This window comes from Diceros bicornis, unplaced genomic scaffold (genome assembly GCF_020826845.1).
Source record: "Diceros bicornis minor isolate mBicDic1 unplaced genomic scaffold, mDicBic1.mat.cur scaffold_196_ctg1, whole genome shotgun sequence".
Lineage (NCBI taxonomy): Eukaryota > Metazoa > Chordata > Mammalia > Perissodactyla > Rhinocerotidae > Diceros > Diceros bicornis.
The window spans coordinates 75,257-147,345 of record NW_026691087.1 but is presented as its reverse complement, the minus strand read 5'-3'; the positions used below and the strand labels follow the sequence as shown (position 1 = coordinate 147,345).

The window sequence follows — 72,089 nt, the reverse complement described above, 5'->3', positions numbered from 1 at the left end:
AGAAGAACCAAAAGGGAAATTAGAAAATACTTTCTAATGTACTTTCTGATGAGATGATTAAAATAATGAAGACATAACATAACTTATGGGATATAGGTAAAGCAATGCTCAGAGGGAAATTTGTATCTGTAAATGCTTATATTAAAACAGAAGAAAAACCTCAAACCAATAACCTATTCTTCCACGTTAAGACAGCGGATGAAAAAGAGCAAACTAAGTCAAAATCAAGCAGAAGCAAAGAAATAATAAAGATTAGAGTGGAAATTAATGAAATAGAGTATAGAAAAACAATAAGGAATATAAATTAAACCAAAAGAAGATTCTTGAAAAGCTCAAAAGTTGACAAACCCTTAGCTAGACTGACCGAGAAAAAAAGAAAGAAGACAAATTACTAAATCAGGAATGAAAGAAGGAACATTACTACCAACTTTAAGGATTATAAGAGAATACTATGAACAGATGTACACCCAGAATTTAGATAACCCAGATGATATTCCTAGAAATACACATATCTAATAGACAAATTCCTAGAAATACACATATTACCAAAACTGACTCAAGAAAAAACAGAAAATCTGAACAGATTTGTAACAAGTGACTGAAACTTCCCACCAAAAAAAAGCTCAGAACATATGGCTTCACTGCTGAAGTCTACCAAATAGTTAAAGAAGAACTAAAACCAACCTTTCACCAACTTTTCCAAAAAATAGTAGGGAGAACACTTTCCAACTCATTCTAAGAGGCTGGTATTACCCAAATACCAAAACCAAAGACACCACAAGAAAAGAAAATTACAAACCCAAATCTCTTCTGAATATAGACATAAAAATCCTCAACGAAAATACTAGCAAACCAAAGCCAGCAACATTTTAGGATTACACACCATGACCAAGTGAGATTTATCCCACAAATGCAAGGATAGCTTAACATCCCAAATCAATACTTGCAATACACCATTTCAATAGAATAAAGGACAAAAAACTACATGATCATCTCAGTAGACACAGAAAACACATTTGACAAAATTCAACATCCTTTCTTAATAAAAAGCATTCAACAAACTAGGGATAGAAGGGAACTTCCTCAACCTGATAAAGGGCATCTATGAAAAACTGATGGCTAATATCATACTCATGATCAAAGAGTGAATGTCCCAAAGATTAGGAACAAGACAATGATGTCCGCTCTTGTCACTTCCATTCAACATTGTAATGGAGGTTCTAGCCAGAGAAATTAGGCAAGAAAAAGTAATAAAAGGCATCCAGATTGAAAAGAAGAAGTTACAGTAATTAAGACAATGTGGTACTGGCATGAAGATAAGACACACAGATCAACAGAATAGAATTGAGAGTCTAGAAATAAACCCTTACATTTACAGTCAATTGATTTTTGACAAGGGTGCCAAAACAATTCAAGAGGGAAAAGAATAAGGTTTTTTTCCCCACAAATTGTGCTGGGACAACTGGACATCCAAATGCAAAAGAATGAAGTTGGACCTTCATTCCTCACACCATCTACAAAAATAAACGGAAAATAGATCAAAAAGTTAAACGTAAGAGCTAAAATTATAAAACTGTTAGAAGAAAATATGCATAAATCTTTGTGACTTTGAATTAGACAAAACTACGACATCAAACCATAAATGACAGAAAAAATGAGATAAATTGGATTTTGTCCAAATTATAACCTTTTGTGCCTCAAAGGACACCATCAAGAAAGCAGAATGTTAGCCCACAGAATGGAAGAGAGTATTCGCAAATCATATATCTTGTAAGGAACTTGTACCTTGAATATGTAAAGAACTCTTAAAACTCAATAATAAAAAGACAACCTAATTTAAAACTGGCCACAGTACCTGAATAGACATATCTGAATAGACATTTCTCCAAAGATTTACAAATTATCAATAAGCACATGAAAAGATGCTCAACATTAGTCATTTGCGAAATGCTTATCAAAACCACAATGAAATACCACTTCACATCCATTAGGATGGCTATAATCAGAACAGACAAGAAGAAGGGTTGGAGAGAATGTAGAGAAATTGGAACCCTCATACATTGCTGGTTGGAATGCAAAATCGTTTAGCCACTTTGGAAAACAGTCTGGAATTGCTCAAAATGTTAAACACAGAGTTACAATATGACTCACCCCTAGGTATAGACCATACATTTCACCTATTTAAAGTTTACAATTCAGTGGTTTTCCACCCCTAGGTATATCCAAGAAAGCTAAAAACATGTCATTTTATGAATGAAACAATGTCAAACAATAATTTGTACATGAAAGTTCATAGCAGTATTACTCATAACAGCAAAAACGTGGAAACAACACAAATGTCTATCTCCTGAGGAATGGATAAATAAATCAGATGTGGTATATACATACAATGGAATGTTATTCCACCACAAAAAGGAATGAAGTGTTGATTGATACATGGATGAACCTTGCAAACAGTGAAAAAAGTGAAAATAGCCAGTCACAAAAGGCCCCACATTATGAGTCAAGGTACATGAAATGTCCAGAACAGGAAAATCTATAGAAAATAGAAAGTAGATTAATGACTGTCTAGTGCTGGGGTGGGGAGTCAGTCTTGGTGGTCTAGTGGTTAAGATCAGGCGCTCTTCCACTGTCGCCCAGGTTCGTTTCCTGATCAGGAACCACACGACCCATCTGTTGGTTGTGACACTGTGGCTGCTGGGTGTTGCTATGATGCTGAAGGTTATGCCATTGCTGTTTCAAATATCAGCAGGGTCGCCCATGGTGAAGAGGTTTCAGCAGAGCTTCCAGGCTAAGACAGACTAGGAAGGAGAACCCGGCCACCCACTTCCAAAAAATCTGGCCACGAAAACACCATGAATAGCAGCAGAACATTGTCTGATATAGCTAGGATGCTGGGGGAAACGGGGGAAGGGTGAAGTGATTGGGGGGAAGTGGGGGGTGACTGCTAAAGGGTATGAGGTTTTTTGGGGGATGATGAAAATTAAATTAATTAACTGTTTGTAGTGAAAGTTGCACAATTCTCTGTGAATATACTAAAAACCACCGAATTGTAAACTTTAAATAAGTGAAATGTATGGTGTGTAAATTATACCTCAATAAAGCTGTTCTAAAAATAATGCATTTGCATTCTCAAGGAAGGAAATCATTTCACTAAGGGGAGTCAAAGTGTCTGCTGATGCTAAATTCTACAATAGTCTTCTGAGATGGGGCGTTTTTTCTTGGGCACTGACCAGCATGACGGTAATGTCTCCAACCGCTGCTATACTGTAAACACGGAAGCTCTTTTCATGTGGTAGTCCCTTGTGGCAACTTTTGATAAAATCCAAGGATACAACAAGGAACGCCACTTAGATTTTTGGGAGGGGAGGTTGAGAAGAAGGTACTAAGTCAGTGGTTCTTTGCTGTCTTCTGCTCTAACACACCTGAGAGGCCCATCAGCACCTGAGACTCACTGAGGCAGGGATTCTCCCTGGGCCTGGAAGAAACTAAGCTGGGGAGGAGAGAGTCGGTGGTGGGAAACCACAACTCAAATATAATTCTGCATAATCTCGTCAGAGGACAAGTTGGCAGTATTACCCAAATTTACAGCAAGCATACTCTGACCCAGTATTTGCACATCTATCAAGTTATCTTATTATGCTCAGACATTAATATATAATTAAATAATAACATCGACAAAGGAATCCAACTATTCTAAAGTGAGTCAGCACACTTTTTTATTTTTACCGCACTTAAGTTATGAAAATGTGCTCATTTCACTCTTGATCTTCAATTCTATATTGATCACATAAAAACGACACCACGCTGAGTTTTGTATAAATTCACCCACGTATAATATTTACTAAAAAAAAGAAAAAAATTACACCTCATTTTCCATAGCTTTTTAAGTACTGCTTTTAGACAGTGACTAATTCTGAAAAACAGAACAGGGAGTTAACCACAAAAATGCTTATAAATTTCTTTGCAGTTTTGGGAATGTTTCTCATTATATTTCTATTTGAGGGTAACTTCAGGGCACATGTGTAATGTTATCCAACAGGCAAAATCGCCAAAGGTGTTTATAGTAACACTTGGAAGATGTTTTTAATAACAGTAAAAGTGATATTAAAAATAGAATAACAAAAAAAGGAGGAGCAGCCCCAGAAGCCACTGCTGCCTCTGCAACAGCAGCCCTAGCAACACTCACACAGAACTGACTACATCCCTGGCAGTATGTCACATGTATTAATTCATTAATCGTCACAACAACTTTATCATTTTACAGATGATGAAATGGAGGCACTGAGTGGTTAAGCAACTTGCACATGGCTGGTAAATGACAGAGCTTAGATTCCAACACAGGCAGTCTCTCTCTGGAGTCGGGGTTCTAAACCACATACAATTCTGTCCTTTGAGAACACTGACATTCTATACAATACAGATGGAAGAGACACCAGGAGGAAGAAACAATAAACAAACAATTTAGACCTTGATATGTTATACTTTCCTACCCAAATCAGGGAGCATATTACAGAACATTCTTCTCTCTGAAAAAAAATATACTTTTGCAAAATTTAAAACAAACCAATACAGGCTTAATTATGGCAAATTCAACATATAATTCCAATTTATTACTATCATTTTAGCTCATGATGCAAGGTTGACCATGATAGTCTAAATAGCAGCAAATTATTTCCCTATTTCATTTGTCTGATCATTGAGATGTGGAAAAATTTCCACTACCAACAAGCATTTTACATAATTGATGTTTCACTGTCATTCTATAGAAACGAAATTCTATCTTTATTATTTTGTTATTTATAAATGATGACAGATAAATTAAGAAATCTTTATATCCTTGGAAAGCATAAATGCTAACGTATCAAAATTGATATGAATCAAATAGTTAACCAAGTCTTTTGAAAGTTTATTTCTTTGTACTTCCTTCTTATTTCTCTCTTTGTACTGCACCTGCGTATCTAGCCTGATGTTCCCCCACTTATACCATGTGCTTGTCTATGTCTCCACGGGCTGTATGCTTCTTACTCATAGCTGTACCCCACTACCTAGCACAGCATCTGGCATACAGTAGGTGCTCAAGAGACTTATTAACCAAAATAATAAATTGGTGAGTTAACAAATTTGGAAACATTAATTGCCATAATCATTACTTTAATTTCCATAGAGGTAAAAGCGACAGGTATTTTAAAAGGTCAAGTTAACAGACATACATTTTTTTCACTGCACTGATTTTTATCACTCAGGAGGCAAAAACGGAGCTCCTCATTGCGCTAATTCCGTGACAGCAGCTTTCTGGCGAAGTGTGAGAAGCCTGAAAGAACTTACACCCAACCAACTACAGAATTGCTAAAGGGAAAATGAGACAACAGGAGAAAAGAGCAATTGGCTTTCTACATTTCACAATACAGTACCAAAGCTCACAGAAAATCAAGCATTTCTATAAATAGGAGTAGCTGTCTTTAAATCCTTAGAAGACAGATTAGGTTCATTAATATTTGCACTTTTTTATGCATAGAAAGGCTTATAAAACATACCCTGGGTTCACCTCTAACAATAATTATTGAGGGTAAAAAGAAAATATTAAGGAGAATTTTTGTTTCTTTAATGAAATGACAATTTAAAGGAAATGTAACAGAGTAATTTTTTATCATGACACCAAAATCACATAGGACACACTAAAACAGGCTCAGCAGCTAATTCATGGAGTAAAATTCTGTGCTGCAAAGCCTGGTTGATTCTCAGGGGCAGGGACACATATTAGCAACACATGTATTAAGAAATGAGCTATGAAGAAAAAGAAAATGTAGATCTTCAACCGAATACATTGTACCAAAAAATTTCAAATGTATAATATATGTTTTTAACTCAATTGATTAACAGTGATGAACTTTCAAAGATTAAATGTTAAATTCTATGGCAAAAAGTTAAATAGAAAAACAATGAAACACCTGAATATATAAAGACTTTAAATTTCATTCATCGAAAAACAGAACAAGCAAAGTTTAGAGGCAAACAAACTAGGAAAACGTCAGAGAGATTTAGTATACCTAACATATGAAACATTTATGTAGACTGATAAGAAAAATCGTAAAACCAAGGTTAAATGCGCAAAGCAGATATCCAGACAATTCACAGAGGATACAGAAATGACTAAGAAATATGTTTTTAACAATCAGCATGTAAATGAAAACAGGATACAAATTAATTCTTATTAGGTTACCAAAGTTTTTATTTTTAATAAGCATATTTACTGCCACAAAGGTTACAGGTGACGCAAGCACCTCGAAGACTCCTGAATAAATCAATCAAGTCTCTGTCAGTCCCGGGCTGGGTGACCTCGGGTGAGGTGCTGAGCTCTTCGGAGTTTCAGTTATGACACAGAGTACCCATCTCATAGAGGAGTTAGGAGGATTACTTAGGACATTATTTGTAAAGGGTAGAGCACAGAATCTGACACATTTTAAGGCAGGTATTATTATTAGCATTTCTGGGAAATAGTTTGACAATATGTATGCAGTCTTCTCGAACTCTAGGCATCACTGCTTTCATATTCAATGTCACTAAGATATTTGAGGGTGGAATCATAAATTTTTTATACAAGTTTTCTAGACCTAGTAGCAATTCAACTAAAAATTTCAGTTTCAAGAAAGCTAGTCATTTATACAATAAGCTAAAAGAAGAAAATCTTCCTACGTGAAGCTTTTCAAGTAATACTGTATTACATGTGCTCTCAAGATGTTTATAATGCCCACTGCACAGAAATCCCATTATAGGTCACTATCAATCACAAGGATACCATGAAAAGGATAACAAAAGTGCTCAGAAATTGATGTCTTTCTGCTTGAAGTTTCCTGAAGTGTAACAGATGGGAAATCTTTCAGCAACCACAATTTATAACTATATCTGTACTCTTATCTATTCATTTTACCTTTACTGATCAGTAACAAAACACGTGCTATACTGAGCAATAAAATTAAGTCAACTGCATTTGAAGTCAACGGACCAACGAAAATCAAGACCTCAGTTTCGTATGACCTCATGCACACTAGGGGTGTGATCACTGATTTACTTTAACTTTTAAAAGCATTAAATTTCCAGGCTTAATAAGTGGCTTTTATATTTGAGGTCAATTGGGCAAGAAATATCATGAATGAAATCAAATGCAAATGGACTTATCTTAGTTACAAACACTGGAATTAGGAAGCAGTATATCAGAATAAGTAGGCTGCCCTCAGAGGACAGAAATATTTCCTAGATTGTCACATTCCTTTCTTGCTGTAGAGCTACTGGATATCACAGTGACTAGCACAGAGCAGGCCTCTACAAATAGTAGCTGAATCATCAAGCAGATGAATGGTTATGGAGCAACTAGGCAAGCATTCTCTTCCTGTGATGTTTTGTGGCAATGAGAGTACTAGCAAGGAGGGCCCAGGAGCATCCTGAGTTGCCTGGTTAACAAGAACTATGCAACGTATTTTCACAAAACCATATCCTAAACGGTGGCTGAGAGAGGGAGGGAGGGTAGAAGGGCAGGAAGTAGAAGAACCATTGAAGTATGTAGTTGTCCCACAGTCAATGCTTTATGTATATTTCCTCATCAGTTAATCTTTCTGACATAAAAATAAAGAAACTGATGATCACAGAAGGTAAGAAAATTCTTCAAGTCATATAAATAGTAAGTAGTAGAACTTATATTCAAACGATGAACTGCCTAGTTCCTAAGTTTAGGACCCCAAAACTCTTGATCTTTCCACTACAGTCAAAGAAAAACATGAAGAAAAGGAAAAAAGGAAGAGAAACTAGGGGAGAAGGAAGTGGAGGAAAAAGACGATAATGTCAGAGAAATAATCTATATCACATGGCTACAAGTTTGCTAGGTATTAATACTCATTTAAAATATAGTCTAGTGGAAAATAAATTGAGTTTGAAACAATGACTTACCAAAGAACTTTAGGTACCCAAGAAATTAAGTTGGGAACTTTATATGTACATAACACTTTGGATATTTTAAAGTACTTTTATATCCATTTTATCACTTTAAAAGTCTCTGAATAAAACTCCCAGGAAATTAAATAACATTCATGCCAAAAAGACAAAAAGTCTTCACAAAACTCAAGAAAAATTTCATTCACCTGAATATTTTGGGAGTTTGTGTATATTGGAGAGAAAGGTGTACTTATTAAAATTACTCAATAATTCAAGCTTAATCAAAGAACATGACTGACTTTAACTCCTGATGTTTACTAATAATGTTTTCAAAGTATCCATTCTAAAAAAATCCTTCTATTCACCTGTCTTAAGTTATACAGTATATAAAGCTCTAATCTTTAACGATTTGGGATCTTACAGTAGGACCTACATGAAGGTCATCACTGTCAATGTCCTACGTACAGAGAAAGGAAAGTCAGTTGCATGTATATTGAAAAGACAAGATAAAATCTAGAAGTCAGATATTTTTTAAAGCTAAACAACTGATATGTTAGTTTCTCTTTTTAGAAAATACTAAGAAAACATATTAAAGTTAAGTAATGGCTTTGGGAAAGTTTTAGAGTAAAGTTGTCATTAACCTTATGTTATCTTACATTTCCCTACTTTTCTTAACCTCAGAAAAGAAATGCAATCCAAAGAACTTTTATGTGATAAATACTTTTACAGTTATTTTTGCAAAGAACTCAAAAAGTACACTGCTTTCTACAGACTGATCATCTCTTACATGGATAGTTTCTAAACTTCCAAATTTAAATAACAATTGTAGGTATAACAAATGATCACTTTATTCTAAGACAAGACAAATGTATCTTAAAATATGTCTCTGGTTTAAAATAAACATGTTTACAATTTATTCACCCATTTTATAGCAAACACTGATATTCTAAAAGTCTAAATTTTCTAAAGAAAATAAAAGAAATACTGTAATAATTAACTATTTTCTAAGAACACAGTGGGTAGGTCAAGCCTTCGGCCAGGAAACACCATATTGAGTCTTTTTGCTCTAACAGTGGAATACAAGTCACATAGTTTTGTTGTATAATTATTCACTAAGGCACACACAGAACAAAATATTCTTAGTGGATTTTACTGGATACAAACTGGCCTGAATTAGTAAAAGTCATATATTCCAGAATATTTTTAAAGATTTACTGTTCTATTATTTTCACATAACTCCAATCAATTAACTGTCCATAAAATGTTGCCAAGCAGATATCCAACTGAGGCTTCTTTAATGAATAAATAAGCCTTTGTTGGTAAATGTGGCGTCTAGAATGCTGATTAACGTCCACAGAAGTGTGTTGGTTCTTGGAGCAAGTATACAATAGCTAAGAGTGAGTTGTCAACCAGAAGACACACAGCTAGGTAAGAGTGCTAAAGAATATGCAGCATCTCTTTCTCAGGGAAGACAAGCATGTTGTTTCTTAGTTTGCAACACACCCTCTGCATGTTCTCTACTGCCTTTGTAGAAGCTCAGCAGGGAAGAAAAGAAACTGACTCTTTCTTTGAAGGCTCTTTCTTCTTTTTGATCGTGAAACAGATCAAGGCATGACCTACACTATTTCTGTTCACTCTGGTCTTAAGATAAGAAAATGGTATCTAAACTCAAAATCTGTCTACACTGAATACATTAATTTTGGAGTAAAGAAGGTCCAATGCTTTTTTACTGATTGATATTGTTTTCAATTTTTTTCTTTTTTTTTAAAGCTCAATTTGCTTATGTAGAGTATAGTCAATTCTGCATTCCCAATTCACTAGGCTTCTCAATTTTATCCACAGGCTTTGCTCAAATAGCACTTTTTCTCACTGTATCAAGCTCAGGCTGAATATACAGCAAGAAGCAGAATGAAGAAGGTTTAGATCTCAAATCCCATATCCCAGGCACCAGTTTTCAGCCTCTGAATCACAGAAAAACTTCGTTATGCTCGTTTGTAATTTCCAAGTATAGTACTTAGGATTCTGATGTTAAAATTCTTGTCCTTAGGTAGGTTAGCTACTCCTCTACTATAATATGTTTTATTTAGCTGTGAGTATCAACAAGGCTTCTTCATATTCATGTTAGTGAGAAGGAAATAACATTCTACCCAGAGATAACCTTACCAACTAGGCTTGATTCTAAGAACACTACTTCATCTATATATATTTGTCTGTTGGAAAATCTAAATGCAAAACCTGTATAAATAATATCAACTCCTTATTAAAAAGCTGCCCTTTTAAAGGAAGAAAATTTTTCTACAGGTTTTAAAATTAGCATTAAGTTTATATGGAGACCCAGAAAATACAGTTAGGAAAAGAACAAACTGGAAACAGCATTAAGTTAATTTTCTCTTCTTTGGTTAGCTTCTATTTGCCCTTATATATCATCTGTGTAAAGCTTGAATTGGAAATCTGGACTTTGAAACATTCTTCCCTAATGGAATGGAAAAAAAAGAAACCAAAGACAATAACTCCTACAGCACAAATTTAGCATTTATGCAGTAGTACTGGGGACAACAAAGACAACAACAGTATTTCACATAGCAAGCAGTTCTTTTAGTACAGGTACAGTATTCACGATCAGCCTGTTTCATAATCTTTTTGTCATAAAGGAATTCTGCCTCTAATAAGATAGCCTTTTTGATGGAAATGCTAATAATATTTTAAATTTTAGCAAGGAATCGCACAGGAAGAGGCATAATAGTTCTTTGTGTTCGTTAAATTAGCCTTCATTTCAATGTGTCCAAAGAGTACTTTTATTCAGCTGAAGTTTTAGGAAAAGCTAAAGAATAATTCTTCAAAGAATTATGAATAATGCTCCCGTTAAGCCTCTAGCAAACTGAGTAAATTGCCAATGTGTATTTACCGGAAAGAAGAAAACTCTGGGATAACCAATTCCTTTTGGCAAGTGGTTTACTAAAGCTATGACCAAACATGATTGCTATATTAAATCAGAATTTTATTACATTATATAAAAGTAACTCAAAGTTCCCATAGCCTTCTGTTAGAAACCTATCCACTAAGCTGAATGCAGCCCTCTAAATGATAATGGTACCCACACTATCTGACTTTCTTCCCAGAAACCGTCCATCATCATTCAGTGAAACAGACATATTAATATACCTTTACATACTAAGAAACTCCCCCAAGACCTCTTAGCAGCATGAAACGCCAGGCAAACACAAGAAAAATGTCTGCAAAGACCTACTTCTTCTTTTTTTTTTTTTTTTTGGTGAGGAAGATTAGCCCTGAGCTAACATCTGTTGCCAATCCTCCTCATTTTGCTGAGGAAGATTGGCCCTGGGCTAACATCCATGCCCATCTTCCTCTACTTTATATGTGGGATGCCTGTCACAGCATGGCTTGATGAGCAGTGAGTAGGTCCACACCTGGGATCCAAACCTGCAAACCCCAGGCCACCGAAGAGGAGTGTGTGAACTTAACCACTAATACACTGGGCCAGCCCCTGACATACTTATTTCTAAGGACTTGATAACAAGAGATAACATTGTTCCCAACCTTCTCCACTTACCCAGGAGTTTTGCGATGATATAAAGGGCTTGTCCCCAAAGAAACAGTTTTCCATCACGGCCACAGTTGCTAGGAAATCGCTTCTGACTACCAGGGTTTCTTTTTCAGATTCTACAAAATCAGCTGGCACATAGTAGTGCTTTGGTACAACAGGATAACCTATGGAGTTTAAAAATAAATATTTAAAATATAACGAATCAGTGTCCTTCCCAAATTTTCTCTTCAAGAAATTGCAATAACTAGAAGGGAGAGAGAAAGGTTGTAGAGGAGGTAACAGATTTGATAGACTACAGAAAATTGGATATTTTGGCTCCTTTCAGAAATTGCAAGTGCAAAATGCGGAAAAAGCTTCTTGACTTTAAAACACTAATTTGACAGCATATGTTACGCTTTAGCCAACAATGTTAACATATCTCCTTTAACAACATTTAATTTTAACACCTTTAAATGAACCAACAAATATACAGTACGCAAATATTTAGAGCCATTGAAGAAGCTATTTTTAATAGGATTAGTCTATGGAAGTTTTACAAATGAGATACTGTATAATCTTAAATGAAGAATTATAACCCTGAGCCATTGCTTAGACGGAAGAAATCCTCATTTTAATCATTAAACCCATTATCTACCATTCAATATCACTGAAGAGAAAAAATCCATCATACCCTGTGAGCAAACTGTTTAAAAATATTCCTTGGTGAAACTAAAAATTATTATTTAAAGACTAGAATCTCTGTGGATGATGTAAAGGGGGAAAAAAACCCAATTCCAGTAGAGTGCTACAGAAGACTTTTTGCAATATCAGCCCATAGTAAACTTAATTTCCCTCATTTCCCTAAAATTTGCTTCCTTCTTCATGCATCAATCAATCACGATGTTTGTGTCTAAAACTAGTAAAAAGGTCTATGATTCACAGGGAATAGTTTGAACACCACTCTCTGAATGTGATGAAGCCTAAAGTGTGGTACACTAAACCACCACCTCAAGGCATCAATGATTTACCACTGAGTACTAAAAGATCTCATTCGAGGGATTTTAAATATCATATGCATTACCACACGCATTACATTATTTCTCACATTGCACAAGTAATTATTTGGAGCATAAAGACATAAATAAATTAATTAATTTTTATTTCAAATTCAATGTTTATCCATAAACATTTCACTACTTTAACATTACAAGTATTTTAAAGGGTGAGTACATACTGTGAAGTATTTAGGGTACTTGTGGAAAACCCTAAAGAATATCACAAACTTCATGTGAGATAGGAACAGGGCTCAGTGCTGTAACCGCCAGTTCATGCATTGTGCCCATAAGCCATCCATTTTCACCAACAAATCGTATATACATATTTGTTTTTGTGAGGAAGATCGGCCCTGAGCTAACATCTGCCAATCCTCCTCTTTTTCTTGCTGAGGAAGACTGGCCCTGGGCTACCATCCGTGCCCATCTTCCTCCACTTTATATGGGACACTGCCACAGCATGGCTTGACAAGCAGTGTGTCGGTGCACGCCTGGGATCCGAACCGGTGAGCCTCCGGCCGCTGCAGTGGAGCGCGCACACTTAACCGCTTGCGCCGCTGGGCCAGCCCCAACAAATCATAATTTTTAACTTCCAGATAAATATGTTTTCAAAGATGTTCACTTATGAGAACATATTCTCATTTTATTAATACTTCCAAACCCCAAAGATATTTGGAACTTCTCCTTTGGAATTCCTTTGATAACTAGTTTTCTAGTCATACAGAAAAATCAGTTATGTTCTTTTATGGGCCCTGACAGTGTTTAACTGCAACCAACATACTACTCATAAGATGGGGCCTTTTGACCATTTCTAAAATATTAAACCCATCCTCAAAGGATGACATTTTAGCATCACAGCAGACATTCAAAATAACATGCTAAAAGCCCTAGAAGCAACTCCAAAGAGGAGGCCAGAATGTTCTTGACAATGGTAGTACCTTTAGGCTAGGACAGAGCCTTTAGCTGGCCCTCTGGAGGGGGCAGCAGTCACCTGAACATACCATTTCTGGTGACCTGAATACAAATCAGTCATTTTATATTATTGCCACACTACACAGAGTGGAGTTACACAGTAGATAACAGATGAAGAACCCGGGCCTATCCAGTGAACTATTTTCCAATTACTACAGCCATGACGACCTAAATTCGTCTCCATCCTTGTATTGCCTAATGAACTCCTTTTATAAAAACAAATTTATTATAGCAAATTAATAAATTATTCTTTCTAATTCATTCAAGATCTCATTCATTTTTTTCAATTTAAATAAACTGTTCTGTTTAAAAAGCAATCATTTACGCTTTTCAAAGGAATGTGAAGGAAATATCAGGAGGAAGAATTTCTTGAAAAACAAGCCAACTATACCGTCTGTGGTCTGATGAAGCACTGGAGTCAGAAGGTCCTGATATTCCTTTACTTGGTTGGGATTTTGCCTCTAAAAACTCCTAAAACGTAAAATATAAAATCCAACAGCATCTGAGCTCAATAAGCACCACAGAAATTTTACCTTAGGAGAATCTATTAGCCCAGTTATAATTATTTTGGTAATTTCTACATAAATGATAAAAATAAAATTGAAAAAGGTAATGCAAACGTGCGTGATATTTTTTCAGGAAATTGATTTTAGAAGGTCATGTTAGCATTTAGAATCGAAAACAGAATTTTAATTGAAATATCTCTATTTATATGTGTAAATATTATAGATATTCACAATGTTACGAATTATGGTATTCGTGATTTCTATTCATAAAAAAACTTCTTTGCAAATATGAAAATATGTTTGCATCATTTTTTAAATAAAGTATTTCTTTAATTCTTTAAATTCTTTTACAGAAAATGATTTAATATTCACTCAGAAAGCAGAAGAGTAGCGTACAAAAATGCAGAGCAGTTAACATCACTGTGTGCAGTCTATTTTGCTAGCTGAAAGGAGTCATATTTCATTTTTCTCTTCTTTAAACCACTTATATCCTATAGCTTAAATTTCAGGAGGAAAGCTCACTTACCATCAATCATCATGTAAAGGAAAAATATGGGAAATTCACACTCAATGCCATCAAATAGCTAAAACAAAAATAAAATATTAAAAATTTCACTAAATTAATTAGAAAATTATATTAATTAGAATAATTATAGTTAGGATGTACATAAAAGATTCATTTATAGTAATAACAAAATTGGACTGATTTATAAGTAGTTTCATTGTTCTTTTTTAAAAATTTTTCTCAGAACTCTTATTATTCAAACGCTCATTCATTTAATCCATCACACACAGTAGTCATTCATTCAATAAGCATTTGCTAAGTACTCAGCAATGCCTGGCACCAACTAGACAGAGGGCTGTGAAGACAAAAAGACAGAGAAGCTGCCCTCAAGAGCTCACAGCCTAGGGGAGAGGCAGGCACGTAAACGAACAACTGTAGCACCCGATGAAATCTACATACGTGATATACCAGAAACACAGGGAATGAAAGACCCAAGTCTGCCTAGGGGGTCAGGGAAGGGTGTATAGGAAAAGAGATGCTTCAGCTAATGCTTGATGGATTTCTCCAGGGAGATGAGCTAAGGGAACTCCACACAGAGAAACAAAAGTATAAACTACAGATGCATGGAAGCACAAAGTTTCTTAAAGAAACTACCACCAATTCAGTATTTCTGGAACAAGCAAGGAAGAAATAGTGAAAGCTGAAGCCCAACAGGTGGGCCAGGCCAGCCAGATCAAGAAGAGCCTGGCAGGTCATGCTAAGAGACTAAGACTTTGATCTGGAGGCGACACAGAACCACTGTTGAATACTGAGCAGGATCAGATTTATTCATTAGATTTACTTGCTAGATGGACAGCAGGCAGTGTTGAAGAGAGTTTTAGGGCAAGAAATGAGACCAATTGGAAGGCTGCTGGGAATAATCCAAAGAGAAAAGACGATAGCCTAAACCAAGGTTTTTCCACTTCAGCATTTATTGACATTTTGGGCAAAATAATTCTTGGTTGTAGGGGCTATCCTGTGCATTGCAGGATGTTGGTAGAATCCCTGGCCTCTACCTCCAGATGCCAGTAGCACCCACCAAGTGGTGACAATGAAAAAATGTCTGCAGATATTGTCAAAGGCCCCCGGGAGAGCAAAACTGTTCTTTGTTATGAACCACTAGCCTAAACCAAGGAGTTAATAGAGAGGAAGGTTAAATCTGTCAGCCTTGGTGAGTGACAACGAGGGGTGAGTGAGAATGAAGTGCCTAGGATGACTCTCAGGTTTGCGACCTGGGCAGAAGAGCGGGAGACGCACATAAGCAGACTGCAGGGCATCCAAGGGAGGACGTCCAGAAGGCAGGTGGATACATGGTAGGGCACTCCTGGGGAGAAGTATGAGTTAGGGACAGAGACACTAAAGTTAACAGTGATAGCTATGATTGCATGAATAGCAGAAGAGTAAGGATGGAACCCAGGAGAAGAGTAATATTTAAGAGGTGGAAGAAGAGGAACCTGCAGAGGAGACTAACAAAGACAGTGAGAGAAGTAAGCAGAGTCAGGAAGAGAATGGGGTCACAGAAAACGTTCCAAGTAAGAGAACTCAGTTAAGACACCCAAATGCCAAGGAAATAAGTGAAATAAGGCCAGAAAAGCATCCACTATGACCCAGTGACCTAAACTGACTGAAGCCAGCACAGCTACCGGAAGTACTGGGAAGAGGAGCAGGGTTATAAGGTGAAGGAGTGAGTAGAGGCAAACGAGGTACTACACCTAGAATGGACCATGCTTTTCAGAAGTGTAGCCACAAAGAGAGAGGCGATGGGAGGCAGACAGGGGTGAGTGGTGAGGGAGAGTTTTTGCTTGTTTTTTTAATGATGAACTTCATTGTGTTTATGTGAAGAAAAAGAAGCTGATTTGAGTTGGGGAAGCAAAACAGCGGGAAGGAAGAAGTAGGGAAGATGAGGAGACAAAAAGAAAGAGATAAAAACAGACACCTATCTATCAGGGAAGAAGACAAATGATACACCAAGAATCCTAGGAACTAAAAGAGAACAGGATGAGGTGTACATATGGAGGGTTAGCCTTAGAATGAAGAACAGACAGCAACTTCTGGGAGACAAGAGAGATGGAGGTAAGTATGGATGAAGGATAGATGCAGTGGAGGAGGCCAAACAGAAATGTAAGGCTAACAAGTAGAAAGTGAGAAGTCAAGTCTGGGAACTTGAGTACAAATGGAAAAAATTTTGAGAAGCTTATAAGAGGAGTCCCTGGCAGGGTCACATAGCAGAACTAACAAGCAGTGAAAGCAATGATGAGAACTGAACCAAGATGGATGTCCTAAATCCGGGGTGGCATCTATCCACACTGCTGTGGCCTTTCTCAGTGGTGCTCAGCAATAGGTGGGAAATAGAGAGAGCCTGCTGGACTGATCCAAACTTGAAAGTATGCAGGGTGGTAGTTACAGGGGGTCCAGTTCAAATGTAAGTGCTGTAAATCAGCACAGGAAAGGTATTAAATAGAAAAGAAACATCTCAAGGTGTTTAAGAGATAAACGGATCTTTTGGCTTAATCTAACAGACTGCTGTAAGGTTTCAAAGATGTACACAATACAATGGCTCCTAATGCTCCCAAATGATAGTCAGTTGTGAAATTAAATAAAATGATAAATAGTGTGTCTCGCTGTTCTGCAAAACTAAATGTATACTAAATTTTAAAAGAGTATTTAATTGTCAAACAAATTACAAGGTACCATGCTGCCTGGACATTTTTTATATACAGATTCATGGGATTTTCCCTATCTTCAGTGAATGAGTCAAAATTATGACAATGCTTACAAAAGTAATTTTCAATCTACCCCACTAATTGTATTCAGCAATGTGGAGGCACGCTTACCTTTTTGGGGGGTGTTATAGTTTTCTGGACAGCTTAAAAACACCTAGTATAAATCTAGATATAGTGGTACATATGTATATTTGAAATAGAAAATATTTTAAAACTAATTATTTAGAGGACTATATTTCAAAGGGAAGTGTCTAAGTGAAACAAACAAAAAAAGAGCATTTGCTTAACAGATTGAAAATTGGATCACAAATAGATATTTTCTATTACATGAGACAAATGGTATGAAACAGGCAGGCAGAGTTCTGAAAGTGTGAAAGAAGAATTATTCACCCGATGAATCAATATGGCTCCATATGAGCAAATGGGCTTCACTGGTGGTAAGAGCTAACACTTATCAAGTGCTTACGATGTGCGAAGCACCGATCTAAGCATTTTTACATATACTAACTCATTTAATCCTCACAAGAACCTCAATAATAGGACCAATAATAGTAGGTACTATTATATTACCAATGAAGAATATTAACACAGAGAGGTTAATTAACATGCCCAAGGCCAGACAGCTAGTAAGTAGCAGAGCCAGAAGTCAAACCCAAGAAGTCTGACTCCTCAATCGGTGCTTTTGACCACTCTGTTATGCCCTGATATGGAATAGTTTTTGATACCTTCATTTCAGCTGGTTTGTAGCAGCGTATGTTGGGATCTTCCAGTGATGTTCTATATCCATCTCTCAAGAAACGTTTAAATCCATATTTTCCTTTTAATTTTCTAACCACTTTATCAAGTGTCTGGCTAAACAGAACTTCATCATCCAGGGCAAATGCAGGATAAGTGATGCAGGGGAGCAGGGCAGCATCTGTGTTCTGGCAGCAATAAAAAAAAAGAAGGGACTGTAAGTGCCTGCAGTGATATGATCAACACAGCCCAAGGAGAATCATGGAGATGAAAAGCCGATAAAAATAAGTCAATAAATAAGGAATAGATAATAAAAGGTAAGTAAATAAGAAATAAGTCAATAAATAAGTCAATAAAAGTCTTTAACTGACAGTGAGATTGCTGTGCTACAAGGGACACACAGACGCTTATATGGTATGGTTTAGTGAAGCTTACAGAGGAGATAAAACTTTATTCACCAATAAGGAGTATTTTCAAGGTTCAACACTGGACTCAAACTTTAAGATATTAATTAAGGCAGTGTGTAAAAATTTAACACCAATAACTAATCATTAAAACTTAGTTTCTCATAACAATTTTTTGGTATCAGTGAAAAACACAAAACAATCTAAATGTCCAACAATTAGATAAGTAAATTAGCAGCCATTAAAGTTTATATTGTAGAAACATTTATTGATCTGGAAACATGTCCATTCATAGAACCAGATTATCAAATATTATGAACAATATTCTCCCAGTATTATAAAATGAAAAGTATATATGTATATAAAAATATATAAAAACATATAAACACAAATGTTGTCACCCTAAGATTATAACTGAGTGGTGGAATAACGAGTGGATATTATATTATTATTACTTGCTTATTTGTGGGTTTTGTTTTTCTTTGATCATAATCCTGCATTACTTCTATAAAACAGTTATTTTTAAATAATTAAATTATTCCATTTTGAGTGTTTTCTAAGAATAGAGCCATAAATAACCCCTATAAAAATCCGCAATTGCGTACTATAGGCATATAAAAGTTTATCAGCCAAAAAAAATTGTGACTCGAATGAGAGAAAAGAAGCATGAAAAATAATTTTATTCAAAAGGAATATAAATTATGAAAAATATTTTTCTAATATTCTGTGACAAAAAAATTCATTTTGGTATAATGTTGCTACTCCCTCCTGAAAAAATAAAAGGTCTACTTTTCTCCTGTTCTACAAAAGACTCGAAAGACAAAGCAGCTGTGTCCACAGCTCTGCTCACTTCCTGAACAAGACCTCCACAGACCAGGCAAGTGAGAGGCAACGTCTATTCTCTCTTCTCTTCTCTGCTGGCAACCTCTAACATTCTGGAACACATTCTTAGAAAAGTAAACAAAATTACATAACAATCATAAACGATAGCTCTTATTAATTTATTATAAAAATATCTCACATGAGATCTTGATTCTCTGGGTAAGAGTGAGCACAAAGTTTGCCTATTGCGATTGTGAGCATCGAGATCCACAAATATAACCGACCAAGAACAGCCCTGGAACAAGAAAGAGAAAAACATTTCCTAAATTAAGAAAAAATGACTTGTAGAACATTGGGCATTTTGACTGTAAGAAATTTCACAAAAACACTAACACTGGTTGCATTGAGAGTGGCATTACAGAAGATTTTAATTTTCTTTTTTTATACTTTCAGCACTTCCCAAATTTCTTGCAATAAACATTCATTTTATAATCATAAAAAATGTTATTTTTACATTTCCCTATTTCTCCTCAGTCTTCTTATAAATCAAAATGTATTGATTGTAAGATACCTAATCAATTAAGGATATTCATGTTAATAAAAATACAAATAGTTTACTCACATTTTTGACAAGGAATAAAACAAGAACCAATTTGAGTTCACAAAATCTGAATTGTACAGTCCTAATAAAGAATGTTGATTATATGATCAAACTAAGCAAATTTAGATACAATCTAGAATTATAGATATAAAAACTACTTGATTAAAATATAGAGACAGGAGAATCTCAAATAATAAAAATGCAAATAAAAGCTAATATTCACTGTGTGTCAGGCACTGTGCTTTATGCTTCACATGGATTATCTCATTTAATCCCCATATATAGAGGATTATTATCCCCATTTTACTGAAAAAGATGCTAAATCTTAGTTTAATAGAGCACGGGTTCAAAATCAAGTCTCTAACACAGAAGCCCACACCTTAACCACTAAGTTATACAATTTCCCACAATAAAAAATATCTTTCAAGTAAGAGCCAAAAAACTTGAACAAAAAGACAGGTGTAACAAAAAATGTCAATTGGTCTGCTAACCAAGTTAAAAAAAATTTAATATTTAGCCATTAGTGCTTTCCGTATTTATGAGCATAGCCATAAGTAAACATAGCTTTGTTCTTTTACTGGGGAGCTAAACATTTTGAAAACACAGAGAATGAAACTGGAATACAAATACAGCTTCCATTATAAGAGAATACTCAGAAAAACACATGGGGAAGGGAAGAAGAGAACTATCATTCTAATTCTCACCAACTTCAAAGACGCATTCACTCTGAAACTAAAATACCTCAAATCAATCACCTAGACTGAAACTCAATGTCTAGTGGTACTAGGCCCTACCTCCAAATATCAGACTCACTATATGTACATTTTTCCTGTTAACCCACGTACATACATGAGTATTAGCTCATAAAATAGAATGATTTCTCAGGCCGGCCCGGTGGTGGAAGTGGTTAAGCGCGCACGCTCCGCTGCGGCAGCATGGGGTTCGTCGGTTCGGATCCTGGGCGCGCACCAACACACCGCTTGGCAAGCCATGTTGTGGCGGCGTCCCATATAAAGTGGAGGAAGACGGGCACAGATGTTAACCCAGGGCCAGTCTTCCTCAGCAAAAAAAGAGGAGGATTGGCAGATGTTAGCACAGGGCTGATCTTCCTCACCAAAAAAAAAAAAATAGAATGATTTCTCATTCATAATATCATTTCTTAAATCTGTTTTAACTCTGACGAGTAAATTAATAAATGAAGAAGAAATGAGTGAGGCTGTCATTCTACAACCAGATTAACACTAAACTGTCCTTTCTATTATTTGAAATTCCCTAGTTTTCATATCCACTGACAAAATTGAATTCAACAAAGCTTCATGCGGTATCTGCCACTGTCAGAGTGATGTGTTCTCTGCTTTGAGGAAAACAAGATAGAACTTGACCTCTGCTCTCAAGGAGCTGACCCAGGTGATATTCAGTCCTAACCAGATGAATATTAAACAAAACAAAAAGACTGCACATGGCAGGCAATACATGACGATGTACCAAGATATGGGCCTATGTACCAAGTGAGTGGCTTAGATGAGAGAATAATAATGATAATAAATCTCTAAAGGTAACATAAAAAAAACAAAATAGGGAACCTGGGATACTTCATGGAGAAGGCAAGGACCAAAGCTAGGATCTGAATTTTTGTGGGAAGGGGAGCAGGCAGGGTAGTTAGAACAAACAGCAGAGAAATGAATAGGTATGAGATGTTGGGAGCCTGTGAATACACAAAATAACAGGACTTATAATTTATCTTTAGGCTCATAATTAATAAAGTTAATTGCATGCCAAATCAGTCTGCCTTGAACTGAATTTTTAAAAGATAAAATCTAACTAGTGTAATTTATAAATAATGAAGTGAAATAGCAAATTTGGCAATTCTTGCCATTATCTGATTAATATAAACAAGCCAATTTCTATTTTCTGGCCACGAATAAATGGTTTATTTATCTAAATTCATCAAAGTATTTGTTCAGGTTTCTTCCTCTGCCAGCCTCTAAGAAATATGCACAAAGGGAAAAATAATTTCATAATATTACTGGATTTTAACAGTGAGAGCAAATGCTAGTTAACTATATTGTGTGGCTGTCCTCTTAAAAAATATACCATGCTTAGGCATAGGGCCAAGATTCACAGGAAGATAAAATTCACCATAAAATTCACCTAAGACCATGGGCACCTATTCCTCTTCAGAAGCAAATTTTTAAGAAAGTCATCAAGGAGACCCTACTTATGGAATTAATTATCACCAACTTTAAATCATCAGACACATTAATTTTATGCCTGCAAATTTCAAAGGAAGTTTGATATGTCTGCATTGCTTTGAATGCTCTGCATAACATGAGCAATTTCTCTAGTCATTACCTTTTAGATTCTGGCCTCAGCTCATTTGTCAGTATTGTGATTTCTCCAATCAAAACCAGGAATATGAAAGGATGTTTTATATGTATATGTCACTCCAAAGTATCTGATTAACACTGTATATTTTATTTTCATCTTCCATTTCCTGAAATTATCACAACTCTACCATCATATCCTGACTCCATCTACAGAGCATATTTTAAGACTGATAGCTCAAACTGTATTCCCAAACTGAGTTTCTATGACTACTTTCTAGTAAATACACTAGAAGATGATTCAACCTAACCACTGTCATGGGGACTTGAGTTCCAATGGTGGGGAAGAGCTGCACTGAACCATCTACCTCAGACTCCATGACTGCAACAAACACTTTTGAGATGGTACCTAAAGCCAAGGGTGACATCTATGACCATAAGACACTGCTGATCTCTTTAGTCTCAATTCAAAGGGAAATGATTTGAAGGATTGTCTGGGCCTTTCTTTACCCCATCAATCACTTCTCTGAACCTGAGCTAATAGGCTTGCTGCCACATAGCATCAAAGCATAAAACAAGATGAACCCACTCAGTGTATCTACTACACATGATTTCTGTTCTTCTGAATGCAAAATCATACCACAGAACTACCATCAGGAGACTTTCTTCCCTAGTTCAGCATTAAGCTGTTCTTGAGCTCCGTGGCAGAGCCTGGAGAGCAGGATTCTTACAGAAAGGATATTTACTGATGGGAATTACCCCTCTGCATCATGGCTGTGGTGGCAATGGGCATGTAAATAGTCAACTTTTACTTACTGGCCCAACAGTAGCTTCCAGCAGCCCCTCTCACAAGCCATGCTTCTCTTTTCTACAGAAGATTCTACTCACATGCGTTAAAAGAACTTTCCAACTACAGAGCGAGGTGAACCTGAGTAGTAATTCTTAGGGTTTCAGAAAGGGGAGAGCTGAGACTCAGACCCAGGAACCACAAAACTGTTGCTTAGCATGTCTATGACATTTGCTGAGTGTGAATTATAATTTATTTAAAAATTATTATTTAAATAGTGTCAAATATCACTTAAATATTATATATGTCACTATATTTATAGAGAACATATTTGAAAGTATGATGAAATATGTGATTCTCATATTGATGAGTATGTTTCTAAATGCTCCAAATTAGCCTTTATTATAAACTTATCACTAAAGACATTAGGCCATTTTATCACATTTTCTTCTTAGATATTTTCTGCCAAAGAAAAATAACTTGCTTTCACAGGGAAGATTTAAATGATAAGGTTTTTTCCTTGAATAATAAGACAAGTCTGACATTTTAAAAAAAAGAAGAAAGGAAGTGTAAGAACACATAATAACCATTATCAAAGCTAAAAGCTTATTCCACCCAACAATTTTCCATAAAAATAAAAATTAACATTTATCTTATCTCATACACTGAAGCACAAAAAGGGCAAAAGGCAAGCCTTTCACGCTGTTTGCCAAGTGGATGTCTCATTCAGAAGTTCAACAATTAAGAAGAAAATAATGTGGTCAAAAGGTAAAAACTTCCAGTTATAAAATAAATAACTCATGGGGACGTGATATACAGCATGGTGACTACAGTTAACAATACTGTACCGCATATTTGAAAGTTGCTAGGAGAGTTGATCTTAAAAGTTCTCACCACAAGAAAAATAAATTTGTAACTACGTGTGGGTTTGGATGTTAACTAGACTTATTATGGTGATCATTTCATAATATATACAAATACTGAATCACTATGTTGTACACCTGAAACTAATATGTTGATTACACCTCAATAAAAAAATTAAATTTTTTAAAAAAGAAGAAAATGGCTTAAAAGTTTTCAAAAGCAAATGCACAGTTCTCACCTCTAAAGGTAGAAAGCATTCAAGATTTAAGATTTCCTGTACTAATAGTTGATATTCCAGATTCATTACCAAGTGGCTTTGGTTTAATTCCTGTTCTGCCTCTTTGTTGCATGACCAGTGAAAAGCCACCTCAACTCTGTGACCACTCATTTTGAGAGAAGGGCCCTTCCAGCTCCAAAGATCTAAGATTGTCTGAGTTGCGATCAATAGGTGTACTTTTTCAAAGCTCTAAATTAATTTAGTTAAAGACACATGATCAGGTCTTCTAAAACACTACATCAACAGTTTTTGGAAATAGCTGAGAATATTCATCTGATCTGAAATCCCTCAAATCTTGAGGAGGTTTCTATAGGTTTTCATTTGAATAAAAACATTTCTTTGTTACATCAGTTCTTTTCCCAGCCACTGACTTCTAATTAGACCACAGCCCATTGAAGGACATGGAGCAATATGATAAAATGATTAAACACTGAAAAGATCATATGCACTCTTAAATGTGCTACTATTTAGCAGGTATATTTTTAACTTTGCTGTAGAGGTGGGAATTTTAACATTAACAAAGTCAGGTTTCTGTAATTCTCCACATCAGAAACAAAAATGAAAGGGAATTGGTAAAACTAGGATACTGTTTGATATTATCCAAAAAAAAGGAACATGGAGAGCTCCACTTGCAACATGTGACATCTATGTGGCTAAAGGAATAAGACATTATTTGTCTATATTTCCATCCAAAATACTCAACGAATAGTCAACTCGGCAAACATTTGGCACACAGCTCTGCTGGGAATGGACATGAGCTAACCAAGGTCAATATTAACTCTGCTTAGAGCAGTCGTTCTCATCCTTGGCTGAACATTACAATTCCTGGGCAGTTGGAAACATCTCAAGGCCAAGGTCTCCCCCTAGACCAATTAAATCAGAATCTCCAGGGGTAGAGCCCAGCAATCAGTATTGCAAATAATTCCACTGTGCAGCCAAGACTGAGACATTATGGCTGAGGAACAATTCTAGCAGTATATTTATAACTCAGAATCAGAAAGTATAGTAGAGCAATTCAGTGCTTTTAGAGTTATGGCTAAGAGATCTATGAAAGCTTCCTGGGAAAAGTAGGCTGAAGACAGAGCCCTGAAACATGGGTAGTTAGGAAAGGTAGCATGTATACGTGTGGGCTTCTATGTAGGTGGAGGCATATATGTAGTATATATACCAGACACATAAGCAACATACACTAAGACTCAGGGACATCAAAGGAGATGGCACGATTGCAAAAAAGAGCTGACCAATACCTTATAATGTCCAACCTAGACACAAAACTCCATTCAGCACACTACTTGGTATGCCATGGAAGGCAGAAGAGCAAGACCTGTATCTTTCCAGACTGCTGCTGTAACACTATTGATTTAGTCCATGACTCCTCTAAGTCTCCTTGAAATACTCTCTAGAAGCTTTTCAGTCCAATCTCTTCATTTCCGTTCTTTAACATTACCAGTACTTCATTAACAATAACAAGAGATAATATTTATTGAGGGTTTAATCTTTGCCAAGCACTATACTAAGCTTTTTATTTGCATGAAAACCTTCTGAGTTAGGTCCTAGTATCATTATCTCTATTTTTTTAGTTGAGGAAGCCGAGACAGGTAAACAACTAGCCAATGTCACAGAACTCACTAGTGGGAGTACAGAGCGTACAGTGAGTCTCCTGACTCCAAATACAATGCCATTCTTTTTTTTTTAATTGAGGTATAATTGACGTATAACATTATATTAGATTCAGGTGTACAACATAATGACTCAATATTTGTATATACTGCAATATGATCACCACAATAAGTCTAGTTAACATCCATCACCGTACATAGTTACAAAAATTTTCTTTCTTGTGAAGAGAACTTTTAAGATCTACTCTTAGCAATTTTCGAATATGCAATACAGTATTATTAACTATAGTCACCATGATACACATTACATCCCCATGACTTATGTTATAACTGGAAGTTTGTGCCTTTTGACCCCCTTCTCCTATTTCACCCACCCTCCACCCCCGACCTCTGGCATCCACCAATCTGTTCTCTGTATATATGTGCTTGGTGTTTTGTTGTTTTAGATTCCACATATAAGTGAGATCATATGCTATTTGTCTTTCTCTGTCTGACTTATTTCACTTAGCATAACGCCCTCAAGGTTCATCTATGTTGTCACAAATGTCAAGATTTCATTCTTTTTCATAGCTAAATAATGTTCCATTGTATAGTCATGCATCACTTGATGATGGGGATATGTTCTGAGAAATGTGCTTTTAGGCACACTGTATGCTGTTCATCATTGTGTGACTATCACAGAGTGTACTTACACAAACCTAGATTGTATAGCCTACTACACACCTATGCTACATGGTACTAATCTTATGGGACCACCATCATATATGCAGTCCATTGTTGACCAAAACATCGCAATGCGCCACATGATTGTATATATATTTACCACATTTTCTTTATCCATTCATCCATCGATGGACACTTAGGTTGTTTCCATATCTTGGCCATCGTAAATAATGCTACAATGCCATACCTTTATGCCATGTTTATGCCTTTATACCTTTATGCCATACTCCTTCCTTCCTTCCCACCTACCTATCTATCTAATATACCTATATACATACACAAACACAAACACAGACATACACACACACATATACACACACAAATTCATACATACACACGTACACACTAATTTAAATGAATGTACTGAGAGTGAGGCAAGGGTGAAAAGGAAATGAGAAGTACTGAAGGATACATGTGGGACTTCCATGAGTATGTTGACTCTTCCAGTGAGAAAGAAATGTTGACATAAGCCAAGAGATCAGTGCCAGAGGCACCAAGAATCTCCAGGAGAGGCATAATATTAATAATCATGATTTCGATAGGCTCACACCCCTCAAACCCCCATGAGCTCTGATCTCTCCATTTCTCCAGCCAGAGGTCTTGAGAGAGGAGGAAGAGTGTGGGAAGTGGGCGATTTAGTCTTGGGCACCCAAAATAAGGTGCTGCTCCCCTCTTCCCAATCCGTTCATGTCTATGTTCATTCTTCATTCTTCATGTCCTGGATGTAAGCAGAGTCCATCCTCCAAGAGGAAGTTAGAGTGAGAACAGAAGTGAGTTTGTGGATGTAGGGAGTGAAAGAGAGGCAGTTGTACTATAACACTTCAACTTAAAACTTTCTTAAATTCAAGACTTCGGGTACATAGTATTACAATTGCCATAACAAAAACCATGTTACCTTTTGCATATCTGCATAACTTTCTAAAATGTATTTTTACTGACTCGGCATTTTAATTGGTTGTTGTTTTTAGTGCCATCAAGTCCGTTCCGACCCCTAGTGACCCTGTGTACCAAAGAGCAGAACCCCGCCTGGTCTTTTTGCTCCATCCTCTCACCTTCTGGTGCTGTATCAGATAATGCTCCAATGCTATTCATAGGGTTTTCATGGCCAATTTTTTCAGAAATGTGTGGTCATGTCCTTCTTCCTAGTCTGCCTTGGTCTGGAAGCTTCCCTGAAACCTGTCCACCACGGGTGACCCTGCTGGTATTTGACATACCAGTGGCATAGCTTTCAGCATCACAGTAACACATGGCTGCCACAGTATAACAACCAACAGATGGGTGGTGAGGTTCCCTGACCAGGAAACGAACTCAGACCACAGCAACGAGAGTGCTGAATCTTAACCACTAGACCACCAAGCATTTTAATAACTTAAGGTTAATTATAATATCAGCTGGAAACCGCCTTTGCCCTCCCATCTTAAGAATCTTTACAAAAATTGCTAAAGACAATTAGCCTAGTTCTTGATCCAGAGTAATAACCTGTATTCCTACATTTTATTCCCTTTCATTGACAACTCAATCCACGGTCACTTGATTGGGTGCAGAAACTTGTTAAAGATCTTGTTTTAAGAAAATTTAAGGCAACCCTTAGGATTTCTCTTTTATCCCGAAGAAAATGAGATTTAGACATATAATTACAGCCAGTTGAGGGTTAAGCTAGGATTAAAATTTCCAATTCTTTGGCTGCACATATTACACAAATTCCCCTCTACATAAGATTTACATTAAGTTGAAACCAACATGAGAACTAATATGGAAAATATATGATATATAAGGCTAGGAATATTTAAAACTGTGAAAGCTCAACAAGAGACCTGAGGAAAAAGCTAGGGAACAAAGACAATGAGAATTCTTTATGAAGAGATTTTTTTTTTTTTCTAATTAAGCAATGTTTTTTAGTTAGAAAACTAAAATTTAACCGGCAAATCATATTCAAAGGAAAGTCTGTTCAACCATGGTCTGCCACATAAATTTCAGACATTCTCTGATCATAAGGAACAACTTGGTTAATGAATGGCCAAATTAATTAAAAACATAATTCAAATAAACAATCACAGTTTATTGTTACTATTGCTGTTTTTTTTACCTGGTTGCCAAAGAGGTTGAATCCATTAATTGCTTCTAGAGCTGCTTTTGCTAAGCCAACAGAGCTAAAAGAGAAAAGGAAATACTTTATAACTCTAATATATCTGGCTACAAAATAAGAACCATTATCTGATGAATATTCACAAGTAAGTTTCTTTATTAAAACTTAGAACAACTTCTGTAGGAAGAATAATGTCTAAGAGATCGCAGTCTGACATTTCACTATTTTAATTTCTCTTTTTTATAGTTAGTGATCTTCTGGGAAAAATATTTCTAAGTTCACCTTGATCTAGGCAAATGGTCATACTATTGATGGGAGTAGTTTTAATTCCAGTATCATTTATATTCACTAACTCAAGAAAAAAAAAGATGAACTTTAGAGGAAGGTATATTATAATATGTGCACAGTAATAACAAGGTTGCGCATCATTAGCTCAGATCAATGTAAAAGAGCTTTTCTGATATCAACTCTGAGCCTTAAAAAAAGTTCTTGCACATCATACACTTACCACGGAGTGGGGTTTAATATACCCATTCAAATACTCTTTGCTTAGAGTCCAATAAAATAGGCATTACTTTATGCTCACAAAACAACTGATCATCATACCTCTCATTTTTTGCTATATTGTTCTGTTTATAATAAAATACGTACTCCTTTGCCCTCTCAAATGCCACATACAATAGTGCTGGAAAATGGGAAGACAAATTTCATTAAAAATATGACTGTCATCTTATAAATAACATTTAAATATTTTAGATCTAATATCCAGTTTATTTTACTTATTGCATTTTTTCTGTTTTTATTAAAAGCAAATGCATATGCTATTAATATCATTTAAAATTAATGATCAGTCATCATTTCAGCATTTCTCTAAAGGAGTGATTATCAAAGTGTGGTCCCCAGAGCAGTAGCATTATCTGGGAACTTGTTAGAAATGCCAATTCTCACTCCTCTCCAGGAGTGGGGCCCAACAATCAGTGTTAAAAAGCCCCCCAGGGGGTTAAATGCACTTTAAATTTGAGAACCACTGTTCTAAGCTATTCGAATCATCATTATCTACATTTTCAATGGGTTGTTTACATGAAATGTTCTCAAGTATGCATTACTTTTAATACAGGATAGTAAATAGGTGGGAAACCTTTTAAAATACATGGATGGGGAAGTGGAGTAGACATAAGTTTCCCTATTTCTCTCACTAAGTACAACAAAAAACCCTGGACATCACATAACAAAAATAAAAAGCCTCAGAAAGATGGAAAGGCAGACTGGCTAGGAGCCTTAGGATTCTAGGAACAACACTTGGTAAGTTCCCTGAGTTTCCTTTTTGCCTCCAATATACCAGACTTAGAGCTAAAGAAGCCAAAAACCAGGAAATGCCAGTAGGTGTATTAAAAAAAGCCCCAACAAAAGCCTGCTCTCTCTAGCTAAAGGACCAGGAAAAGGATAGCCTAGCAAAACACAATAGACAACAACCACTCAAAATTTAGACAGTTTAAAATTTAGAGAAGAACCACTCAAGAAAAGAAAACTGTGGCCCTACCCCCACTCACTCCTGTAAAGGCTAGTGGGGAACCTAGACTTCTACATTGAGTCTATAATAAGGAACTGCACCCAACCTGCAACCCTCTCAGCTGCCGTGTGGTGTCAGAGAAGTCCAAGAAGGAAGCCAAGACTTTCATTACCAATGAGTGTTAAGAAGTCTCCCCCCTCACACTTCAGCGTCAGTGGAGAACACACGGAAAGCCTAGACTTCCACACCTGCTTGCCAGTAATGAGGTGAACCTACCCTTCCTGCTGGGATGGCATCAGAGGAGGTCCAATGGAGAGTCAGTACTTTCACTAATGCCCAGCTGCAAAGAGGCCATATCCTCTCCCTGTTCCATAAGTAGAGGCCAACTGGGAATGAGTAATGAGGCACTCCTATCCTTCCTAGCCAAGGAGGTATCAGTGGAGGCCTACTGGGGAACTAGGCATCCCAACTGGACCCAGCAACAATGAAGAGTCTCCATCTTGGATATCAAAGAAAAACCTAGACTTACATTCCTACCCAGTAGTAATGAGGTGATGACCCTGCCCCCTTCCCCTGGCAGAGTGGTGCCAAAAAAATATAGCTAAAATAGAAAGTTAAAATAAGATTCAGGGTGTTACAACATAATACTCAAAATGTCCACATTTCAATCAAAAATCACTGATCATGTCTAGAACCAGACCCAGCCAAACTGAATGAAAAAGGACAATCAATAGATGCTAACACTGAGACGAAAGCAATGTTAAAATTATCTAACAAAGATTTTAAAACAGCCATAATAAAAATTCTTCAATGAGCAATTATAAATATGATTGAAACAAGTGAAAAGATAGAAAGCCTCAGCTAAGAAACAGAAAAGTGTAAACAAAGTTTTTACAAGTGAAAAATTACAATAATAAAAATTAAAAGCTCAGTGGACAGGATTAATGGCAGAATGGGGGAGAAAGGGGAAACAATAACCAAATTGGAAGATAAAACAATAGAAATTATCCAATCAGAACAAAAGAGAAAAAAATTGACTAGAAAAAAAAAACGAAGAGAGCTTCAGGGACCTTTGGGGCTATAACAAAAGATCTAACATTCATGTCATTGGACTCCCTCAAGGAGAGAAGAAAAAGGGCAGAGCTAAAAAAAAAAGTACTTGAAATAATGGCAGACAACTTCCCAATTTGCAAGAAACAAAAAGCTACAGATTCAAGCAGCGAGTGAAACTCAATCAGAATAAAATAAATATATCCATGCTAGGCACATCAAAACTTTTGAAAACTAAAGACAAAGAAAAAATCTTTAAAGTAGCCATGGACAACATTTTACCTATAGGGGAAAAACAACGGAATGACAATGAATTGCTTACCAAAAACCATGAAGGCTAAAAGGATGTGGCGCAAGTGTTTTCAAGCATTGAAACAGAAGAACTGTCAACCCAGAATCTTATACCAGTAAATATATCCTATTTGTTTATTTATTTACACAAGACATTCCCAGATGAAAGAAAAATAAGAAATCTGTCACCAGTAGATCTACCCTAAAAGTATGACTAAAGTAAATTCTCAAAACAAAATGATTGCAAGCAACCAACCAACCAATCAACCTTGGAACAATCAAAAAGGAAGAAAAAATATAGTAAGCAAAAATATGGGTACACACGATAGGCTTTTCTTCTCCTCTTGAGTTTTATAAATTATGTTTGACAATTACAGCAACAGTTGTAACACTGTGGGTTCTAAATGCATGTGGGAAAAATATTTATGATAACTATAATATAAATGGGGGAGCGTAACAAGACATAAATGGAGGTAAGACTTCTATATTTGCCTCCAGTGGGTGAAATAATGACCGCGGTACACTCAGTTTATATATATAATGTAATACCTAGAGCAATCGCTAAAAAGCTATACAAAAAGATACCTTCAAAATCATTACAGATAAATCAATACGCAATTCTAAAAAATGCTGAAGAACCCACAGGAAGGTAGGAAAAAGAAAACAGAGAAATGACAAGGCCTAGAACCTGAAGGAATAAAGTCCAAGCGAAAAATATGTGCCAGTTTAAAACATGTCTGCAAATTCTTTGACAGTCTTCCCATCAAGAGGTGGACTCTTATTCCCCTCACTAGAATATGGCCTGGTCTTACTGACTCTAACAAATAGAATGTGGTGGAAGTTATACTGCATGACCTCTAAAGCTAGGTCATAAAAGGCAATACAGCCCCCACCTGGCCCTCTCTTTTGTGACGCTGGACCTTGGAACCCAGCCACCATGTTGTGAGGAAGTCTATATGAAAAAACTTCATATAAGTCTTGTGGCAGACAGCTCCTGCCAAGGTTCCAGTCAACATTCCGATACCTGAGTGAGGAAGCCATCAAGCTGACTCCAACCCCACCCACAACTGACGGAAAATGCATAAAAGACCCTGAGCAGGAACCACCTAGCTTAGCCCAGCAACCCTCAGAACTATGAGAGTTAATACTAATAAAATATTGTTGTTGTTTTATGCCTCTAATTTGGGGGTAGTTTATTGGCAACAATAGGTAACCAGAAAAGAACCTAAGTCAGGTTCCTAATTCTATCACGTACCCAGAATAAGTAGGCCAATCATACTCAGCCTTGCATGCTCCAAATGGAAACCAAATAGTACCTGCATAAGAATTCTAGACTCCTGGAACCTAAGGGTTAGGAGAGCCCCTAGGGGTCATCTATTCTGACAGTTCATGCAAAAACATCCATCGTCAACTGGTGTTCTTGCTTAAGAATGTGTTCCTGATGTCCTAGGAGTTCCCTTATAGTCCCCAACGCACAAACATTTACATGCATTTAACTGAGTAATACCAGAAAACCTCCACTTACAGTGTGACGTACATGTGTTATGAAGACTGTTTGTAGTATTTTGAGAAGCGAGAATAAATAAATTATTCAAAAGGCAAATATCCAAAAGAAATACTGCACTGGAGGAGATACACGATGTAGCTAACTCAAGGTTTTGTCTTTAACAAGACAGCTAAAGGATGAATTTTGAAATTGTCTTCTAAATAAAGCATTACAAAAAAAAACAAACACTGTACCTGGACTAGAGTAAATGTGGAACTCTTTCTCTTTTAACTTTCTTTCCCAATGCAATTGGTTAAATAATTGGACTTAACTGAAATTCACAAATATGTTACTTTATTATCCACTGGTTATTTAAATCTCTGGCTACAGCAAGCTATTTAGAAACTCAAACATACTCCTAATGTGATCTTACATTTTACTGTCAAATATAATACATACTGTTGTAAGAGTTAAAAATATTTTACTAGCACAAGACATTCTCAGAAAATTAAATTACTCTATAATTAGTTATTGAATATATTAATATTAGGTGAATACTACCAGTAGAACATTCACCAATCTGGTCTTGAAAAGTGTTACCTCAACATTCATTTAACAGGGCTAAAATGAAGTGATGTTCGCTTGGGAGATAGTTTGTAATAAAAGTGGTTTGTTGCATGTTTCAAAGCTTTTCTAGAAAAGATGATGGGTTTGGACTCAGTGATTGACAACCCACCACAGAATCCAAAAAATTCATTGACAAGCATGAGAACTAAATTCACATCCTCCTGCTCATTAACACTATGCTTTAGTTCCCTGAGCCACCCAATCATATCCCCTGAAACAGCAAGAACTTGACAGGACTATAGTTTTAATGGGTGCTGATGAATTGTTCAGTACAGCAAAAATACATAAAATGAAGCAGAACGGAGGGATAGTTGCTTCTATCATAGTTCAATGACTGGAACATCAAAAATGATTTAAGAAGATTAAGTAGTTACTTTAAATAACAAGCACTGTGTGGAATAAAATGGTCACTAAAAACATCTTAAACTGAGTAAAGTGGTGATATGATGGTTACTTATCTGATATTTTAGTGATGGCTTTCTTTATTGGAAAAGCCAAGCGAATAGAACATAAAACCATGAAAAAAAAAAAAAACTGAAAAATCAGATCTAAATTTCTAAATTCTCTTTGCTTCTACAGTCTTCTTTGTACCGCAAATATTAGATTTAACAAAGTAAAAAAGGAAATTATGCTATTAAATAGAAAGTTCTATTTAGGAGTTAATGTTTCAAAAACTTTTCTTTCTATTTGGGCAGATATCCACATTACTAAGTTATTAAGTACAATTTTCCTTTTTCTTCCCAACAGCCAAAAAATTCAAAGTTAGTCTTGGTGAAGGTTCAATTCACATCTTATAGATGACTCATCTCTTCTCCAAAACAAAGAATTTTGGTTTAAAGGTAGTCCCAAGGTGTAGGAATATCCTCACATAAATGAGGAAGGGGAAATATAAAGATTAAAATACTTTAATTCAACTTGGAGCAGCTGAGAAGACTACTTGGATACGTAATTCTGGGGGTTAAGAATTAGTGCTACAATAAATAGGTACCAAAAAGATATATGGAGGAAAATGTAATTAAATCAAATAATATAGGATTTTAAAATACATAGGCATTTGTTAGAGACTGAACAAGAGAAAAGAGGAGAATTAGCTGACACAGTTCCAGACACCCTGGGAGAAACTGAAAGGAGCATGTCACTTGAGGAAAGTCAAGTCAACAGAAAAACCAGGAAAGCAGGGAACACTTGCTTAGGAAACATTTCAAGAAAATCATAGTGAGCCTAGAGCAATGGATCCTTTTCCTAAAGCCCTGAAAAGGGTGAGGCAGCTGCTAGAATGCGGTTCAGATAAATGTAAAGAGATCACCTTTCAGAAAAAAATTCTAGGGTTTATCTAAGAAATACTAAATAATTCAAAAACTTGGACTAAAAGGGATACCAGCAAACCTGGGGCTGAAAAGGGCAGATCAGGAAGGGTCTGATCAAAGCATTAAGCTGAATCAAGCTGTACTGATTACTAAACAAAGATATACTTGAAACTTATAACAGTTTCACCAAGAGCATATACCCTACTGTTCTTTCAAACTTTAGAAAAACTTTTTAAGACTTGAAAATACAACGTGAAAGAGCAGAAACAACTTTGGACTTGGAGGCCAATCACCTGGAATCCAGTTCTGATTCTACTACTTACTGGGGTGTATCATTTAAAGGCAGGGTCGGGGGGAGATCGCTAAACCTTCTAAACCTTAGTTTCTTCCCGTATAAAAGGCAATAATGTTCCCTGCCCGACCTAAATAAAATATATTCTGTAACTGGACAGTGCCACAGATTGCAATTATTAAAGGACCACTGAGAATGGATGCTGAAAAGGGAGGCTCTGACTTCGGAATACTATGTGTGCCTTTTGGGGGCCTAGGGGTGGTAACCTTCTTTGATCAAGTTGCAGCTTAGAAGGGATGTGCCCAGTGTGATAAGGGAAGAAAGGAACATTCACCAAGCCAGTCGCTTTGGCCAAGGCCCTAGTGAGCACCAAGGCAACAGTCAGATTGTGCTCTGTCTCTTCTCTGACTCCTGCTAAGGAGGACCGTATAGTACACAGCTAGAGGGAGAACGGCAAAGAAAGCCAGAAGGCAAAAAGGGTGGTGTGGGTACTTACAGCAAGAGTTACTGTAGACTACTTCAGGCTGTCTGAAATGAGGAGGACAGCTTAAGGAGATAACAGGGTATTGCACTAAGCAGTAAGGATCAGATCCAACCAGGCACAGACAGTTCTGGGATGTCTTACAGCAGCAACAGGCTAAGCAGCAGCTCCACATTCCACTACCCAGGCCTGAGCACAGAAAGATACTGGCCTCCCACCACTACCGCTATCACTGCGTCCCTCAGTGCCAAGTCCGCCTGCAGTGTCAAAATAGACCCTTTTGGCACCAGAGGTGACACATCCAAGAAGGCTTGTGGAGATCTGAGGTCAGACACATTTGAAAAAAATGTTTAGAATTCTTATGGAGAATTGTAAAGTGTTATACCATAGAAAATTAAAAGATCAATGTTAAATGTATAAAACCCATCATCCAAACCTAATGGCAAACTTCATTACCCATCCATTTGAATAGAATTGGCCTGCTACAATTAAGATTAATTTTGCATGCAAAAGGTAGCAAAGAACATCATATAATGATCTTCCAAGCCTTGAAATAAAATCCTTAATGGTTCAATTAAAGATTAGCACCTTAGTTACAAGAAAACAAGTTGGAGCCTGTTTTTTCACTAGAAACCTTCCAACACCTTCACTTTCGAGGATGGTATCTTTCACCCAAGGTTCTTTCTGAGTTTACTACACTTTTTATAAACAGAAAAAATGCTACTCCAAATATTTTATACTGAAAATAATGTCAGTGGGATAACATTGGCATGTATCAAACGGTTATTAAAACGCAGATAAAAGGTCTGATAAATCATAAATGCTAGAAAGGTAAATTTTTAAAAATCACCTTTTCTAATCAAATCCACTTTCTTTCTTGTAATTTGATAATCTGGAAAATGTTGAGAACTTAATTTGGATTATGGCTGAAATATAACATTATCTTCCTATTTTTAATATTTGCCAGAATTTGTTTAATGTCTGAACTGAACTTTCCCACAAATTATTTCTCCACTTCACTGACTTCTTCACTGATTGTTACTATTCTGCTGTGCACTATAAAAATGCCTCATATGAATCATAAAACTTACAGAAAAATGTTTGTATTTTAGTTAACCCAGAGTTAACTGAAGTCCTTTTTGTTTCAATCTTTGTTATTAAAATATTCTTAAATGTGTGAGTACACTTGTATTCTAGTGCTCACTTATGCCAGGTATTCAAATGCTTTACATATATATTAACTCAATCATTATAACAACTTTATAAAGTAGAAACTATTATTATCTTCATTTTATAGATGAAGAAACTGAGGCATGGAGATGATACACAGCTAGAGATCTGGAGCCAGTTTCTATATCTTAGTTTATATCTTATATTGGCTTAGTTTTCTGTGTGATTAGTTCTTCTACCCAAAAAAATATACAGCTGTGGATTCCTCTTAACCAGTGTTTCTTAAACTGTTTCTCTACTTCAAGTCTCAATGATGTAAACTGACCTATAGTTAATCACCTTTAAATTCTTAAATCTTTTAGTGTGAAATGGATAGGACTCATTGAGCTACACTTTTTAGTTAAAAGATGACCTCCTGGGCAAAAATTTACAACATCTGAAAGGTGCAATCAGTCATTAAAGCTATTTCCCTCACCCTAAAGAGTAAAGGAAATTCACAAACTACTAACATAAGTTATCAACTATTCTTGTTTATTCAAACCCCCTAAACCACAGCTCAAGATGGTGACCACACCTCTCAGAGAAAACAATGAATGTTAAGTTTTATATGAAGAGTATAAGTATCTCTGATTAGGACAAAAATCAGCTCTATAACATGGAAGGGAATTTTACATGCAATGTATATACATAGGTGTTTGGCAATTTTAATTTCCTTGATCTTTCAAAGAGTGTCATTGTAAAGAGGAAAAAGAAAATGACTTGGCTGAGCAGCAAGGCCAAGCCGTGGACTGGAGGCTGATATGCATGTACCAACACCACGGGAGGCTGGGAAAGACACCCTGCTCCTTTCCTGCATCTGTTTATCGGCACTGAGAGCAGACTCTTCTGGTTTAATTTTGAGTGAATTTCATCTGCATCACATAGAAAAAAAAAAAAAGAGATGAAATTAACATAGAAACCACAGTTCCCATCTAATACTTTTGATTTTTATTCATATTCAAATTCCACACATTTAAATTAAAAAAAAAAAACCCTTAGAAATAAACAAATTACCTCGAATGTAGCTCTGTGCTGCCATTATTATATTTGCTTCCTCTTTCCCAGACACCAAAATCAGGCACACGGTAAACTCTTTCTACACAAAATACAAGGTTTTGAATAAAAGAGACCTAAAAGAAACGAAATAAAACATAAGGACACATGCAGTAACAGGATCTTTCGATACTGATAAGAACAATTAGATACCGTTTGAAAACCAAATACATACTTGCCTACTAGCACTTTTTTACCATGTTGAAACTCTTGTGATTATTACATTACTATTAATATTCTGCTATACCCGGCTTTTCAAATATAAAGCTTAAAATGAGAACCTAATATTATACCGTACAGATACAGAATTTAAATCCTATCAATGCTCCAACGATAATTCTTCAATGATACACTTATTACTGTTCATGACTACTGTGCATCTTAAGAATTAAGAAAAACATAAAGCACTCTTTTATACTAGATAATAATATTTGGAATCTAAAATAGCCATATGAAATGTTAAATAAGCCTAAAACTTGAGAGATAAAAAGGTATTTCTCAGTTCTGCAACGAGCCAGTCCCATGTTGAATAAACCAGGAGTCTTGGGTCTATTACTCCTGGAATCTAATTTTCCTCCTGCCTTTTCGACAGCTATAGGTACCCATTCTTATAAACTCAAAGCTTGCTCTTGGAGGTAGGCTCCAACCAACAGGTCAGGAGTCACAGCTTCCGTGTAAGGATTTCAAATATTTGATGAAGTTTACACTCTCAGAAGTAACTACGGAAAGCAAAGATTACGGTCAGTTCTTATTTAATAAAACTTTAGTCATTTTAATAAAGGCAATATCTTAAGTGGGCTATGGTCCTGATTATAGGGTTTTTAATTTAGTCATCATGTTTGGTTCAATAAGACAAACTGAATATGTGCATCGAGCCTAGCCTTCATCTCAAGATCCCTCTCAAGTGGCAATATATATTCCCAACTGCCACCCTACACACACATAATTAATATAATGTATATACCTTCAGAATGACAGAATAATAACACTGAAAACCAAGGTAAGGTCCCACCAGTAGACCAGAAACTTTGAGAAATTACAGGAAGACAGAAAGCAGTAGGAAGGAATTGATCAAGAAATCAGAGCAGGAGCCGGCCTGGTGGCGTAGTGGTTAGGTGCGCGCGCTCCGCTGCGGCCGCCCGGGGTTTGCGGGTTTGGATCCCAGGCGCGCACCGACGCACCGCTTGTCAAGCCATGCTGTGGCAGCGTCCCATGTGAAGTAGAGGAAGACAGGCACGATGTTAGCCCAGGCCCAATCTTCCTCAGCCAAAAGAGGAGGATTGGCGACAGATGTTAGCTCAGGGCTAATCTTCCTCACACACACAAAAAAAGAAATCAGAGCAGAGGAAACCATAGCCCCTCAAAATGGTTCTTCATTGTAATCTAGCGTCTCTGGAAAGTCTCTACGGCCAGAGTCAACATATACATTGATCAAGAGTTGAGCAGGGAGCAGTCTACCCAGATTCTCTTACAAATGATAGACAGCTGGGGCACTTGACACCTGCCTTTTCCATTCTCCATCCCAACAGAGAGATATTTGCCCTCAGGGCCAAGAACAGCTCACACATTTCAGTGGACAAAAAGGACCTAGGATGTTGGGGCCTCACAGAAAGAGAACTGAACATAAGATAATTCTGGCTTTCCACAAAACATGCATCTATCTCACAACTTGTCTACCCAAGAGTGGAGCAGTACATACCTACAGTAAACTTTTTTTTACTTTGATTATTGGTGAGGGTCTCCCTAGCTTTCCCAACCTCTTGCTACCGTGTCTACATACCCTAAGGAAAACCTGCCTGTATAAAAACTCTGGTCCATTTTCACAAAACCTGGTGTCTTTGCCTCTTCCAGGGTCTTTCAAGTTATTTAGATTCTATAACACATACAGGAAATATGCTATACTTTGTCAGGTCTCCATGTTTAAAGCTTTGAAACCATCCAAACCTTCTTCCTTTCACGATAAACTTCTCAAGTGATAGTCCATATACCTCTTTCTTAATCCTCTTAGAAGAACTTTAGGAACAGGGTTAGGCCCAAGTAAGGCAGTCTGGTCAGGCTGTGTAATTGGTATAACAGGTGGCTAGAAAGGCATTTTTGGCTAACAAGCCCTGTGGGGAAAACTAAAATAACACTTACATTCCAGTTCTGCAAGTAAGCAGTTTGGAAACTGCCATTCCACTCCGTCTTAACAAGTAAAAAGCTGAACAGACTGAAAAATCCACAACTCTTCTTGGATCCATAAGAGAAAAGAGGACACAGAGCAAACTGCTGCTCTATGACTGGAAAGACAACAGGTGAATACAGGCAGTCACGGCTTCCTGGAGCAGAGACTCACGGGGGAAACCAACTTGGGAACTAGCACTGGGGTAGTAAAACCTTAACTGTAACTGACAAACTGCTCAGTTAAAAACTGAGAGTTAAAAACTCCAGGAGGACCCAGTCATAAGGGGGTTCCCACAATATTGTGAGATTTACCTCCAAGAGTCCAACTAGATTTCCATACTAAATATCAGAGAAAAATCCTCTCTGGCTTCCAACAGGGGGAGGGGAAAAGAAACCATTTTGAGAGACACCAAAGCACTCAGTTTTTCTTAACAAGGCCTGCCATTGTGGGGCAACCAGTCAAGCAGAGCTTGACCTGCTGGGCTATTATCAGAGCCTAACTGACCTGGGGAAGGGGAATACCCACCTCCAGCCAGCTCTAGCCTTCCACAAAAGGAAGCCCACCATAGCCATTCTGTCCTCTCTGAGGGGAGAGAAAAAACTAAGAAACACTTGTAAAGTCCACAGTCCAGAAGCATAAGGCAACTAAAAGACTGAGACCTAATCATAGGACTACAGAGTGCTTTGCTTCCCTCCCCCTCACACCTCACCACCAGAACACTAAAGGCCTACTTACAGCAGATCCTTTTAGTTGGCACATCATGTCTGGCTATCAAGGCATACCAAAAGACAAAAAAACACAATTTGAAGAAACAAAGCAAGTACATGGCAGGATGTTGGAATTATCAGACTGAATTTTAAAAAACTATGATTAATATGATAAGGACTCTCCTGGGTAAAGTAGACATCATGTAAGAACACATGGCCAGTGTAATCAGAGAGAGGGAAATCCTAAGGAAGAACCAAAAGAAACTCTAGAGACAAAAAATTGTAACAGAAATTTAAAATGGCTTTGATGGGCTTATTAGTAGACTAGACTGAAGAATCTCTGAGCTAGAGGATACGCCAACAGAATCCTTGAAAACTAAAAAGCAAAGAGAATGAAGACAAAAACACAGAACAGAATGTTCAAGGACTGTGAGACAACTAAAGAAGGTGAAACATATATGTAATGGGAAGATGGAGGGACAGAGAGAGGGAGGGAGGAAGAAAGGAAGGAAGGAAAGAAGGGAGGGAGGGAGGCAGGGAGGGAGGGAGGAAGGAAGGAAGAAAAGAGAAGAAATATTTAAAACAATGACGTCTGAGAAGTTCCCCAAATTAATGTCTCACACCAAACCACCAAACCATATGATAAATGCCAAAAAAACTACACCTCAGCATATCGTTTTCAAAATACAGAAAATCAAACATAAACAAAAAAACCAGAAAGAAGTCAGAGGGAAAAAACACCTTACCTATAAAGGAACAAAGATAAGAATTACATCCAACTTCCAACTTCTCAGAAGCCATGCAAGTGAGAGTGGAGTAAAATATTTAAAGTGTTGAGATAAAAAAACCATCAACCGGGGCCAGCCCGGTGGCGAAAGCAGTTAAGTGCGCGCGCTCCGCTGCGGCGGCCCGGGGTTCACTGGTTCGGATCCCGGGCGCGCACCGACGCACTGCTTGGCAAGCCATGCTGTGGCGGCGTCCCATATAAAGTGGAGGAAGATGGGCACAGATGTTAGCCCAGGGCCGTCTTCCTCAGCAAAAAAAAAAAAAAAAGAGGAGGATTGGCGGATGTTAGCACAGGGCTGATCTCCTCACAAAAAAAATAAAAAAAAAAAAAACCATCAACCTAGAATTCTGTACTCTGTAAAATTATCCTATAAGAGTGAAGGAGAAATAAACACTTTCTCAGGCCAATAAAAATTGACAGAATTTGTTGCCAGTAGACGTGCCCTGCAAGAAATGCTAAAAGTCCTTTAGAGGGAAGGAAAATAATATAAGACAGAAACTCAGATCTACATAAAGAAATGAAGAGCACCAAAGAAGAAATAAGTGAAGGTAAGATAAAAATTTTATTTTTCTTATTTTTTTTTTGCTGGGAAAGATTTGCTCTGAACTAACATCTGTTGCCTATCTTCCTCTCTCTCTTTTTTATTTCTCCCTAAAGCCCTAGTACATAGCTGTATATTCTGGTTGTTAAGTCCTTCTAGTTCTACATGAGCCGCCATAATATGGCTACTGACAGACAGGTGGTGTGTTTCTGCACCTGGAACTGAACTCAGGTCGCCAAAGTAGAGCACACCAAACTTTAACTGTAGGTCATCAGGGCTGGCTCTATTTTTCTTATTCTTAGTGGATCTAATATATAACAGTTTGTTCAAAATAATAATAGCAACAATGTAATTGATTATGTTTATGAATATACCCTATGTATGCTTATATATACGTGAAATGAATAACAGCAAAGATAAAAGGGAAGGAAAGAAGGAACTAGTGTTATTTTGTTATTATAAGGTATTGACACTATATGTGAAGCAGTATAGTGTTATTTGAAAGTGAACTAGGTTAGTTATAAATGTATATTGCAAACTCCAGGGCAACAAGTAAAAAAGCAAAAAAAAAAAAAAAAGAAGTGTAACTGATATGCTAAGAAAAAAGGGAAAATGAAATCATATAAAATACTCAATTAAAAAGACAAAAGGCAGAAAAAGAATGGAAGACAAAAATAGACAAACAATAAGGGCAACAAATAGAAAACAGTAAAAAATATAGTAGATAGTAATCCACCTGTATCAATAATCACTTTGAATGTCAATGGTCTAAATGTACCAAGTAAAAGATAAAGATTATCAAAAAACATGGCCTAATTATATGTTGTCTATAAGAAACCCACTTTATATATAAAGATACATAGATCACAAGTAAATGAATGGAGAAAAACACACCATGCTGACACTAATCAAAAGAAAGCTGGAGTAGCTATTTAATTTCAGAGAGAGAAGAATTCAAAGTAAGGAAAAGTTATCCGGGGTAAAGAAGGGCATTACATAACGATAAAGGAGTTAATTCTCCAAGAAGACATAACAATCCTTAACGTGTATGAAACTAACAACAGAGCATCAAACTAAGTGAGGCAAAAACCAATAGAATTGGGAAGAGAAATAGATGAATATACTATCAGGATTGGAGACTTCAACTCCCCTCCATCAAAAATAAGCAGATCCAGCAGGCAGGAAATCAGTAAGAACATAGTTGAATTCAACAACACCATCAATCAACTGGATATTACTGACTTCTACAGATGATTTCACATAGCAACAGCAGAATACACATTATTCTCAAGCTTACATGAAACATTCACCAAGACAGATCACATTCTGGGCCATAAAACATACCTTAACAAATTTAAAAGAATAAAAATCATACAATGTCTGCTCTCAGACCACAATAGAATTAAAGTAGAAATCAATAAAAGAAAGATAACTGGAAAATCCCAAAATATGTGGAGATTAAACAACATGCTTTTAAATCACACATGGGTCAAACAAAAAAAACCTCAAGAGAAATTAGAACATATTTTGAGGGGCTGGCCAAGTAGCGCAAGCGGTTAAGTACGTGTGGTTTGCTGCAGCGGCCCAGGGTTCGCCAGTTTGGATCCCGGGTGCACACCAACGCACCGCTTGTTAGGCCATGCTGTGGCAGCGTCCCATATAAAGTAGAGGAAGATGGGCACGCATGTTAGCCCAGGGCCAGTCTTCCTCAGCAAAAAAGAGGAGGACTGGCATCGGATGTTAGCTCAGGGCTGGTCTTCCTCACACACACAAAAAAACATATTTTGAGATAAATGAAAATACAACTATTCAAAATTTGTGAGATACAGCAAAAGCAGTGCATAGCAAGAAATTTATAGCACTGAATGCATATATTAAAAAAGAAGAGGGGTGGGCCCGGTGGTGCAAGCGGTTAAGTGCGCGCACTCCGCTGCGGTGGCCCGGGGTTCACCGGTTCGGATCCCGGGCACACACCGACGCACCACTTGTCAAGCCATGCTGTGGTGGTGTCCCACATAAAGTGGAGGAAGATGGGCATGGATGTTAGCCCAGGGCCAGTCTTCCTGAGCAACAAAAAAAAAAAGAGGAAGACTGGCAGATGTTAGCACAGGGCTGATCTCCTCACCAAAAAAAAAAAAAGAAGAAGAGAGATCTAAAATCAACAATCTAAGTTTCCACCCTGGGCAACTACAAAAAGAAGAGCAAATTAAATCCAAAATAAATAGAAGAAAAGAAATAAGAATTAGAGCAGAAATCAATGAAATTGAAAACAGAAAATCAATAGAGAAAAATCAACGCAACCAAAAGCTGGTTCTTTGAAAAGATCAATAAAATTTATAAGCCTCTAGCCAGGCTAAGGAAAAAAAAAAAGAGGACACAAATTACTAATACCAGAAATAAAAGAGAGAACATCACTACAGATCCCACGGAAATTAAAAGTAAATAAAGAAATATAATGAACAACTCTATGCCCACAGATTTGATAGGCTAGATAAAATGGAGCAATTTCAAGGAACAATTCCTTGAAAGACACCATCTGCCAAAACTCACACAAGAACCAACAGACAATCTGAATAAACCTGTATCTATTAAAGAAATTGAATCGATAATTAACGAAATTCCAAAACAGAAAACACCAGGTCCAGATGGGTTCACTGGTGAATTCTAACAAACATTTAAGGAAGAAATTATATCAATTCCCTACAATCTCCTTCAGAGGACAGAAGCAGAAGGAATATTTCTTAACTCATTCTACGAGGCCAGCATTACCCTAATATCAAAACCAGACAAAGACATTGTAAGAAAAGAAAACTACAGACCAATATCTCTCATGAACATTGATGCAAAAATGCTCAACAGGGGCTGGCCCCGTGCCATAGTGGTTAATTTCGGCACCTTCTGCTTCAGCAGCCCAGGTTCACAGGTCTGGCTCCTGGGCGTGGACCTATACCACTCGTCAGCCATGCTGTGGCGGCAACTCACATACAAAATGGAAGAAGACTGGCACAGATGTTAGCTCAGGGTGAATCTTCCTCAGCAAAAAAAAAAAAAAAAAAAAAAATCCTCAACAAAATATTAGCAGAATGAATCTGAAAAAGTATAAAAAGAATTACACACCACAACTAAGTGGAACTGATCCCAGGCATGCAAGGCTAGTTCAACATTAGAAAATCAATTAACGTAATCCATCAGATCAACAGGAAAAAAAGAAAAATCACATGATGATATTAACAGATGCAGAAAAGCATTTGACAAAATCTAACACCTATTCATGATAAAAACTCTCAGTAAACTAAGAATAGAGGGGAACTTTCTCAACTTGAAAAAGACTATCTACATAAAACCTATAGCTAAAATCATACTTATGGTGAGAAATTCAATGCTTTCCCACTAAGTTGGTACAAGGCAAGCATGACCCCCTCACCACTCCTTTTCAACATGGTACTGGAAGTCCTTGGTAATCAAAAAAGGCAAGAAAAAGAAATAAAAGGTATACAGATTGGGAAGGAAGACATAAAACTATTTTTGTTCACAGATTACATGATCATCTCTATAGAAAATCCAAAAAAAATCTACAAAATAACTGGAACTAATAAGTGAATATAGCAAGTTGCACGATATATGTTTAATATACAAAAGTCATTCACTTTCCTATATACCCAAAATGAACAATTTGAAATTAAAAACAGCACCCCTCAAAATGAAATACTTAGGTATAAATCTAACAAAATATATATAAGATCTATATAAGGAAAACTACAAAACTCTGATGAATGAACTCTAAGAAGAACTAAATAAATGGAGAGATATTTCATGTTCATGGATAGGCAGACTCAATATTGTCAAGATGTCAATTCTTCCCAACTTTATCTGTAGATTCAATACAATCCCAATCAAAATACCAGTGAGTTATTTTATAGGTATCTACAAACTGATTTTAAAGTGTTTATGGAGAGGCAAAAGACTCGAATAGCCAACTCAATATTGAAGAAAAAGAACAAAGTTGGAGGACTCACACTACCCAACTTCAACAACTACTATAAAGCTATGCTAATCAAGACAGTGTGGTATTGGCAAAAGGACAGACAGACAAATCAATGGAAGAGAATAGAGAGCCCAGAAATAGACCCCCATAAATATAGTCAACGGATCTTTGACAAAAGAGCAAAGGCAATACAATGGAGTAAAGACAATCTCTGCAATAAATGGTGCTGGAACAACTGGACATCCACATACAAAAAAATGAATCTAGAGAAAGACCTTATACCCTTTAAAAATTAACTCAAAATGGACCATAGACCTAAATCTAAAAGCAAAACTACAAAACTGCTAAAAGATAACATAGGAAACAACCTAGATGACCCTGGGTTTGATGATGCCTTTTTAGATACAACACCAAAGAGACAATTCATGAAAGAAATAATTGATAAGCTGAACTTCAATAAAATTAAAAACTTCTGCTCTGTAAAAGACAACGTCAAGAGAATGAGAAGACAAGTCACAGATTGGAAGAAAATATTTACACAAAAGATACATCTGATAAAGCACTGTTATCCAAAATATACAAAGAACTTTTAAAACTCAATAAGAAAACAATCAACCCAATTATAAAATGGGCCAAAGATCTTAACAGACACCTAACAAAAGAAGATACACAGATGACAAATAAGCATGTGCCAAAGGATGCTCCAAGTCATGGCATCAGAGAAATGCAAATTAAAACAACATTAAGATACCACTACATACCTATCAGGATGCCCAAAATGTGGAATATTGACCAAACCCTGGCAAGGATGTGGAGCTACGGGGAATCTCATATATTGCTGGTGGGTATACAAAATGGTACAGACACTTTGGACTATAGTTTGGAGGTTTCTTACAAAACTAAACATACTATTAACAAACGATCTGGCAATTGCACTCTTTGCTATGGACCCAAAAGAGTTGAAAACTTAGGTACACATAAAAACCTGCATTCAGATGTTTATATCAGCTTTATTCACAAATGCCAAAACGTGGAAGCAACCAAGATGTCCTTCAGCAGGTAAGTGGATAAATAAACTTTGGTATATCCAGACGATCCTACTTGGAAAAAACACGATGTCATCTCCCTTAAGAACTTGTCTTGTATCCACCCTTCAGACAATATGAACTCGCAATTCTATGGGATTCCCTGATTATGTAATCACCACAGAATTACATAGGGTGAGGTTTTGGTTCAAAAACGTTTTGAACAGCAGTTTTTGACTCTATGTTTTATGTGCTTTTAAAAGAACCCACCAATTTCATTTCCCCATCAATTCTCATTTCTTTTCAGTTTTCTTTGAAAATTCATTTTGTACTGTGTGCCCGTGTCACTGACTAGGTTCCTCAGAAACTCAAGGGTGGGTTTGGAAACAATGAACTGTTTTTCCAAGTTGTTTCTTTTCCTTTTGTATGTTAAGGAGATGTAACCACCAGCCATCCTGAAACTGACCAAATGAGGCACTCAAGGGAGATGTAACCACCAGCCATCCTGAAACTGACCAAATGAGGCACTCAAGGGAGATGTAACCACCAGCCATCCTGAAACTGACCAAATGAGGCACTCAAGGGAGATGTAACCACCAGCCATCCTGAAACTGACCAAGCCTCATCACAGGAGCTGTGCCCACGACCTTTGCCTTATTTTTAAAGCAAAGATCTCTCCAGGGGGAGCTTAGGCCTCATTATGTGGACGCATGTTCTCCAACTGAGCCTCTACAAGTGAATACCCACCTCTCCCTTTTGAATATTCATTCCCCAACGAAATAAAAGTTGCTGCTTCCCTTTGTTCAGGGATGCCATGACTTCAGAAATGATTCCTCGTGGCCTCCTATTTGCTGCAAATACACTTTACTTTGTGAGACAACTTCTACTCGTGTCGAGTCTTATTTAACTCACCAGGAGGCGAGCTCACTTGGTTCAATAACACCTGTTCCTCAATTTATCTCATTTTTAATTCATCACCAGCAATGGTCTTCTCCATCAACTGGCAAAGTTATCACTTTGATGTAGTTTTTATAAAGATATATTATGCTTACATGTTCTAAACATTTCAAAAGTGTGAAGTCATCAAGTCTTTCCAGGCTGCATTCATTTCTACAGCACTTGCACAGCCACCACTGCTCTAAAACTGGGCTGAAGTCCAGGAACCTTGTTGTCACGCATGAACAGGTTTGTTCTAACCCCTGTGTCTAATTCCAAGGACAAATGTTTGTTGTTCTGTTAATTGAGCTATACATACATGCAGCAAAGTACACACAAATCTCAAATTCACAGCTTGATAAATAAACACATGTCCTTGTCCAATGACCACCAGGCTTAGAGTACAAACCTCCCAAAACCCCACTAGTCTTCAGATGGCACCAGGTCTCAGAATCAATTCCTGAGATCAGACCCTGCACACAGTGTGGGGCAGTCAACAGACAAGTGCTCAGAGCCTCAGGCTCAACCGCCAACAGGCTGTGTGGCCTCCAGCATATTATTAATCACTCTGAACTTTCATTCTCCTGGCTGTACAACAAAGATGATGTGACCAGTGTCAATGTCACTGTGTGAATTACATGAGACTGTGCACGAAAATCACTTTCTCTGCATCTGACATATCATTGCTAGTTCCCTTCTCCCACCACAATGAGGAAACTAGGTTGGGGGTAGTAGAAACAGACCTGTAGCAAGGTGGCCACAGGCTTGCTCTAGGCATTCAATAATTTTGCTACATTCTTCTGTGTTTGCAGTCACAGAAATCAAATGAATTGGCAGGGGCCACCTCCCACAGCAGGATTTCTCATGGCGCAGGCCTGCTAAGACTGTCCACTTGTGGATGCCTCGGGATGTTCATAAAAATGTAAATCTTTCCACTTTAAACCTAGTAAAACAAATTATAGATGTATGCATGTATATATCTGTGTGCGTACATTTGTATGTATTTGCATGTACGTGTATGTGTGTGCGTGAGTGTAAATTAATGTGTGTACATGTGTGCATGTATGTTAATTTGTGCATGTTTAGAACAATTCTTGAAAACATGCATTTTTAAAATGTTGTTTTGTATTCTTTTGGCACATTCACATTTGATAACCACCATTAAATATTGGTTATTTCATTTGAGATTCTATGAATTACATTTGGTGAGTAATTTGGTGTTTTCTACTAAGTGGAAGTGATGGTAACTTTCCTAGCAACAGATACCTGAGATCTTCAAACTCACCATCTAGTTTGCAGTTTCCCCATGTTCTTTCCTACGCGGGCAGAATGATGTCAAACAATATGAATTTAGTAACTCTCTTGGTGAGAAAGACTGATCCCAAGATACACTTTTAAAGATAAGACTTGTTCATAGAAACTGAGCAGCCAGGACACCTGTAGATGCTGGCAGGCGACCTCAACTCAAGGGAAAAGCATCCTTGACCACTTTCCAAGTGCTGGTCATGGGGCGTAAGGTAAACTTCTTGCCCTCCAATTTTTCAGTTTAGTCTTAATATTTACCTGATTAAGATTCCTCATTTGGCTCCCCTAGCATCTTCTGGTGGTTGTTGGAAAACAGCCCTGCTCTCAGCCTCTCTATGGCCCACCAGATGATGCAGCTTTTAGAGAAGGTTCCTACTAAGTTATTCTAACTGTCTGTCTTATCAGACCCGAGCGTGGGGGCCCAATCTCAGTATTCTTTCAAAGGGGGAGGCCTTCTCGATTACCTTCAGCTGCCTGACCTAAATTCCTGTACTTGCAGAGGGGAAAAGGCTAAGACTTCCTCAGAGCAAAAGGCATTTTAATTATTAATCCTTGCAGTTTTTGTTCAATGCAGATTGAGTTTTTTAAGTATCCCATTTGGCCGTTTTTCTATTATTTTCTTCTAAGTTCATAATGAAAGACAGCTTTCTGTTAAATCACAAAATCTAGTTTACAATTTACTTTTCAAAGACAGTGCGGTTATTAGGAAAACATAACTTTCAACATGAGGCACCCAGATCTACAATCTTACTCCCATTGATTTATGTAGAAAACAGCTAAGATTGTCTCTTGACCTCTCCTGTTCCAGTTTGAATGGAGAACCCTCCACTGGCCATGTCTGCATCTGCTGTCACAGTTTAGATTTCTGCTGTCCCAACTAGATGAAATCTCTTCAAAGACAGACATTGTGTCTTATTTTTGCCCAATTCAACAAATATAATTTGAGAGCCTGCTAGACACCAGACACTTTTCTTGGCACTGGGATAGCGGAGCAAACAGAGAAGAGAAACCCCCACCACGTGGCACTTGCCTTCTCGTGGAGCAGATGGACATTCAGTGTAATAAATAGTCAGTTGTATCGTGTATCTGACAGTGAAGAGTGCTATGGAGAGGAAGCAGAGAAGGGTGGCTGAGATTGCCCCCAGCATCCAATGAAGTGCACGATTCAAACACTATTGAACACGACTATATTTAACTAAAAGGAAATAGCATCTTTTGAAAATATTTTGAGAACGGAAGATAATGTTCAAACAATTCACTACTCTTGTATAAAAATGCCTGCAAGGAAAATAATGAAGGATGTATTAACAGTGTGTGTAGGACAATACAATTTAGTCAGAATGTCCAGGATGTAGAAGGCATTCCATTAGCCTCACTGCATAAGGAATCAACTCCATGTGTAATATTATTCACTATAAACCAGTTCCTGGACTCCTGCTGGCACCTACTGTGTGCTTAATAAATACTTTTAATCTATAAGTGAAGGAGAGCAGAGGATAGAAGAAGGAGGAGGAGATCTCATTTCTAACATATGAGAGCGAGGAGTGAAATCCAGTGCTCTCAGCACTCTAAGGGGAGAATCAAGGGTTAGCGTTGAGGACAAGAGCACTCCAGATTGACCTCTTTATTGGAGAAAATTCTGAGTAATCTATGCAGACTTACGTTCTCTCTTGGCTCATTTACAACTGTGAATAGACTGTCATCATCATTTGGGCAAGGATTTTTTTATCCTAATTTCTTAAAATACTTTAATAATTTGAGAAACTCGTGTTGTTCAACTATTTTCACATTTTGATGTGTCTAGAAAGCCTATTTGAAGACAGGAATGGCTATCTGAATCATACACGCACAATGCTATTAATTGCAGCTTAGTATTTTTTACTACTTCTACAGTAAACAAAAATTATTTTGCCTGAAACTGTAACCCTTCTTCCCTTGGTAAATCTCCTGTCTGACCATCTGGTTCTTGAAAAAGAGGAGTGCTGCCCTCACAGTCTCCACACTCTCTGGCTCCAGGTGGGCCCTGACCCTGGGTGAGTCAGCATACTCCATCCCTCAGAACAATGGTTGGTCCAGGAAGACACACCTGACTCTCCAGGCCAGTCGGCACCCTCCAGGAGTTTCCTGTCCAACTCTCTGGGGAACAAATCTCCTTCACATTCTCCCAACTCTTTAAGGATGTGACTCCTGAGCTCCCAGCAGCTGTGTGCTCAGCTGTGTGAAGAAAGCCATCAGACGTACAAGAGCATGAAGCTGAGACAGAAAGAAAAACAAAAAGCAAAGACAAAATACAAAGAGATCGAAAGAAAGAGAGATAGAGAGAGAGGAAGAGGGGTGGGTACTGGGAGAGAGATTGCTGACAGTGATGCTAGGAGATGCCTTACCTCCTTTATATTTTTCACTAATTTTGTCTTCTACTTTTGTACTCTTCCAATAAATCCTATTTTCATTACTTTAGTTCAAATTGGATTTCTGTTACAACCTAAAAAATATGGAATACCACAGAAATTAGACTCAAGCGTGGTGTCACAGGGAAATACTCCAAAATATAGCTGTGCTGAAGTGAGACAAGTGGGTCTGGGGAGCAAAGACCCTTGAGTCCTGGCCACTCACCATGAGGAGTCCTCATTCTGGTCGCTCTTCTAAACTGGGCATGTAACACCTCCAATTGTCTCAATGAATTGGAAGGAAGGCAATGTTATCGCCATTTTACTAATGAAACCTAAGCTTACATAAGTTTATGTAATAAGTTTATGCAATAGAGTGGAGTTTTGTTTAATTCAAAAAAGGTAATATGTGTTTTTGTCATGGAGGAAAGATTTAGACTAATATTGAAGGCTATTAGTCTAGAGAGGAATAACAGAAAGGCTTGGAGACCAGGTGCAGGAGACAATCCTTCTGGAGCCAACCCCAAGACCACTTACCAAAGGGCTGGAACTGTGTCAGCTGCAAAGCCTCCATTTGATGGTAACCAAAGCTGGTAGTGTTAGTTGTCTGGAACATCATGAAACACTTTCCTGTGTGAGAACTCACATCTGGTTCTAGTGTCCCATCATTTTTGGGTTTGGCTCTCCTTTTTTCAACAACGGTATCTGCTGATAGAGATGGGAGAAACCAGCAGCCTTTCATTTTCAACAAAATACATCTTAACCTATTTTTGAAAGGTTCTGGCAAACACATTTTGCACAAATTTGTTTTTCTCCTCAATCACTGGATTTGCAAAGAAATGTTAAACCATGTGTATTTGATTAAGTTACCATTAACTCTTTGAAAAAGCTCTTTAGAAGAAATGTTTAATGGACAGAAATCCTTGGAAATCTTTGTTGTTGGACCAAATCTTACCATTTTGTTGAAATGAAATGAAACTTGAAATCAATGCATTGAATTTGAGTCTACAATTGGCACTCTATATTTGACTAAATGTACAAAAGACTGAAAACACAATAAGCAACATAAATTATACATATTGAATGTGTTATGTTTTAGAATATTCTCATTAGTTTCAAAACAGCATCCTACCATTACTAAATGGCATTTACTTTAAGTGAGTAACTATGACTATATGTCTCACAAAAAGTAAATTAAATTTAGCAATAGGTTTACACAATTGTAATCTCATAACATGTTATAGTCTCTCAAGTGTAAAATATGAATAGAAAAACCAGAACTGGTGATTTTAAGGAGTCAATAAGACTTTCAAAGAGGTTTAACTTCATCTTGAGTATCAGGAGTAGAGCAGCAATTAAGTGATGCTCTGAGAACATATTGGGTACTGTCTACGGGCTCCACGCAGCCCCTCAGTATCGCTTATATCTGGATATCTCTTCTGAGGCCTCATCTCTCATTTCTGTCACCCAACTGCGCACCTTACACTTAATCTCCTCGCCATAACCTCAAAACTAATTTGTCTAATTAATGCAAAGTTTCCCCTGTTCTCAAACTGGTTTTTCTCTTTCTTCTTCTATTTTCCTGCTGATAACCGAATTGTAAATTTCTCTACCACTTATTTTTTTTAACAGCTTTTTTGAGATATTAACTGCAAAGCACAAATTCACCCAATTTAAGTGTACCATTCGGCATACATTTCCTTTTTGTCTTTACACAAAGGTCATCTTCTCAGTGATTTCTCTCTAACCAGTTATTTAACTTTTCAATACCTTTTCATCAATAACTCCCAGATATTGTCTTTGCTTTACATTTGCCACTTACCATTTGCTTTTTTATTTTTAACACACCTTAACAAGGTCAGGGTTTTTCATCTGTCTCATTTGTTACTACGTCCCCAGTAAGTACAACAGTGGCTGGCACAGAGTAAGCACTCAATAAATATTTATTAATGAATGAAAACTCGTGAGAAATTATGATTAATAGAGACGGAATAAGAACTATTGGATTTAGTGGTAGGGAATTAAGTAGCGATCCTGTCAAGAATAGTTTCAATTAAATAGCTGGTGTAAAACAAGATCATAGTGGCTAAAAAAGTGAAAGAGACCTTTGTGCACTGTTGGTGGGAATATAAAATGGCACAATCTCTGTGGAAAACAGTATGGTGGTTTCTCAAAAAATTTAAAAAAATAACATACGATCCAGCAATTTCACTTCTGAGTATACATCCAAAGGAATTGAAAGTGGGGTCTTGAAGAGATATGTGTACACCCATTTCCATAGCAGCATTATTCACAATAGCTAAAATGTGGAAGCAAGTCAAGCGTCCATTGACAGATGAATGGATAAACAGAATGTGGCATATTCATACAATGGAATATTATTCAGCCTTAAAAAGGAAGGAAATTCTGACACATGCTACAACATGGATAAACCTTAAGAACATTATGCTGAGTGAAATAAGCCAGTCACAAAAGAACAAATACTGTATGATTCAGTTATATAAGGTCTCTAGAGTAGTCAAATTCACAGAGACAGAAAGTAGAACGGAGGCTGCCAGGGGCTGGGGGAGGCGGGGATGGAGAGTTACTGTTTAATGGGTATAGAACTTCAGTTTTACAAGGTGAAAAGTATTCTGGAGATGGATGGTGGTGATGGCTGCACAACAATGTGAATGTACTTAATGCCACTGAACTGTACTCTTAAAAATAGTTAAGATGGTCAATCTTATATGTGTGTATTTTACTACAATGAAAAACAACAACAACAAAAACAAGCAAAAAAGTGGAAAGTGAGGAAAAAATTAACGCATTGAAACCCATTTAAAAGCTTAATATGTGGCATGCAGAAGAGTGATAATTAAAAAAGGATGTGGGATCAGGGGAGGTGTTTTAACGTACAGATATGGATTTACATGTTAGGAAATATAAAGAAGTTGAGAGAGAGAAGCGAGAGAGAATAACTGAATAAATCAAATAGTCTGAGGAGGTAAGAGGAGATGTGATCCAGAGAACACACAGGGAAATTAGCCTACAGGAAGGAGGAAAGACAGAAAACACGATATATAAAGATGCAGATAAATGTGTAGCCTTGAAGGTAAATTTTAAGAGAAATTTGTCTCTTACTTCTGTGTTCTTTGTGATGTCTGAGAAATGGAAATCCCTGGAGGTTTGAGGATGCTAGGGCATACTTGAAAGAACTGTTACATAAAACGGCAGAGAAGGAGAGAGAGACGACTCACAAAGTGTAATGACACAGTAGGCAGAAGGGAGGGTCCAGATGAGGTTGCTGACTGTACTGATAGTGGTGTCAGTCTAGACTTGGTACGTAGATTTAAAGTTGCTGCAGTCTTCACGTTTCATTCTGTTATTGATGTTTTCTCAATTTTATGGGTGTGGGGTCATTGCTGTGCTATTCTTATCTCTACTAACTGTTCTTAGAGCCGTGGAAAGATGAGGAATGTGAAAGCATTGGGTTTGAGAAAACCCGGCTCCGGGGGTACTGAGGTGGCTGTGTCAGCTCCCATGAATGATTCCACAGGCTGAAGTTGAAACTTAAGCAAATTAGCCTCCAAATAAAGACTGTTCTTTCAGCTTTTGACTCAGAGATGAGCAGAATAAGTGGGGAAGGGGCCATATATTGGGATTTTCTCTTGGTAACAAAATAAGGGAAGATACACTTCGATGAAATTTTTACTTATCTGTGGAGATAAGTAATTCCATAACGGAAAGAGATACCTACTAAATTTTATAAAGTGGCCGTGAATTTGGGGTATTTAAGTAACTGATCATTTTTTTTTAAATTATCATTTGTATGTTTATACCACTGTCTTGATAGTTTTGTAGGCAACACACCCAGATATGATTTATAATGTTAGTTGGGATAGGGTGGAGTTCTTGGCTGTGGACCTGTTGGAGCAGGAGCTATAATGCATGCCCATCACCATCTTCTCTTCTTGACCCCGAAATGTGAGAAGAACAACAAAAGAGGCTGCACAAGACCATGCCCTATTGTCTTACCTTTCCTGGGAATCCAGAATTTTTACGTTTTTCTTGTATACATAAAACTGAAGATCTCCCCCCACCACTTTCCTTCAAAAATTGTAAAAATACACTCTGGACAGGACGGCCCTCTGAGACTCTGACTTGCTCTTTCTTTCTCTTCTTCCACATGATGACACAGTGGAAGTGGACAGAATGGAGAAGGCCAAGGCTGTGGCCCTAAGATTTGGTGCAAAGTGGTGACCACAGGAAATCTGGCCAAGTTGAACTAAGACAGCTCTAGGCTTCTCTCTGTGTCTGTCCTGGCTTTTGGCAGCCCTGGATTCTTTTTAATCAGTCTTTCTTCTAGTTATATTGACGATGGCTGACACTAAGGCTTAGACGTTAAAGGGAAATATATAGGAGTGATATTTGTGCTTTCTTTGAATTGAGACTATTCAGACCTTCCTGGAGTAGGGGAAAAAAAAAAGTAGTGCCCTCTACATGGTCCAGCACATTCGCTAAACATTGGGTTCTGAGGCCATTGGGATCTCTTGCCCAATCCCATTAAAAATAAAGGGATATTTTGATTCATTTTCCCTCTTGGTTTGTTTTAACTCCCTCTAAGTCTTCTTAGAGGAGAAAAAGAGGCTCAGTTAAATCAGGATTCAAAAATTCAAAAGCCTACTCACAAATTCCATTGTAAGATAATCTTACTGCTACCCCAATCAACATTACTAGCATTTTCGTAGGGTTCAAGAGCCTTCAGAGACATTATAAAGGTATTTCTAACAACCTAAGGCTGGAAATGCGGGTAAAGGTAGAGGAATAAAAACATTAGAAAATAAATATCATAAACAGTTAGGTAGCATTTTATTGATATTCCACTGAAAGCCATCCTCAAAGAGGAAGGGGGAACAGGAAGACCCTGGACAACCACCCTTCTGACTTGTAAGCACATTCGGTCAACAGGAGAAAGCACCACAATGGAGCCACATGGATGGCAGAATACGGCTTCTGGGAGGACTCACGGTGCCTTCTGGGAAGATGTTACTACAGCAGCTATGTGTGCAAAAACGAAATGTGATTAGGGTGAGAAGAACACACATAAAAGAGATAAAGTTAGTGAAATTTTGGTCAAAAAGGAGATTGGTTCCCAGGTCACTTAGGACCTCAGATGTAATGCAAATGAGATCTTTTTACACTAATAATTGTAATAGCTAATATGTGTTGAGCACGTGTTATGTGCCAGACACTGCAAGCGTGATGTGTATATTAAACAAATGTACAATATGTAATGTTACAACAAGAGGAGAAACACAAAGAAACCCAAACCTGGGCACATCATGGTCAATTCCATCAAGTTAAAGATAAAAAGAAAATCCTAAAGGCTTCTTGGAGAGATGGCTGTTTCTAGGGATGGAGCAGGAAATATAGAAGATGAGGCTGGTGCATCTTGTAATGACAGAAGTAAGGAAGCAATTATTAAAATGCACAAAGATGCAGTCTGTCAAAGGGACACAGGAGCCATCCTAAAGAGCTCCCAATGGCCAAAACTGGACCAACTGGAGGAACAAAATAGAGTTACTTGGTCATAACCCAAAGTATAAATAGATATCTATGAGCCCATACTTATATAAACAAATGATAGAATGAATTAAAAATGGGGGAGAATGGATGTCTCCCATCTTCAGAACTTCAAATAATTCACGCAGATATTCTGCCCTGTAAGTGGTGGAGCATAACTCTTCACTCCTTAGGTGTGGGCTGCACATAGTAAATTCCTCCCACAGAGCACAGCATGGAAAGGGGGTGAGAGTCACTTTACAGTGGAGACACTTGACAACCCCACCTCAGCCAGGTGATTGGGGTCAACATCAATAGTGATAAGCCATGTTGAGATGTAACTTAGATACAGTGTGATGAAAAAGGCACCCTGCCTCTGTGTCTCTCCTCCCAAGAACACATAACCCCAGTCCCATCATTAGGAAAACAACAGACAAATCCAAACTGAGACACATTCTACAAGATTCCTGACCAATCTGTCAGGAATCCTCCAAACTGTCAAGGTCACCAAAACAGGGAAAGTCTGAGAAACTACCGTAGCCCCAAGGAGGCTGAGGAGACAGGGCTACATGTAATGTTGTGTCCTGGATGGGATCCGTGAACTGAATTAGGATGTTAGGTAAAAAACAAGAAAATCTGAATAACATACAGACTTCAGTTAATAACGATATATCAATATTGATTCATTAGTTGTGACAAATGGAATATCCTATAGTAAAATGTTAGTAATAGGGTAAACTGGGGTGTGGGGGCTATGAGAACTCCCTGTATTATCCTTGTAATTTTACTGTAAATCTAAAACTGTTCTAAAATAAAACGTTTATTTAAAAAAGGAATTCTTCAAGCAGATTAAAAAACACATTTTATAGAGAGGAATAATGATAAGAATGAGTCCGTTCCATCAGAAACAATGTAGGCCACAAGAAATGGGTTACTTCTTTAAAGTGATAAAGATGAAAAGCATCAATCTAGACTTCTATGTCCACTTAAAATATCTCTCAGAAGCGAAAGCAGAATAAAGATATTTTCAGATGATCAAAAGCTGAAAGAATGTATTGCCAGCAGGTTCACACCATAATTGCTAAAGAAAGTCAGGCTAAAGGAAAATGGAAATTTGTATTTATAAGAGTGTTAGAAATTGTAAAATGTGGGTAGGTATAAAAGATTTTTTTAACTAATAATCTTTAAAAGTTAACTGATTCTTTAGAGTAATATAATAATGCACTGTAGAACCTACAATATACATTGAATTGAAATATGTAACCTACAAAGCACAAAGGATAGGAGAAGTTAAATGGAATTATACTGTTGTAAGGATTTTACATTACATACAAAGTGGTGTCATATTAATTCAAAGTAGATTGTATTAAATTAAGGATGTGTATTTATAAACCCTGTAGTAACAATAAAATATAACATGAAGAGTTACAGCAAAAAAACCCAATAGAGAAGATAAAATGCAATGTAAAGAAATACTTAGTTAACCCAAAGTACAGCAGGAAAGGAGGAAGCAAGAATAAAAGAACAGAAAGGATGAACGGAAGGTAAATACCAAGATGACGGACAGAGACAGGGAGATGGAGTGTGATGGAACACAGCAGGCAGAGAAGGCGGTGTTGCTTCCTAGGGCAACAGTGATGTGTAAGAAATATGGACATAAAGAAAACATTCAAAGTTTTCTTTGTTAGCAGATTATAGACATGTCAGAGCCCTCACTGATGTCCACTCTCCCTTTCTGGAGATCTCAAGTGGGTACAGCATCTTCAGTTATAAATCAGCCAGGTGTGTGAAAGGACAGCCCTTATTTCCATGGAAGATTTTCTAGTTAAGAAACTGGAAGCTATTTTTAGTAATTGCTTGTTTTCAGTCGGCTCCAGTTTACTAAGTTGATACAAGATGTAATCTTTTAGATCACATATTGAAATATTATTTGTGAGTAAGAGAAGTATATGACTTCAGGTCCCTAACTGAATATAAAAATTCTCAGGCAAGACACTCAACATGAAAACAATGACCATTCCAAGAGGCTATTCCTGTATGCTGTAAGAAATCTGTGACTAAGCTATGTGTGAAAAGATTCAAACTCTATTGCAGAGTCACAGGAATGTGCTATTTCTATGAACATATTTTAAGCTGGAGTCACATTTAACTTAATTCTTTGAACATCTTTGGTGGCTTCCTGGGTACTCTACCAGTTCACTGGACTATCTTCCGCATTCACATGCTTAGGCTAAAAGTAATGGTATATTTTTCTTCAAACAAGCAGAGTTAAAAACAAAATTTGTCGAAGATTTACAGATGATACACCGCCTTTTGGAGGTGATTGCTTTTCTGTGGCTTGAAGGTGCGTTGGGTCCAAGGAGTTCCTCCTGAACCCAGAGGAACCTGGTTCCGCTGTGGAACCCAGAGATTTGTAGTGAGCTATTCAGCTTCACTTCCACTACCTTTAACTGTAATTAGTACCACTCAGAAATTTGGGGACAAGGTTTGATCCCAGAAAGGGCAAGCATAAGGAATCCCACGGCAGATGGTCTTGCTGTGTGTCCCCGAGGACCACGTGATATCATGGATAAACCAAGAATTCTGGAATCAGAGGGATCTGAGTTTCAACCTACGTGGCCTCTGGGTAAAGAGGGATAACGGCCTTCTCAGAGGAACTCGAGGATTAAATCATGGCAGCAGAGCTCTCGCACAGCCCCTGCTACTGGCGGGTAGCAATGAATAGTGGTCCCACCTCACTCCCTCTCTTTCTTTCTTCGCTGACCTTGGCCACACCTAGATTAACTGAAAATATTCAGTTATTAGTCTTTTAAATTTAAGACAATATGTTCTTATATGTCTGCAATGGTCATTGTGACTCTAATTTTCATTCATTGTTGACTGCTGATGTTAAACATCTTTTCACATGCTTATTGGCAATTTGTCCCATTTGAAAGTATTTATTCAAATATTTTGCTCACTTTTTAATTGTCCTGTTCATCTCTTTACTGAGTTGTGAGTGTTCTCTTTGTATCCTGGAGACAAGCCATTCCTTTGTCATATATTTTCTCCCAAGATGTGGCTTGCCTTTTCTTCTTTTTCATTTTTTAAGAGCAGGATTTTTTATTTTGATAAATTCAAATTTACAAAATTTTTCTTCTGTTATACATACCTTTTGTTTCCTGTGTAAGAAGTAACCACAAAGTCTCAAATATTTTCTCCTATAATTCCTTTTGGAAGTTTTATAGTTTTAGCTTTTATGCTTAGGTCCACGATCCATTTTTAATTCATTTTTGTCTATAGTATGAAGTAGTTGTCAGGGTGTTTTCCCTTATATTTCTATTGGTTGTCCCAGCACCATTGGTTGTCCCAGCACCATTGGTTGAATGACTGTCATGTCTCTCATTGATTTGCATTGCCAAACTGGTCAAAGATCAAATGACCATTTGGGTGTGGTTCTGGACTCTCTCTTTGTTCCTTTGATCAATGTGTCTATTCTCTCTCTCATACCCGCTCTCTTGATTATGGCATCTTTATAGTCTGTTGCAGGATCTGAAATCTTTGTAGTTTGATACATGATTCGAAACCAGATCGTATAAGATATACAGATTTTTTTCTTTTAGGTTTGCTTGACTCTTTAGATTCTTTTTATTCCCATCTAAATTTTAAAATCAACTTACAGTTTTCTAGATGAAATTTACACTTTTGGAATTTGACTAGGATTGCTTTGAGTCTATAGACCAAATTGGGTAAAGTGAACACTATAACAATATTGAGTCTTTTGATCCTTAAAACAACATATATCTCCCCATTTTTTCAGGTCTTCCTTAATTTCTCTCGGAAGTCCTATTTACTTTTCATTGTACAGATCTTTTTCATATTTTGAGTTCATCCCTAAGTATGTCATATTTTTTTACACTGTTGTAGATAGTACTTCAATTTCAAAGTCCCATTTTTCTTTTTTTTTACAAGGATTCATGCTGAGCTAACATCTGCTGCTAATTTTCCTCCTTTTTATTCCCCTTCTCAAAGCCCCAGTACATAGTTGTATATTCTAGTTGTATGTCTCAAATTCCCTTTTTTTTTTTGATGAGGAAGATTGGCCCTGAGCTAATATCTGTTGCCAATCTTCCTCTTTTTGCTTGAGGAAGATTGTCGCTGAGCTAACATCTGTGCCAGTCTTCCTCTATTTTGTATGTGGGATGCTACTGCAGCACGGCTTGATGAGCAGCGAGTAGGTCCACGTCTGGGATCCAAACCCACGAACTCTGTGCCACCGAAGCAGAGTACACAAACTTAACCACTACGCCACTAGGCTGGCCTCTCAAATTCCAATTTTTGATAGTAGTATATAGAAATACAAAAATACAATTGATCTTTGCATTTCTATATTGTGTGCTGTGACCTTGTTCAACACATTTATAAGAGCTAGTGGCTATTTTGTGGATTCTTTAGGATTTCCTATGTGCATGATCATATCATTTACACATAAAGATAGTTTTACTTCTTATTTCCCAATTTATATGTCCTTTATTTCTTAATTACCTTATTAGGTGGGGTAGGATATGTCCTTTTTGGTGGAAAGTTTTCAATATGTTTTTTTTCTTTTTGCTGAGCAAGATTCACTTTGAGCTAATATACATTGCCAATCCTCCACTTTTATTGCTTGAGGAAGATTAGCCCTGAGATAACATCTGTGCCAATCTTCCTCTATTTTGTATATGGGGCACCACCACAGCATGGCTGATGAGTGGAGTAAGTCCTTGCCTGGGATCTGAACCTGTGAACCCAGGCCGCCAAAGTGAAGCGCATGGAACTGTAACCAGTCGGCCACGGGGCTGGGCCCTCAATATTTTTTTTAATGTATATAGGACTTTGCAGATTTTCTATTTCTTCTTAAGTCAGTTTTGGTAATTTGTGGCTTTCAAGGAATGTGTCCATTTCATCTCATTTTTCAAATTTATTGGTGTAAAGTTGTACATAAAATAACTTTATTATTCTTTTAATGTCTATAGGATCTTAGAAATGTTCCATCTTTCACTCCTCATATTAGTAAGTAATATCTTCTCTCATTGTTTTCTTATTCAGCCTGATTAGAGTTTCATAGATTTTATTGATCTTTTCAGAGATCCAGTTTTGGGTTACATTGATTTTCTCTATTCTTTGTCTATTGAATTGATTTTCCACTCTTCTTTTTATTTTTCCTTCATTCTACTTACTGTGAGTTTACTTTGATCTACTTTTTTTCATTTCTTGAGGAAAGCATTGATTTTATCATAATCATTTCAAATTCTACATTTCCCTCTAAGCATTTCTTTAGCAATACCTCAAAATTTTTGAAATTTTGTGTTTTATTTTTATTTATTTGAAAGTATATTCCAGCTGCTCTCATAATTTCTTTGACTCATGGATTATTTAAAAGCATGTTGGATTATTTCCAAATATTTGGATATTTTTCAGATATCTTTTTGTGATTGATTTCTTATCAGTACTGTTATGGTGAGAGAATGTACTCTGTACAATTTTAAGCATTTTTAACATTCTGAGATTTGTTTTATGGTCTGGAATATGGCCATAATACCCGGTGAGTGTTTTATATACAACAGAAATGAATATATATTCTGTAGTTTTGGACTAGAATGTGCCATAAATGTTAATTATGTGATTAAGAGTATTATTTCAGTGTTGCATAATCTTCCAAAGACATGTGTCTGAGATTTAATTTAGTCTGATAATATCTGTATGTAAATCTCCTGGGGGAGAGGTCCTAGGGTAACACTGAGCTCTGTTTCCTTTGGTGATGGCCCTTGACTGTGTAACGGGAGGACACAAGAGAAGGAATTTGGTCTTCAGACACAATCAGCAGCAGCAGGAGATTTTCATCATCATCAACTTAATCTTCAAGTATTTATTAAGAATCCATTAGGTTACATTCCCCCAAAGACCTAGTTTCCAGTCTGTCCTGTTGTAAGTCACTAAAAAAATATAAAGTCACAAAAACATTAAGGTTTTAGTATTTTTAAAATGGAAATATGTTGAGTTTTGCACGTAGCAATTTCTCCAGTGATTTCTGCTCAATCTACACCATTTTTTACTTTCCTCCAGTTTATGTATTTGTAGCTTAACTCAGCCTCAGCTAATCAGATCCCCATGATTCTCTGATATATGTCCCTGTTAGAATCCACTGAGGACTTCCCATGAGGCTGTTAAGAGAGAGGGGTTTGCTCTTTCCCTTTGGTCTTGAATCTGGGAGGATCCAGGGGGAGCTGCCCACAGGTGAATTGCATCAAAGGGATCTGAAGAGACCAGAGACAAAGATAGGTGAGAACAGATCCCAGTGAACGTGAACTCCTGAGTCCAGCTCCCCCTGCAGCTGCAGATGTGTCCCGAGAGCTTTTTGATGGCACAAGCCAATGCAGTTAATCCTTTCTTCCCTAAGCACTGCGAGCTATTTATTCTTCCTGTTGCTTAAATCTGTAAGACTTCTAAATGATGTAGATATTATCAAAGTCCTCAGTTGTATAAAAAATATGTTAATATGTGTTTTCTGGTCTGAGCTTCTATAAGACAGTGTGGATAGTTTGCTCTGATGATCTCTGCATCTTCACTGGTGAAACAAGCATCTGTTCCTGAGACAGTGGTTAATAAATGGCTAATGAGTAACTGAAATATTGAAACGTGTTTAGTGTACAGTAATACAGAGGATGAAGTAGTTGCCTGAGTCTTATAATTGTGAATGGTTTAGGAGGGCTCCCTAAATTTTCTTCGTAGAAATTTCTGGTTGAATGCAGCCAATCGTCAACCTCCAGTTTTTGTATCCTTGTCATGCACATTACCTGACGACCTTCTTCTCAAACACTTAGTGTTGGTGGCACCTTGCAGGACCAGTCTTAGACCATAGGGTCCATGAGGTAGGGACTCTTGGTGTTCCCCTTACACCTGGCCTGTGATGGTGGAGCATCATGAAGAGGTGCTTCAGTGCCTCTATGTAGGCTCTCTCCTGCAAATCCTCCTCCCAGAATCCTCCTCTGCTTGAGTTCTGGCCAATGTCTTTCTCTCTTGAGGGTACAAATGGATAAACATCGTCTTCCATGGAACTCATCCCAGTTTCACTGTGGGGTGAAGACAGGGAACAGACAAATATGAACTCTCCTCCCTGCTCCTGCCTTGCTCCCCAGGGTTATATCTCATCCTTTTCCTCAATAATATCCTGCACTTGGAAGACTATCCTACATTAAGATTCAAATAAGTCACACTTTGCAATGTGTTCCTGACCCCAGAATTTCTTGGCTAAATTCAACCCTTGTTCCACTGTCTACAAATCTTGCTCGAAAAAGGAGTCAAGCCAAGGGGTCTGTCTTCTGCTCACTCACCAGTTCAAGCCCACTTGTCACCCAGCAATGAAGACCAGTGGCCCTGCCTGATTCTCTCTCAGCTCCAGAACAACCACAAAACCCTAAACGTTATAGTTTGAATTATGCTCTTTCTTTTCTTTCTAAATTGAAATGAAAAGCAACTCACAGAAACCACAAACTGTGTCAGGAAAAGTAACAAAGTGGCAAATTGGAGGAGGAAGGAGGGCAGAATAATTTGCAGCAGTTTTAAGTGCACTTGTCATCTCATAGATAGAGATGGTTAGTTAGCATCTTACATTTTGCTGGCAGAGACTGTGTATGATCCAGAGCATTATGTAACACAATTTTTCGATAGCAATGGAAGGCTTCCATATTTTTATGTATTTGTCTAAGAAGTCAAAATGTGAAGAAAAGATATTGGAAAGGCTCTGGCTGCCAGCCATTAATCTCATATTATCACTTTTTACAGCCTGTGCTGATTATGCTTAGAAAATTGATGTAGTAGGGGGAAAACAAAATTATAGCCATTGGAATGAAAAGCTACTTACAGTCGAGCCAATGGAGATAAAATCCAATAAGACGTCTGCACACGTTCTCCACTCTCACCCTCCACTAAATTGCTGACATATTTGTTATGCTCGAACTCAACAATATCAAATACCAATATCAAAATGTAAAAAACATTTCTATCCCTTTACTAATTGCAAAGAGGGCAGTAGCTTTATTATTATTTCTTTACTTTTGTAAAAAAAAAAAGAACAAATAAACAAAAACGTGATACAAATTTGGAGCATTGGTTGACACTCAGTAAATGGGCCAGAATCCACATGGATGCTGACACTGCAGCCACCACTCACTGGAAGTGACCCCACATTATGCGTGATGGGGCGAGAACCTCAGAAGTCCCTCAGCTTCTTGGTGAGTGAAGTTATATGGTTCATGCTCTCGGCAGACTTATTTTCCTTTTTATTTGTGTTTCCTCAAGTTTTATGGCTTGGCCCCTTAGAAACCATTTTCATTTTTGCAAATAGAATTTATCTTCAGTTTATTTTATTTTACTTTTACTGGTTCCTCAGTCACCATGGTTTTAGGTTTCATGCGAGGATTTGCAAGTCTCTAAGCTATTGAGACTCTTGGCTGCTGCAAATGTCTGTGAATAACCAGAGACGGCCTGATTGTGGGGAAGTTGGAACATCGGCCAAGTCACCTACGGCCATTTTCTGGGATTCCTTCTAACATTATGTTTTGTATCAATGGTGATAACCATTAGCACTAAAGTGTGGATGCTGACTTCAATCCACATCAGCAATAAAAAGTAGCCAGTGAGTAGGTGGAGTCGCTTTATCCAAAATATTTTAAACTAGGTCTTCAAATAGCATGACGAAAACTTATTCTTACTTGGCACATATATAGCAACCCACAACTCCTGCTTTCAGTAATATTTGAATCCTTAGCTTGAGGAAATAAAGGAAAATGTCAGTGTTATAAAATGACATGCTAGGCTCACTGAAAGGAAAGTCTCAGAAATAATTATGTCCACAACCTTGGTGAAAGATAAAAATCAGAAAATGCAGCTTGTTTCAAAATATTCCTCTTTCAACACATACTACTTTCATTGGATTGTGTCTTAGTTTTTACATTTTCAGATTGACTGAAAAAGCTAATTCTCATTCAAGATTAAAAGGTGACTGGTGGTGAGTGAAATTTGGTAAAGACCAGCAGATATAGCATTAGAAAGGTCCAGTATTCCATTGGATTTGCCAGAAAATCAATCTGGGTGTGAGATCTGGCTCTTCAATACTGCTATTTTGCCCATATCTCTGCCAAAGAGTCGCCATCTCCCTGACGCCTAACCCACCGAGGCCGCGCCTATCTGGATGCAGGTGGAGGCGGCTCATAATTTCAGTTTAGAGGTCATTTTCCTTGAGTCTCATCCAAACGCATGAACCCAAACATGAGGAAAGCCGAGGTGGGAGGTGATCAGACACAGCTCTCCAAAGACCAGGGCAAAGCAGCTGCCAAGTGGATGGAGCGGGAGAAGTGGAAGGATGAGGGCATGTTTCTGTCTGTTGCAGGGCTGGGAGGGTAAGAGGAGGTGGGGGAGGCTGCGAAGAAGTGGGAACATGAAAATCGAATCTTGATCATGTTTCAGACAACACACGATGAACTTTTTGTTCTTCATTTTATTTTTTCCTCAAACAACTTTCTGAAGTGGACATTAGTCTCCCCACTTTATAGGCGCAGTGGCGTTCACTGTTCTGCCAAGTACACACAGGGAGTGAATCCTGATCTAGGATTGTTGGGCGCAAGAGCCAATTAGTGTTTCTTAGGACCACTTTTGTCCACCAAGGAGACTGAAACGCTAGAAATGACTCAGTCTTCAGTTTCAAGTGGGAGATAAACCATGAAAACAATGACTAAATACTATTAAGGTGAGTAATATGGAAATGCCTTTTTTTTTTTTTTTTGCAAGTCAGGTCAAAGGCAGGTGAATATTTGCAAATTCATATGGTTCAGCCTAATTAAAATAGATACATTGTTTGATTCCTTTGGGGAAATATGGAGGTCAGCAAGGCCAGCCCTGGTTAGACGGTCCATGATGCCGAGTCTAGGTGACATCTCTGCTCTCCTTGGCTTCTCCTCAGGGTCTCAAGACCCATTTTCCATTGTTCCCAGGACTTTTGGTTCTTATACTGTCATATTCTTCAATTTCCTTTTCTGCAATATTCAATCTACTATACATTGGCATCAGTTTTTCTTTGTTTTTATGTTGGAGAGATTCATTATCTGCAATAACTGTTTATTGTGAACAGATTGGGTCTTTTCATGACAGTTTGATGTAGAACAAATATCATTGAAAAGATTATTTGTGTGTGTGTGTGTAAATTATTTTTTCCTCCATTCCTATTTCCTACAATAACTCTGTCCATTTTGAGACCATTTGTTCTAAGTACTCATATGTGCCTGCTACCTCTCAAGTCTAGTTTTTCTATTTTTAAGCTTCTGAGACTGTTTTTTTCCCTTCACTCTTTTTTTTTTTTTTGGTGAGGAAGATCAGCCCTGAGCTAACATCTGCCAATCCTCCTCTTTTTGCTGAGGAAGACTGGCCCTGGGCTAACATCCATGCCCATCTTCCTCCACTTTATATGGGACGCCGCCACAGCATGACTTAACAAGTGGTTCGTGGGTGGACGCCCGGGATTCGAACCAGTGAACCCCAGGCCACCACAGCGGAGTGCACTCAACCACTTGCGCCACTGGGCTGGCCCCAAGCTTCTGAGACTTTTTATGTAACTGTTAATTTTTCTATGCTTATTCATGCTTAGAGATGGATATCTCTTTGGTCAGAGGCAGTAGCCCATAAAGACTCCATCAGAGGTTGTACAGTTTTCTGCACTCCTTAAAACATCTTAAAATTTTGTATGTGCCTCTAAACATCCTCCCTAGATACCAGTCATCTCATAGAAGTTTACCAGTCGTATTGATGGTATGGCAGAGATTTTGGGTGGCCCCGCATTCCTGGCACTGGAATCATTCTCATTAGCAATCCTACACTGATAACTCACAGAATAATGATCAATCCAAAGTATTCCTATGCTGGCTGTGATGCCATCTATGGTGTGACCACTCGAGATGTAACGGTTCCTGTCAGAAACAAGCAACATTAAAATGATGTACACAAATAACTCGAATTTGCTGGTTCCAGTTGAGGATCATAACTGCGCTGATGTTTTTTTCATCTAAATAAAAAAATTACTGAATTTTATATGTGAAGTAAAGATGGTGTTTCATAGAATTGTTGCTTTGTTGCTTTCTTTCTCTAACATGAATATTTCACCTTAACACTACATTAAAAATTTGTTATTCTTTGATATTCTCCATCTGAGCTACTGCTTGCTTGAAATTAAGCCTCAATGTTGTGCTCATTAACTCTCAAAGCTTCTAAAAATGCCAAACTTACTCTTGGAAAAAGTGTGGTTCAAATGTTGCACCTTGATGTTTTACTGGCCCTCATACATTTCAAACCCTCAACTGTCACAATAAAATTAAATGAGTATAATTTATTGAAGATTTCTTGACATAATTATAGCTTTTTGAAAGAGAGGAATATTTTTTCTGGAAAGTAGCAGTCCAAAACAAAAGAAACCTAGAGCATTCACCTGACTGCAAAACCATAATTAAATCTGCTAGAGAAACCTGCAAATAGCACAAATGCTATTTTTGTACTGAGTTCAAACAGACATTGGCTTTCCCTAACTTAAACATCTCTGGTGAAAAGCTGAGTTCAGAGTCCAAGGCCTGGCAGATGTCGAGATGTCTTCTCCATGCCCGCATGGAGAACCAGCAGCCATGTTGAGGAAAATGGCTCTTCTGCAGGTAAGGTTTATTTCTCCTTTAGCATCTCTTAGAAAATGGCTGGCCGAGTCTGGAGAGCACTGCGGGAGGGCAGGCCATGAACAGCACCTACTGTAGGTAAATGTGGTGGATTCAGAGGGCCCACATTCCTCCTACTCTTCCCACTTTCTCTCACCGTGGGCCATGCTTCACCCATGAAAGCCTCCCAGTTTCTGCTTGGGCCTCAGAGAATGACTGCACTGGGCAGAGCTGTACTCTATGGAGATGTCTGATTATGAGAGGACAGCATGCTGGGAAAGGCCACATGGGGAGACGGCAGGGAGAAGCCCAGTCAGGGGAGAGATGTCACTAACTCCCAGCCATGAGTTAGCTGAGACCCCAGCTGAGACCCTGATCAGCAGGATGAGCTGACGCCCCCGAGCCCTAAAAAACTGCAGATTTGAGAACAATGTGATTTAGTATTATTCTTTTAAGCCACTGAGTTTTGGAGGGGTTTATTACGTAGTGATAGGTGATCACAAGAGTCAAGTCTACTGCTCACCCAGACTTGATGTGCTCATCCTCCAAGATTGGGTCTGGGGCCACTGCTCTGGTAGGTATGGAGAGTCAGCTAAAGCCAGAGGTTCAGAGTAACAGCATAAGCTAAAACCAGAGAATAAAACAAGGCATTTCAAAGCCAGGGAAGGGAACGCCCCCTGGAATAGGAGACATACAGACACCTCCAGGATAAAATAAGAGTTATTGACATTCCCTGCGCCGCCCAGGGCTGGCCACTCATGTGTGTTCACAATAACTGATGATACCTCTGCAAATAAAAATGAGCCCATTTAATATGCTGTGGTCAATAACTAATTAAATTTATTTTTAAGAAGCCATCCCACTGCTCCCAAATGGTTTGTAGTTGGAAACCAAGGATCACAGAGCAAAATAACCATAATGGTCAACTAACTACGTGTTATTTAATTGAAGTAGCCGTGAAAATCCATCTTCTTGATAAGACACAAGCATTTTATGGTTACAAAATGCTTTAGTAATCCTTCCTAACACAATACTTGGGGGACCTCCTGCCATTAAGGTTTCCTTTCTGAAGGGTCACTAGCAATAAATGTTCTATATTCACTTTTATGTCAGTTTCAGCTGTAAGGCCATATAAAATCCCAGAGCTGAACAGTGCAAAAGCATCAGTTGCTTGAATTCGTGAAGAATTCTGGGCAGTGGGACCAGATATCTGCCTTCTTCAGACAATGTCATAGTGTGGAAAAATCAGCTGTCCTCTGCTGCTGGAAAGGGTCATTAGCCGTTGCTGGATCTCCCTGCGTTGTGTGAACCCTTAACAGACACACAACAGCTGTCATGTGGAGGTCTACACATGTGCCCACAACTGGAGTGCAAAGACTCCGCTCTGTGGGAGACGCAGAATCGCACATGGGCTGTCTGAGCAACGTTCTTGTGGCTGCCTCTGCTGGGCCTCCTTCACTGTGATCAGTGGCAGGTTTTTCTTTTGTGGATGATCTCCTGTCTTACATAGTATGTTAAAGATGGAGACGATGACCGTAACCCAAGCGCATTTTTCCAGGGCAACTGTTTATTCCTGGCTCAAGGACCGGAGACGCAGATGTCCCCACTGGGGTCAGTGCTATGTGTCTCCAAGGTCCCTGTAGATCCCTCACCCAAGGACAGGCAGCCTTCACCAGTGGTTTTATGATTCAATGACAAACAGACAGAAAGGATCACGCTGAGAGGAGGAGCTCTGGGGACCTTGATTATCTCCCACCTTTGGGAGGAGAGAGAGGAATTTGTAAGGCCCAGGTGGACATCTGGATATGTGGAAGCAAGACAAGGGAGGAGGGCCTGGGAGGAAGAGTGGCTCTAAGCAGAAAAGCAGAGCCCATCACGCCTTCCTCTGGCTGGGTCTGGGCAGTGGCCAAGCGGGGCAGGGCCAAGTGCCCAGAGCCGGGCCGAATCTACGCTCCTCTTGCCTAGCATAAGGAACGTGTGCACAGAGAAAGCCCATCCTTGTTTACAGAAGTGAATCTGGAGAGCATCCTCGTCTGCTGGTGAAAGTGTCCCATTTTCTCCAGCGTGGGTTCCTCCCTCAGGCTTAGCTACAATGGCAGATGGAATTGGCAGGAATGTCCTCACCCTATAGGAGGATTTTCTTGATTTTGTGCCCATACCAATGGAATTACTGGAAACACGAGACAGACTTTTATAAGTACCACAGGCATGTCTGGTTTTTCAAGCTTCAGCAAAGAAGTTTTTTCAGTGAAGAATACGAAACAGACTTAATAAAAATATAACAAAGCAGCATTCTCTTGATTCGTTGGTGAGGGGATTTTGCCTTTCCCCAAACTCGCATCAATTTTTAAGTATAGTTCATTTTTAAGCATTTAATGAGTAATTAATTGAACAGAAATGGAGTCAAATGTTTTCACTTGCAATTGGGAGAAATTTTGCTTGTGTCACTTTTGTTAAAATGGGAGTTCAGAGTACTTTGACTTTTCATAGCCATACGAGAAAAAATAAATAAATAAAATGTAAGTAAAAAAACCCCACGGTGTCAGATGTCAGTCTCTAACTGCACTGGGTATAAAAATCTAAACACAATATAAAACAAACCAACAGAGAAACACATTCCCAAGTCTGTGCTAGCTTTCTTCTGATGAACTGCAAATAAGAGATAAACGAAAAGTTGAAATAAAAGCTATTATTTGTGACTATCGTCCCATTAATGAAATCTGGCTCTGGCAGCCTGTGGACGTGGAGGCAGATAACGCTGTCAATGCGGGTGGACAGATCCACGCAGACAAGCCCATACCAGCACTCTGGAGAGCAAGTTCATATAATCCTTTTCTATACTTCAGCTAGTATTTTTCTTTTTCAGATTATAAAATAAAACCTCCCCAAATTGGAAAACATAAATATTTTACGCATCTGTAGAGAGCAGACATATGTTTTCATTGGTTTACAGAGTGTTCTTCATATCTGAGGTTAAATTGTTATTCTTCCAAGATGAGGATTATTACTAATGACAACAGACACCTGGCTCTTGTGGATCTAAGAGTGCACAGCATGTCAAGGGCAACTAGTCCTGTGCAGCTGAATTGAAATGGTGTCAGTAAAAATGGAAAATGGGAACAGAGATATTCAAAACGAACGTTATTTTATGAAAAAACTAATCCACTAAAAATGTAGCAAAA

At 37.6% G+C, this 72,089-nt stretch overlaps 1 long non-coding RNA gene across 1 annotated transcript; it reads right to left on the bottom strand.

Annotated features, from left to right (window-relative positions):
• Positions 1-18,030: 18,030 nt before the first annotated feature.
• LOC131402624 (uncharacterized) lies at positions 18,031-37,896 on the bottom strand. Its single transcript, XR_009218826.1, has 4 exons — positions 37,780-37,896; positions 28,513-28,576; positions 19,431-19,526; positions 18,031-18,193 (listed from the first exon to the last, which is right to left on the bottom strand). It is a non-coding gene; the product is annotated as an uncharacterized LOC131402624 (long non-coding RNA).
• Between the last annotated feature and the right edge of the window lie 34,193 nt (positions 37,897-72,089).